Source organism: Camellia sinensis, chromosome 8 (genome assembly GCF_055761805.1).
Source record: "Camellia sinensis isolate YWXY chromosome 8, ASM5576180v1, whole genome shotgun sequence".
NCBI lineage: Eukaryota > Viridiplantae > Streptophyta > Magnoliopsida > Ericales > Theaceae > Camellia > Camellia sinensis.
Window position 1 is genome coordinate 49,707,009 of NC_138968.1, and position 72,089 is coordinate 49,779,097.

Consider the following 72,089-nt stretch of genomic DNA (forward strand, 5'->3'; position numbering starts at 1 on the left):
AAAATTTGAAGGAATAAAATATAATGGAAAGTGATGTACAAATAAAAAATTTAGCCATATTTTGTACCACAATAATGTCACAAATAGCAATCTTTAAAATATGAATCACATTAACAAGTCTTTAATTTTATAGTGATAGGGAGGGTTATATTGTTTATATAATACCACTTAAATATAATTAAAGAAGGGGAAATTACAAAAATAAAATAAAATAAAATGGGAACAACCTAAAATAATTGAAAAGACATGCCAATATAATTTAATTGCATAGAATATGAAAAAAAAAATGCAAAATCATGCCAAATTTTACATTCCCCCCAAAAATAATTGAAAAGACATGCGAATATAATTTAATTGCATAGAATATGAAAAAAAAAATACAAAATCATGCCAAATTTTACATTCCCCCCACGCGTGTCCTTTCCCACCCTCAACCACTTTCCCCCTTGACACCACCGTTATTGCTACCTTTACCAACTCACCACCGCTGCCATTCGTTGCCCAATGTAAACCTATCGCCACATGTTCTCTGCCACATTAACATCCCATTATCTCCACATTAGTGATGAAGAAGTCATAACAAAACATAAGAGAGAGAGAGAGAGAGAGAGAGAGTAGTTTGTGAAAACCTCGTATAGTAGACTATCCTTTACATGTGTGATTTTGGCTTGGAAGAAAGAGTGTGTGAGATCATGTGAAAGAAAAACTGTGAGATGTGGTGGAGATCACAATTGCAATCACGATGGGCGAAACCAATTTCAGAGTGTTAGAATATAACATGTAAAGTGCTGCTTTAATAATTAGGTTAGTATAATAATTAGTATGCTTTAATAATTCTGTTTTCTCTTTTGGCTTGTAAGCTTGTAACTCCTCTATATAAAGGAGGTAACTAACAACATTCAATATATCAATACATACATAATTGTTTCTCTCTCTCTTTCCCTATACATTAATTCTAATATGGTATCAGAGCTATAAGTTAAGCTCTTGGTGCTTTTCGCCTTCTGGCGAGCGGCAACCTTGCCTTAACCGCCCGCCGGACCTCAACCAATTGAAACCTCTCCAACACATACCTCATCTCCTTTCACCTTGGTCTCACCTTTCCGATGCTCTAGTCTATACCATTGAGGTGCCAAAGGGCTATCTGTGTCAAAAGTCACTTTCGCTATAATATCATCTCTGCAACCTCACTCTGTAAAATCACCACCACCCACTTTATCTCCTTCGACCCACGCCACCTTGCACACTGTCGGCCCATGCGACAGTCAGCCAATACCCAGCTCACACAGCTCGCACAGCTTGCTTCGTGTTCACCACATGTAGCCTCATCACTGCCACCACAATCCCTTTATCGGTCGACAATGACCACGACGACTCGGTGTGGACGATGACGTGGGTCCCAGCCACGAATGAGCAGCCAGCGCTCCTTCTGACGGGGTCACTGGATGAAACGGTGAGGGTATGGAGCCCCGACGAGCTCACAAGCGTCGCCACCAACACCGACCACTGCCTCGGCGTCGTCTCCGTCGCCGCTCATCCCTCCGGCGTCATCGTCGCCTTAGCCTCAATCCTCTCCAGCTTCTTTCTTCTCATCAGCTAATACATGCTCATCCTCAAGTACTGTTCCGGTCAAACCCATTTCACGCCATCAAGTGCCTTTTCTACGGCATGGGTGTTAACCCTACTGTTTACGAGCTCGACGAAGATCCATCAGAGGCAAAGACATCGAGAAGGCCCTCATGAGCCTTCTCGAAACCTCCTCCGCCGTCCCTGTCGTCTTCATCAGCGGCAAACTCGTTGGAGCTATAGACAGAGTCATGGCCTCTCACATCAACGGCTCTCTTGTCCCACTCCTCAACCTCTGCTCTCTCTCTCTCTCACTTTAAACCCTCTCTTTTCCTTTCTTTTTATTTTAATATTGACATCCACTACATTTTGTTTTTCAGTAAAAGAAAGTGTATGCCTCCACCCATAGAACCAGAGAGAGAGCGAGATTTTTTTTTTTTTTTTTTGAGATCAGACTCATTATTATGCTTCCCACTCTCCCCAACTTTCTTTATTTTATATATATATATATCTCTTTTTATTATACTATATTACCCAAACACTCCACTTTCACACCACGCCGTCTGATCCCACTATACCTTTTTATTTATTTTATTTTATCTTCCTTTTTTCAAAAAAAAAAAAAAAATCCATTCACACCCAACTCGTTTTCATTCCACAAACTTGTCATTTCTTCTTGCCGGGATCAACCCCGATCACAATTTTACACACAAAAAAAAAAAAAAACACAAAAAAAAAAAAAACAAAACCCACACAACCCCACCAACCCACAAACACCCACACACAGGCAGGATTTTTTCCTTATCCCTTCTCTACTCTGCCGTCGGTCTCTTCTTCTTACCTCCGTCCTGGACGGCCCTTGACGGTGTTGCCTCCGTGTTTCCCACGCCGCCGAGCCCGTTCACTCCCCCTTGCTCCTCCACTGCAGCATATGGTGGACCTCCAAATCGGAACATAACGGTGGCCTTCCGCTTCAGCTCCTTGTTTTCCGCTTTTAGCACACATATCACTGCTCGCGCATCCTTATACATGCGCTAAAGCAGAGCCAGTTGGGCGTTTAACTGCTGCACCTCATTTGTCCTACTCTGAAGCCGGTGCGACAAGTTTGTGACTGCAATCATGGTCTCCACACATGACTTCAATGTATACTGATTGGCCTCAATATCTGATTGCGCTACCATTATTTGCTCCACAGATCGCATAGGAAAGGTCAACGGAGCAAAACCAGGGGCGCTTGGTTGAGGTTCAAGGGCTACCGCACCGGTTATCTCTCTTGTGGACTCGCTGAGGTCTGGAAAGAGAGTGAGCAGACCACGGGAAGAAGAGGCTATGTTTTGGGTTGCAGAGTGTTTCAGAACGAAGATGTTCAGAGGTTTCAGCTAGTTTGGTTTGCACAGCCTCCGCCTCGGTTTATATAGACAATGACGACGCGGACGACACGACGCTCTGTCATTCACGTGCATCGCCGCGTGTCCGGTGCAACTTTTGATGGCTCGCCGCTCGACGATTTCTGTCGGGCACGGCTTTTGATGTAGTGGGCGCGCCTTTTGAGGGCGTGATATATATATACATGTATATCTTTTGGGCAGCCTATATACACCATCATACAGTGTCATCTACATCAGTCCGGCATGACCCCGTAAACTGTCCCGACATTGATTCCGGTCAGCTTCTACATCAGTCCGGCATGACCTCGTAAACTGTCCCGACAATGATTCCGGTCAGCTTTTACAACGGTCCGACATGACCCCGTAAACTGTCTCGACATTGATTCCGATTAGCTTCTACATCGGTCCGGCATGACCTCGTAAACTGTCCAGACCTTATCTGCTACAATGGTCCGACACGACCATACAGTGTCTCCTATCCTATTTTATTTTATTTTCTTTTTCTGTTTTGTTATTCTCTCCAAACTCAAGTTGATTAGTTCCTATCCTCCTTGAGTTTGAGGGGGGCTGTTAGAATATAACATGTAAAGTGCTGCTTTAATAATTAGGTTAGTATAATAATTAGTATGCTTTAATAATTCTGTTTTCTCTTTTGACTTGTAAGCTTGTAACTCCTCTATATAAAGGAGGTAACTAACAACATTCAATATATCAATACATACATAATTGTTTCTCTCTCTCTTTCCCTATACATTAATTCTAATACAGAGGGAGTGAAAAGAGAGAAAATGGAGAGGAAGAAAGAAAAAGGGGGAGACGAAGACAGAAAAGGAAGGCAAGGTTAGCGATGGTGACGGTAACGGTGGTGGAGAAGAAAGGGGCTGGGAGTAGGAAAGGGCATTAAAAGAGGCATTAGGAAGTGCGTAGGTTGATGATATGTGGGAGGGGTGGTCGAGCGAGTAATGTTAGGGATCATGAAAAAAATATCATGAAAATGATCATGAAAGATCCTCTACTGTTAGATTACACATATAATAAAATACCACACACTAATCAAAGGATGAAAAATCTTCATGAAATATTTCGTGATATATTTTTTATGATCTCTAATATTATTCGTGGTGAATTACTGGAGATGGTAGACGAAAGGTGGCCACAAATTAGAGATGGTGGGGGGAGAGAAATAAAAGAAAAAAGAAAGATAGGATTTGGGCAAAATATGAAAGGGGCAAAAATGTAAAATTCCGCATGGTTTTGCAATTTTATTTTATTTTATTTTTATTTTAAGTTTCATGTTTTATGCAATTAAATTATACTCTCACGTGTTTTGAAATTAGTTTTAATTCTTCCTATTTTATGTAATCTCCCTATTACAAAAAAAAAAACATAAATACATATAATATTTTCGCATACGTTTTAAGTATAATTTTTTTAGGAGAAATTATAAATAAATGTAATAGTGGAGAAATTATTGCACTGGAGATGAAATTTTTTGTGATGCAACTCTGATACACAGTGAGGACTTGCACCGTGTACATAGTAAAATTGCACCACCATAAAAATACAAATAATCTTTCGTTGTCCCACTTATTTGATATTTCCCCATTTTTTTATGTCGAGCCTATATTTTGAATATAATTAATCGTTTATAAAAAAAATTAAAAAGTAATTTAAAGTGATAATAATCCTTGAATTTTTTAAATGTAAAAAAATTGAAAGTAGCTCCTCTCCATCTGTTTTGACCTGTGCAACCTACCATAGATCCTATCTAGATAATCGAATCACTCATTTTTTAGACCATAACATATAGATTAATCATAAAAAAAGATCATGTCGATCTGATAACCATAACCATGTTAGTGTATGGTATTTAGTTGAAAAAAAAAAAGAATAAAGCTTGAGACCTCCAGTGGAGGTGCTGGGAGTCCTTTGTGATTGGCTGAAAAAACTGTTTTTTTTTTTTTTCCAGCCATTGGCAGCCCCCCATGTGGCACTGCGAGTGCTGGGGGTGCCTAAATGCTGGGGGTCTCCAGCATTTCCGGAAAAAAAAACGATTAATAAATATTATTTAAAAATTAGATTATTTACATTTTGGAAGACAAATGTAATAAAATAATGTCACTATGACCTAATTTTTTTCTTTCTAAAATATCTATACGTTGTGGTCTAAAAAGATTTATATCATCGAGGTGAGACTCGTGATGAGCTTCATGAGTTAAAACAATGGCTTAACTGCCTCCAAAAAAAATTAATAATATTACAATTTAAAAAAAAATAATTAATGAACCATATTTGTTATAAGGGTAGTGTTTGAATGTGCAACCCTGTGCACCTTGATTCAAAATTTTTATGAGTTTACTTATGGTGAATTTGTATTAACTTACGTGTTTTTATAATATTATTTATGTGAGTTCGTGAAAATTTATGAGATTTGTGTTTTGCAAAACTTTTATAAGATAAATTACATGAATTTATGTTAACTTACGTGTTTTTGTGATTTTGTGAGATCACTTATGAACCCTGAGATCCCAAACGAACCCTGAGATCACTTGCGTGATTTTGTGTTTTTCAAAAGTTTTATGAGTTTATTTATGGCGAATTTGTATTAATTTACATATTTTTGTAAAATCACTTATGTGAGGTTGTAAAAATTTATTTTTCAAACTTTCATGAGATAACTTATATGAATTTGTGTTAACGTGCTTGTTTTTATGAAATCACTTATGTGAGGTCGTAAAAACTTATGCCATTATGTGTTTTTCAAATTTTCATGAGATGACTTATATGAATTTGTGTTAACTTGCGCGTTTTTGTAAAATCAATTATGTGAGTTCGTAAAAATTTACATGATTTTATATTTTTCAAATTTTTATTAGATAACTTATGTGAATTTGTGTTAACTTACTGTTGGCTACATATTTTGTGCTAGCCAGTGACAATTCGACGAGTGGCAAAGTAAGGGTAATATGGGGAGACCAGTCAGGTCTTCGATCCTGATCATACACGTGGCAGTTAATATTGGTTGTTATAAGATTTGAGTAACAGCGGATCAACAAAGAGATGTACGGTGACGTGGCTTCAACGGTTGCTCACATTCAAATTCGAATATAGGAGGGAAGCCTAATTGCAAGTGAAGGCATAGTGGAACTACTTATAAGGTAGCATGATCAGCGATCACGGAGGAGCAGTTCGACGGTTTGAAATACAGTTCGATGGTTATCTTCGGAGAGTATAATTAGCAGGAAGGACTTCAGAGAAAGGGGCGAGAAGAAATCTAAAGAAAACCAGTCTTACTTTACATATTCCAGTTTTATTTCCTGTTCTTTACATTTCTGTACTTTAAGTTCCTGCGCTGCACTTCATTTGTAGGAGTAGTTTTCGAGTATATTGCCGCTGTAAATCTCTACGGAACTAAGATCATTGTAAGTTTTTCATACTAATGAAATGCTTCAGTTTATTTAACTGTTCTTATGCTCAAGTTCTCTGAAGTCAAATTACCAGTAAGCCACCAGTAAAAGTCCTCTTTATTGAGGCTAAAAGAACCATAACACAATCGTCTGAATAATTGTTTGGCAATTACAATTCTGTAAGGACTGATTGATCCTTGCTGGCACGCTCATAATTACAAAAATAACCTTCGAAAGCCAAAAAGCCAACATATATTTTTGGCACGCCCAGTGGGACACTTTAAAAAATGGCTAGACGTAGGAAACAAGGAGAAAATGAACGTTTGGAAGAAGGCGTGGAAGGAGAGGTGGAGATATCCAATCCAGGGGATAATGTGATAACACATCCTGTGGAGACTCCTATCTTATCAGAACCCATGGTCGAACAGACCAATACTTCAGAGCAAATACCATTTGCTCGTAATAGTGGACGAGACCAAGGAATTGGACCATCCAGTGTCCCATCTACTCAGCCAGTCAATCCGTGGGGCGGCTTGGTAAATGCTATGGGACAGCAATTAATAAACACAATGGAAAGGTGGGCAGTATCATTTTTGGATCGAATGAATAACCACCAACCAACAAATGTAAGACATATGGAGGAAGTAAATGTCCCTCAGCAAAGATTGGCTAGAGATAAACAGCCTTTGCAAGCTAATGGACATTCTAATGGTCAAACCAGTAATCAGATTCATGAAAGATTACCACCTCAGTCTTGGTACGAACCCATTTCGAGGCCTGTAGCAGGTCAGAATGCCTCAATGTTTAACAGTGAAGCCATGCAAATTGGTGGATCTGGCCCAGTACAAGAAAATGGCATAAGAATGGTTCCAAATCCCACATTCGAAGCCATACCTGGCACTAGGGGGTACAATAATCCCTTATTCGAATTTATACACGGGGGGTTGGAAGGTTTCCCTACAAGTAGAAGGGATACAATACCTGTTCCAGCACCTTTCGTGGGTCCTTTCGTAGGACAGGCTCCAAGAGGTTACTTACACCGCCAACAGCAACCTGTACCACAGGGACAGCCAGTCCCAAATGTACCACCTTATGGACCAAGGGGACCACAAGCACAAGTTTGTCCACCAAATCCTGTATTTGTTCCCCCAGTAGTGGTTCAGCAGGCACAAAATATGGTCCTTAGGGACCAAATTACTGAGATAGTTAGGGAGTTGTGTGGACCAATGGCTCGGGGGGTCCAAACTCCTGTGTATAGAAAATCATACCCAGAATGGGTCGATAGGGTACATGAATATCCAAGAGGTTTCAGGATACCAGATTTTGTCCTCTTTCATGGGAACGGAAATCAATCGACAGTAGAGCATATTGCTAGGTTTGCCGCTCAATGTGGTGAATTTACCAATCATGACTATATGAAATTGAGACTATTCCCAAATTCTCTAACTGGGGGAGCATTTGTATGGTACATTAACCTTCTACCTGGCTCCATCCAGACTTGGCAGCAAATAGAAGAGGCATTTCATGCCCAATTCTTCCAATCAGAGCCAGAAGTTTCCATAGCAGACTTGGCAAGATTGAGTCAAAGGCCTGAAGAGAAGGCTACTCAGTTTATTTCCAGATTTAAGAGGGCTCGAAATAAATGTAGAGTAATCTTGCCAGAAATGGAATTCGTAAGATTGGCCCAAAATGGCTTAGAGTTCAGGCTTCGAAAGAAGTTTGATTCAACAGAGTTTAGAGATTTAGTGGAACTGACTTACAAAGTATCTAGATATGAAGCATTACTAGAAGATGAACAAGATCGAAATAATGCATCATATAGGACATACTACAAAGATCCTAATTATGAGATTGATGCAGCAGAGATTGTGAGAAAAGAGCCTATGATCTGTGAAGCATTAATTCATAAGGATACGACAATTGACCAGCAGTTTAAAAAGAAAGATCTCCACAGGAAATATTCTTTCAATTTAACTAAGGAAGATGACATTTTTGATCATTTGCTTGCGGCCAACTTCCTTAAGTTACCAAAAGGGGTTAAACTTCCATCTCTTGATGAACTTAAAGGAAAAGTATATTGTAAATGGCATAATTCTTGGTCTCACTCGACTAAAAACTGTGTTGTTTTCCGAGACAAGATCCAAGAACAAATTCGGAAGGGGAGTTTGAAGTTCCCAGCCAAAGCTGAAAAAGCCATGGGGATCGATAGCAATCCATTTCCAGAAATTGGAGAGGTGGCAGCCAATGTCAGTATGTCAGACTTTCGGAACCTATCTTTGAAAGAATTGGAAGAAGTCAATGTACAGATGCATGTGGCCAATCAGACAGCAATCAAAAAAGACGTTAGAAATCCACCAGCTATTGGATGAGATTTCTCACATCAGAGGGAAGACTCTGATGAAGAAGCACTGGATGATGACTCCTTAGAAGCAGCCGTAATGCAAAGGATGTGTCCCAGGTGCAGACTGAGTTATAAGTGGTTGAAAGGCCTTCCAATTGATGGGAAGCAATACTACAGGGATGTGCAGAGGCGCCCCAAACCAACCAATGCTTATAATAAAAGGCCGTATCCAGCTAATGTTACGAGGCAGCCATTAGTGGTTGAACCTGCAGTTGATAGAATGCATGCTAAAGGAAAGAGGCCCTTATACGAGACCAGGTCACCTAACTATTACAGAATGGAGAGTAGTCATTCTGAAAGAAGATTGGAGAAGAGTTCAGGTTTTAGGATCAAAGCCAGGAATTGGCCCCTTGGGCCAGCTTCACGAAGGACAGAAAATGATCACCATCATCGAGAGCCTGAATCAAGCTCAAAGCTTGGAGACAGGGCCAAACAATTGTCTTCACAGCCAGCCTCAAAGGTGACCTCGAAGGAAGAAAAAGGCAGTTCAACGGCTGGGCCAGTAAGTTCGTGGGTGCCTAGAGTCCCAGATTGGTTTATGATGCAAAACAAACCTAGGGAAATGCCTACCCAAAGGTATGTTGGAAATCAAAGTAGGATGGTTAAGCCTCCTTTGGTGGCCCCCAACAACTGGGTATTGCTGAAACACCCAAGAACGAGGGAACCAGATATGGTCCCCGTTATTTCCAGATCACAAAGGAGCAAAATTTAGCGTAGGTACACCCAATACCAGAAGGACCTGAAGGAAAGTGGAGAGAGTTCTTCAGTAATCCAGACTGGAGAAAAGAAGAACCGAAAGTCAGACCATAATCCAAAGCCAGTTCTACAAAATGAGGTGGATTGCAGCAGAGAACGGTTGGCCAAGGTTCATTCTGAACTAAAATTCAGAGAGAAGGATAGCCTAGCAGGGTTGGAGAAAGCTCTGATGGAGAGTGGTAGCGAAATGGAAGAAGAAATTGGCATAAGCCAAAAGAAAGAAATGGTGGAAGAAGAAATGTTCGAAGCTTTCATGGCCGAGCAAACATTTCTGGTTGGAAAACCAGCCGAGGAAAATCATTCGTAGGAACCTGTTAACAATGAAACCCCAGAATGCAGCATGTAAGATGTTTCTGAGGTAATTGACCAAGGTGACCAAGAGGGGAAACAGGTACAACCAGCCATCCAGTTTGGCTCGTTCCCCCCAGTATCAGTGAACATGGTACACATACTACCACAGGAATTCCAAGCTGGAGATGAGAATCAAGAGGGGCAAGAAGCTGATCCAATTCCAATCTCTAGTGAAGATTCACAAGCGAGTATGGTACAAGATAATTTCGGAATGGTTACCCCAATGGAAGCTGAATACGAGAGCGAAGAAGTGGTAAGTATTAACCTCTCGTATCCATTTGAATATCCCTCAAATTCCATGACGCAGCATGTTAAGCCTTTGTACATTAAGGCCTTCTTCGATGGGATACAGTTAAACCGAGTCTTGGTGGATAATGGGGCGGCGGTGAACTTACTACCGAAATCTTCCTTGAAGAAATTAGGGAAGAAGAATCCCAAGTTGATCCCAACCAGTACAACCATCGCTGGTTTTGCTGGAGACAAGCAGATGGCCCAGGGAATTCTACCCATCAACCTGAGTGTGGGAACCAAGGACTGTATGACGGCGTTTTTCGTCATCGACAGCAATGCGAAGTACAATGCTTTACTTGGTAGAGATTGGATCCACACTAATAAATGTGTGCCTTCCTCTTTACATCAGAAAATGATAATAGCTCTAGGCAATGGGAAGACGGAGGAAATTAATGCAGATCCTCAACCTTTCATAGCCTGTGCAGATTTCGCAGAAGCCAAGTTGTATATTGATGGTGTAGCACCGCTCAGTATACTGATGGAATTCGATGGCTCAGCCGAAGTAACGGCTGATGAGGAAATAGCACACCTGAAGCATTTAGTCTAGGAGAGTGCTGGTGACGAGCTAGTTGTTAAAGATGACAATGATGCCTGGTTATAGGCGGCAAGATGAAGCACCAGAAGCCAGGTCTTTGGCTTTAATTAAGTTTTCAATATTAGATATAAAGTCAATAGTCCAGAAAGTACGAGAGCAAGAGAAAGAAGTCATGACAATTGGCTACAAGCGGGAGCAGCAACAAGCCAGAGTTTTGGCCCTTGATAAATACTGTGCATTGGACATAGAAACGAAAGTCCAAGAAATACAAGAAGAAGAAACCTCGTGGACAGACTTTGTCTATGAGGAGGAGAATAAAGAGGAGGAATTGAAGAGCCTGGAAACAGAACACAGCAAGGAGACTTCTTCAAAGTCAGAAAGGATCAAAGAAGGAGTTCCAGTAAGTACTCAGATACAAAACCCCTTAGAAGAAATAAATTTAGGGGAAGATTCTGTACAACAACCCATTTATATAAGTGCTTGGTTGAATTCTCTTGATAGGGACCAGTTGTTGGTTATTCTGAGAAGATATAAAGATTGTTTTGCATGGTCATACAATGAACTACCAGGATTGGATAGGTCATTAGTGGAACATAGGCTTCCCATGAAGCTTAACTTCAAGCCATACAAACAAAAACCAAGAAGAATGGGTTCGGAAGTGATCCAGAAAGTCAAGGAAGAAATTCTTAGACTACTCAAGGCAGGCTTTATCAGGACAGCCAGGTATGTTGAGTGGCTATCTAATATTGTACCTGTAGTCAAGAAAAATGGCAAAATGAGGGTATGCATCGATTTTACAAACCTAAATCTGGCAACTCCAAAAGATGAATATCCTATGCCTATAGTAGATTTGCTGGTGGATAGCTCAGCAGGACATCAAATTTTATCAATGATGGATGGGCACTCAGGCTATAACCAAATCTGCATTGCGGAGGAAGATGTTCACAAGACAGCATTTAGATGCCCTGGGAATATCGGGACCTTCAAATGGGTTAAAATGCCGTTTAGCCTAAAAAATGCCGGGGCCACGTATCAGAGGGCTATGAACACTATCTTTCATGACCTTGTTGGTGGGTATTTAGAGTGTTATATTGACGACATTGTGGTCAAATCCCAATCCATGGAGGAACATCTGTTTCACCTGGAGGCAGCCTTCGAAAGAATGAGAAGGTTCAAACTGAAGCTTAATCCTCTTAAGTGTGCTTTTGGCGTATCATCTGGAAACTTCTTGGGCTATGTAGTACACAAGAAAGGAATACAGATTGACTAGAATAAAGCCAAAGCCATCATTGAAGCCAGACCTCCATCAAGTAAGAAAGAATTACAAAAGTTCCTTGGACAAGTTAATTTTCTTCGAAGATTCATTTCTAACACTACAGGGAAAACTAAAATTTTTTCTTCCTTGTTAAGGCTGGAAGATGAAGAGGAATTTGTGTGGACAACGGAGCATCAAAGTGCTTTCGATGGAATCAAAGCCTACTTGGCCAACCCTCCAGTACTGATGCCACCAAATGGCGTTAAGCCTTTGAAGTTATACATAGCTGCAGTAGAAGATTCGTTGGGAGCTTTCTTAGCCTAAGATAATGAGGAAGGCAGGGAGCAAGCTGTTTACTACCTTAGTAGGTTTTTAAATTCCTGTGAATGTAAATATTCAGCTGTAGAAAAACTTTGCCTGGCGCTGTATTTTGCTGTAATGAAATTAAGATATTACCTTTTGCCTACGACTGTCTTGGTAATTGCAACCACATATTTGGTTAAATATATGTTATCTAGACCTATGTTGAGGGGAAGAATTGGCAAATGGGTATTAGCCTTGTCAGAATTTCACTTAGAATACGTGCCCCAAAGGGCAGTGAAAGGACAAGTTTTAGCCAATTTTTTGGCAGACCATCCATCTCAAACAGAGAGTTAAGAGATAATGGAACTCAGTATGGCTAGTGTCGAGCCATGGCAAATGTGGTTCGATGGATCGAAAGCCAAAGGCCTAACTGGAATTGGTATAGTGATCAAGTCACCGCAAGGAATAGAAACCACACATGGTTTCAGAGTGGATGAAACTGCTTGTTCTAATAATCAAGCTGAATATGAAGCTTTGATAGTGGGATTGGAAATTCTTATTGGGTTACAAGTACATGCAGTTGACATATTTGGAGATTCCCAATTGGTCGTTAACCAAGTAAAAGGGATTTTCAAGTGTCAAAGTATAAGTATGCTGCCATATTATGTCGTCGCATTACATTTGCTTTCTCAATTTGAAATAGTAAATGTAACTTATGTTCCGAGATTCTTGAATAATAGAGCTAATGATGTGGCTCAGAAAGTTTCGAATTTCAAGAGAAAGGATGGTACCTAGTGGGATGTAAGCCAAACAACATACCAAAAATCTATACCACCCTTAAATAAGAGGAACATGGTCCTAGAAATCAATTATAATGATCTACAGGAACAAGATTGGAGACATCCAATAATACAATACTTGGCTGGCCCATCCTCAAAAGCCAGCAGAAGAATTAAATTGCAATCTGTGCAATATATCATATATAACAATGATCTCTACAAAAGAGGGGGAGATAGTCTATTATTGGAATGTTTAGGGCCAAAAGAAGCATTAATAGCTATGGCTGAAGTTCACGAAGGCATCTGTGGTGCACATTAGCCTGGTGTAAAAATGAGGTGGCTGCTTCGAAGACATTCCTATTATTGGCCAACTATCCTTAAAGACTGCATAGAATATGCAAAGGGCTGCCAGGCATGCCAAAAGCATGGTACAATAAGGCATGTGCCCATAACTGATCTACATGCAGTAGTAAAGCCTTGGCCGTTCAGAGGATGGGCCATGGATATGATGGGGAAAATACACCCTCCCTCTTCGAAGCATCATTGTTTCATTTTGGTAGCTACTGATTATTTCACCAAATGGGTCGAAGCTAAGCCATACAAAGCTGTAGATCAGACGGAGGCTATTGGGTTCATTAAAGATTTGATCCATAGATTTGGCATCCCACAAACGATAACGGTTGATAATGGGACTATTTTTGATGGGAAAATGGTAAGGTCTTTTGTGGCTGAGTTTGGGATTAGCCTTGTTAATTCCACCCCATATTACGCACAAGCCAATGGTCAAGCTGAGTCATCTAACAAGTCCTTAAAAAAGGGAATACAAAAGGTTGTGGAAGATAATCCTAGAGGTTGGCATAACTTATTGTTAGATGTATTGTGGGTTTATAGAACCTCCCCAAGGTCAAGCACAGGAGTCACTCCTTATGCCTTAGTTTATGGGCATGATGCAGTATTACCTGTGGAGATCAATGTTAAATCCTTAAGGGTAAGATGCCAAGACCAGTTGGATCCTGAGCAGTACTATCAGAGTATGTGCTTGGAGTTAGAAGACATAGATGAAGCTAGAATTTTGGCATTAAATAGCATTCTCTTTCAGAAGAAGAAAGCAGCCAAAAATTATAATAAGAAAGTCAAACACGTTGGCTTTGATGAAGGTGATTTGGTGTGGAAAACAATACTTCCAATAGGAATTAAAAGCCATAAATTTGGCAAATGGTCACCTAACTAGGAAGGACCATATCAAATTCATAGAGTTTTGCCTTTTGGAGCATACCATTTGAAAAATTTGAATGGTTATATGCATCCCAAAAAGATTAATGGCAGATATTTAAAGCCTTATTTTCCAACTATTTGGGAAACACAGGGAACAAAATAAACACTGAATACAAGAACATAAGATAATAAACAAGGAAATGTTTTATAAAGAGTCAAGTACATCGTGCCACAAATTGGCCCAAAAATCATTACAATGTTTTAGCTGTTTTTGTACAACAGATTTCTTATTGGTAAACGACGAAAATAGTTGAATAGCTACAGCCATGTCTCTCTTTTGATCAGTCAGCCCTTGATTGGTGATTTGCAGTTTGAGGTCAGTTCGGAGTAAGGCCTGATTCACTGCAGAAAGCTCTTCTTCGAGTTGAGCTTTCCTCTCCAACAGTTGAGTTCGAAAGTGAGAGGCAGAGGAGTGTTGTTCCTTAAGCTTCGATACTTCAGTATGCACTTGAGAAACAAAACTTTGGTCTCTAACCAATTTCTCATCTGCAGCCTTGGCAGCCTGACAAATGCTGATGTAAAAATCGATAGTAGCTGCTGCCTGGAATAGGTGATTTGAGACATCCATACCAGACTGCTCAGCAAGTTTGCAGCATTGAAGAAACCCATTTTTAATTATAGGCCTTTGTAGAGCCTCGAAGGGAATCCTCGAAAAAGAAATTAACAGGTCCAGACAGGTGTCCAAGTCTATCAAAGGCACAGAAGGTTGGCTGCTGGAGGAAGGAAAACTCTCAAAAATTTCCAGCAAAGAATCAGCCAAAACTAATGGCTCAGCCTCCTCATCGAATGTCGGAGAAGTAGAGGTGATGTTAAAAAGACTAGCTAATCTTGCTTCAAAGACAACAATTTCATCATTAGACATGAGGGGCGCAGAGAGAGTTGCCATGGGGGACACGAAAGATTACATAGGGATAGGAGAAATGGGTGGAGCATCTTTGATGGTCTCCATGGTCCTAGCCACCAATGAATCAAGTGAAGGAGGGCTGGAGCTAGGTAAGGGTGATAAGTCACGAGTTGGAGAGCTGTCAGCACCCATCAGAGATAAGGTAGCAGTTGGAGTCTCCTTGGAAGGGAAAAGAGGAGCAAGACTCGGCAAAGAAGTAAATTGAGGAAAGTCAAGAGTCAAGTAAGAAAGACGTGGAGTCAAACCAAGAGAAAGAAGTGCAAGAATGCTTGGTCTCAAGAAAAGTGCAGGAAGTGTAGACCCTGGAAGTGGGAGTATGGTCTGAATGGTCCTTACATCCTGCATCTGATCAACCTCGAGTGAAACTGAGAGAGGTCTCATTGGAAAGATGAACTCAGAAGTTGCTGCTGCAAGAGGAAGAAATGTAAAGTAATGTTAAACCTCGATACCAAAGGCTGACAGAGGAAAAACCGCAGAAGCATAAAAATTACCTGCTCCAGAAGTGTCGGCAATGATGGGAGAACTACGAAGGGTGTAATATCTGGCAGTTTGTTGCCTTCTTGCAGTTTCCCTTTGTAGTATGTCAGCAACGGCAGCTTCATCTCTCAAAAATTGTTGCTGCCGTCTCTTCTCAGCTCTCTCGAAGACAATCATGGCCTTAGAATGTTCTTGCTCTACTGTCTTGACGGGTGCTTCATGAATGGTATCATCAACCAAGACAGGAGCGGGAGCAGATATCTTTTTTCTCTTCTCCATGGCTTTGGCAATTGTCTCAGAATCAGAGTCTCCGACCATATCAGAAGGAGAGACAGTCACCTTTCTTTTCCTTTTCCTCTGTATTGGCAGGGTCTGCTCTTTCTCAATTTCTTTCTCAACTTTTTCCTCAACTCCTTCAAGCTGCGATCTGGATTCCAAAGAGATGAATTCATCTTCCATCTCTCTGGTAGTTGTCTCATCCCTAACCGAGTCAGATGAAAAGACAATCGCTTTCTTCTTTCTTTTCAAAAGTAACTCTTCCTCTTCATCTGTTTCTTCTTTTTCTTCCCCTTGAATATTGGATGTTCCCTTCTCGAGTTCAAAGAGCCTCCTTTTCTTTTGTGATTGACCACCTCCACAAAAGAAGAATTAAAGATAAGGCAAAATGCATTATAAAAGACAAAAGGAGAAGGGACAATGGTATACCTTTCTTCGAGGCAGCCCGAGTAACTCTGGGAGAAATTGAAGCAGCAGGAGCAGCATGTGCTATATCTGAAACAGTGGAAGAAGTGATAACCCCAGTTTCTTTGGGCTTGGTCACATCTAACACCGTTAGTAGGTTTAAAGGTGAAATGGCCAAATAAATCTCCATGTTAGTCACCCACCAGTTTTGGTACCTCTTCAACACGGTACCTTGAGGAATGAAAGGGGTGTAATCAAAGTTGCCCAAGTCATCTACAAATTTCAAAGTTGCCCAAGTCATCTACAAATTTCAAAGTTGCCTCTTCTAGCCTGGATTTCCGGACTTTCAGATCCCTTCTGGTAAGGCTGAGATTTGTGTTGCTACAGAGAGGTATTGGGACCCCTTGTGTGAGGCTAAATTGTCTAGCAAATTGAGCTGGACAGTAAGGTTCAACAATGCATTTGTAGGCCTTCGGGTTCAAAGTCCCGATAAATAACTCTCTGGGAATCAGAATGGAAGCCCATATATCCTTGTGAATAGGTGAAGTACATGACTGGTCACTTAGGAAATTCCTCAACCAAGATGGACCAATGGAAGGTTCGAAGGGACGAAAACGGTAAGTAGGAAGGGAGGCTGGAAGCTGGTGAAAGAAAGAGAAGTAAAAAGCAAAGGTAGAAGGGTAAAGTGAAGCATTGGCCATCCTTATGCCATGAGTAAGAGGGTTTGGCTCGGAAAATTTAAAGCATTTGGATTGTAACTCAGTAAAATAGGCGAAAAGCCAAAACTGAAGGATCCAGAATGGCCGCCCTTGATTAGCATCTAAGGGTTTCTCACAGAAAAGGGAGCAGACTCTATATACGTGCCCTAGAACATGTGGGGCTAAGGCCACCTTTTTCTGTAAAATAAAGGCTTTGGCAAGAGGGGCAAATTCAAGCATGATTCTCTGAGAGGAAGTGCAAAAAAGAAATTTGCAAAGCCAATACAATAAGAAAGAAAAGAATTCCCTATCAGTCACAGGGCCCTCTCTTTTATTCTCAGCCCTAGCGAAATCACTATAAGATGAGTTAAGGGAGGGGAGAGAGAAAGAGACTGCTAAATCAGGATAATCCGGTCCAAAAGGGGTGCCAACAGGAGATAGTCCCAGTAAATGGCAAATATTAAGAACAGTAGGGGCCATCATCCCACATCTAAATTGGAAAAAGTTAAAGACAGGATTCCAAAAACATAGGGCAGCAGGAATAAGGAAAGGGTCCTCTGAGATAGTTACCCTAGATAGTTTGAGAGCATCGAGAAGGCAGAGTTCTTGAAGGTCCAGGGTCCTAGCAGGAAAAACCCGATCATACCATTCTTGCCACTCTGGTCTCACCGTGGGCCAGCATCGGTGGGGGCGATTTATCCTCCAGTTCCTCCAGTCAAGACCACCTTCATAGAGAAGACATTGGTTTTCCAGTCGGGGATACAGGGTTGGGAGCTCAGTAAGGATCTCTTTGAATATGGGCCCGAGCACGTAGTCTAGCTGCACATGGCGACGAGGGACAAAGATGCGTCCATCAATAGCGTTTTTCCTCCCAGCTTTGTACTTTTCACATTCTGCATCAATAATCCTCTTTAGGGCCACAGATGGGCTCGTACGCTCTACGACTGATACTAAAGGAGAAGCCATTGACAGTATGCTTTTCTTGAAAGTGAAACCAGGAAAGGAAGTAGAGAGAAGCCGAAGATCGGTAGTAAGAGGGGTTTGTGCGATTAGAAGAGCAAGTGATTTCAGAGCACGAAACAAAAAGGGCTTTTAAAGCCCTCGTATTTGAAAATATATTACATGAGCTGTTAAGTATTAGAAGTGCGAATACAAAAGCTTCCTTCAATATTGATGCTTTTGGAGGGAAAAACAAAGCCCAGTTGTTGAGGCTAGCTTCGAAGTAAGATATTTTGCTTCGAAGCCAAGTCAAACGGCTTCGAAATAGAGAAGCCGGCTTCGACGCAGGTTGCCATACCCAGAATGTAAAAATACTCGAGTGTTTATTTCACTTAAAAGAGTTTAAAGACCTGTTTTTAGGTTTTTAACAACGGTAATGTCCTTCGAAGCAAAACTTGAAATTCCTTAAGGATGGGATTTGGTGTTTGAAACATCAAAATCAATAATGACAATGACTAGATGTTGACTATGGTCAAAACAGACTTTAAGTATAAGATTGCTAGATTCGAAGCACTGTTTCTAATTGAAAATCAGCCAAAACTGTCAACTTTATTCCACAAATTGGAAAGGTTTACAATTGGCTCATTTAGTGTTTCATTTAAAATAATTAAGTCCAGATTCAAAGGATGAAATTGTTTGAAGTTCGAAGCTCTGAGTTGACTTTTAAAACACAAGTGAAAACACAAGTGAAGACAGGGTCAAACAAAGACAAATGAAGAAAAATTTTGTTTATATTAAGACCAGAGCGATTACATCAGCTGACCCTATTTCGGTATGAACTCGAGCTCATAAAAATAGGGAATGGAATAAATAACAAGATCATGAAATTTAGTCCAACAATGATCAATAAACTTTTGTTCTTTCCTTATTCTATCTCCCAAATTTTCTAGCATTGGCTGTATAAGTTGATGTGCTCTCACTTCATAGTAGAGCTCTTCAGCCTTTATTTCGAAAGCCATCTCTCTTAATCCTTGTTCCAATTCGTCAATGTCTAAGTCATCCCAATACGCGAAATCTTTATTCTTGAAATCACCGAATTCTTCAATGAAGTTCTCTGCCTCATACTGAGCATGAATTCGAAGAGACGGAAGTTGGTCTAAAGATTATGTAGTAGCCACAGAATTTCGATGCCAGTTAAGGAGCAATGGAAGTTGGTCGAGAAACATATGAAGTTCTGCCTGAGCAAGGGGATTAAGGACATGGCCCCTAGTCAGAATGTCACAAGCCCATCGAAGGTTCTTGAGAGGGACTTCGTCCTCAAGAACATTAAAAGGCAAATGAGAGAAAGCTGCAAGCAGAAGTTGAGCTTGTTTTCGCTCAGTTGGAGTAGGAAAAGGTAGAGGTTTATAAAGTGGGAAGGCATTTTCCATGGATAGGGCAAGCTTCAGTTTCTTTGTCCAGGAAAGAATTGGTGGGGGAGAAGGTATGAATACTTCAATTTCGGGAGACGAAGAAGAAGGTGTGGACGCTTCTATTTTCGGAGATGACACGGGAGCAGAAGGAACAAATGCATAAATATAATCAAGCCAGTCAGAAGAACAAATCTTCGCCTTCTGGGCTAAGAATGATGGGTTATACCCTTGTGCTTCTTCTGGGCGGGGGGCAGCGTGCACTATCTTTGTAGGCATGGAGGATGTAGACCATGCTACAAGAAGATTCACCTCCAGACTACGCCGACGATCAATGGGCACATAGGGATAAACAACTGAACTTCGAGCATAGGAAGGAAACTCTAAAGGGTCAGTGAACTCAACAAAATGATGGTTGATTCGCTCCTTCAAATCACAGGTCTCAAGTATTGACCAGCTTGTCCAGTCAGAACCCCCAGAAGAGGAAGAAGTTGCAGCTTTATCCCATACAGAGATTTGCGAAGAAGAGTTTCTCAAGTCCATATTTGCAATTTTCCGAATCAAAGGTTTGAGAGCAGTTTGTTCGAACTGTAAAGGTAGGTCAGAGGAAAAACTTTTTATGTCTATGTTTGTGGCTTTCTGAATCGAAGGATTAAGAGCAATGTGTTCGTAATCCAAAGGTCGGTAATTTGCAAAAGCATCCATGACCTGAATATAGAAAGGTGGGTAAAGGTGGCTAATAAATGCATGCTTTCGATGAGAAATAGCATCGACATATGACTCTTCGTGTGCTTCATCGCTGGAGGAAAGAATTAATTTGGCCATGAACTGTATCAGTCTGTTCGAATATTAAGACAGTGAAAATACTTAAAGGATCAAAACGAGAGTATTAATACAGATGGTGAGTGACAGTTGCATTTCTGGGAAGATGCAAAACCCATGCACGTTCTAAGACGTGGGAAAAAGGACCCTGATCCACTAATATCACCAAGTCTTGGGCATATTAGTGCGGGGGGGTAATATTGGCTACATATTTTGTGCTAGCCAATGACAATTCGACGCGTGGCAAAGTAAGGGTAATATGGGGAGACCAGTCAGGTCTTCGATCCTGATCATACATGTGGCAGTTAATATTGGTTGTTATAAGATCTGAGTAGCAGCGGATCAACAAAGAGATGTACGGTGACGTGGCTTCAACGGTTGCTCACATTCAAATTCGAATATAGGAGGGAAGCCTAACTGCAAGTGAAGGCGTAGTGAAACTACTTATAAGGTAGCATGATTAGCGATCACGGAGGAGCAGTTCGACGGTTTGAAATACAGTTCGATGGTTATCTTCGGAGAGTATAAATTGCAGGAAGGACTTCAGAGAAAGGGACGAGAAGAAATCTAAAGAAAACCAGTCTTACTTTACATATTCCAGTTTTATTTCCTGTTCTTTACATTTCTGTACTTTAAGTTCCTGCGCTGCACTTCATTTGTAGGAGTAGTTTTCGAGTATATTGTCGCTGTAAATCTCTACAGAACTAAGATCATTGTAAGTTTTTCATACTAATGAAATGTTTCAGTTTATTTAATTGTTCTTATGCTCAAGTTCTCTGAAGTCAAATTACCAGTAAGCCACCAGTAAAAGTCCTCTTTATTGAGGCTAAAAGAACCATAACACAATCGTTTGAATAATTGTTTGGCAATTACAATTCTGTAAGGACTGATTGACCCTTGCTGGCACGCTCATAATTACAAAAATAACCTTCGAAAGCCAAAAAGCCAACACTTACGTGCTTTTGTGACATTATTTATGTAAGTTCGTGGAAACTTATGTGATTTTATATTTTCAAAGCTTTTATAAGATAACTTATGTGAGTTTGTGTTAATTTACGCATTTTTGTGAGATTACTTACATGATTTTATATTTTTCATAATTTTTGTAAGATAATTTATGTGAATTTGTGCTAATTTATTCATTTTTATGAGATAAATGTATAATTTCAATGTATAATAATAAGGCTAAAAACAAAAAGAACACACCATATATTTTGTCTCACATGGGGTTCACTTATGTAAGACATTTGATCATTTATTTATTAAAAAATTTTGTATCCTTAATATTACCCAAAAAAAAATTCTTATTGTAATCCCATCTTATTAATTTTCAAATTTATAGGATAGACTATTTGTAGGGTCAAAATTAGGACACAATATTTCATGATATTTTTGTAGAATGAACTATATATGTGCTTATTTTGAAAAGTAAGAAAGAAAAAAAAATTATTTTCCGGGATATCATGCGTTTATATTTTAAATTATATTTTTGTATCAATCAAAATTTTATAAAATATTACCTATTTATATTCGAATAATGTTTGAGAGTCACAATTTGTGTGGCTCAAATGGTTCAAAACTGTCAAAACGACGTCGTTTTGACATGTTTTGTGCTCAAAACGACGTCGTTTTGATAGTTTTGAGCTATTTGAACCACAAAAATTGTGACCCTCTACCATTGCCCTTTATATTGAGAAAGGACTGAATAATCACTCTACCGGCTGCTGATGTGACGACTTGTCAAATTAATACAAAGGAGACAGCGCTATTTCTTCCGTCTTCCCTTTCCTCCTCTATCGCCTATTTTGACAATTAGCAACAAAAACAAGTTTTATTGATTTATTCGGGTGTTTTGGGAAATTAATAAAAAGTTAATTTTTGATTTTTTATCAAATTTTTTGAAAGTAATTTAGAAAATTGGTAAAAAATTAATTTTTTATTTTTTAGTTTAATATTTATTTATGGTGTCAAATCAAATTAAAATGATTAAAATACCCTTACTCAACATAAGAAATTTATTTTTTTATTTTTTTCATAGGTCCTAATTTGTATTTTTACACATCATTTTTAGCACTTGCCAAACCAATTTTCTGCCATTTTTGGCACTTGCGTTTTTGAATATTTTATCCAAAAACGTGACGTTTTGCTATGTTCCCAAAATGGCACATTATCTTATTTGCTCAGGTTATTTTTATATTTTTTATATGTTTATTTAAAAAAATCAAAAAATTAATTTTTTTTTTCTTTCTTACTTTTCAAAATAAGTACATATATAGTTCATTCTACAAAAATGTCATGAAATATTGTGTTTAGAATGAACTATATATGTACTTATTTTGTTACTTTAGGACACAATATTTCATGACATTTTTGTAGAATGAACTATATATGTACTTATTTTGAAAAGTAAGAAAGAAAAAAAAAATTTAATTTTTTGATTTTTTTAAATAAACATATAAAAAATATAAAAATAACCTGAGCAAATAAGATAATGTGCCATTTTGGGAATATAGCAAAACGTCACGTTTTTGGATAAAATATTCAAAAACGCAAGTGCCAAAAATGGCAGAAAATTAGTTTGGCAAGTGCTAAAAATGATGTGTAAAATTACAAATTAGGACTTAAGAAAAAAAAATAAAAAAATAAATTTCTTATGTTGAGTAAAGATATTTTAATCATTTTAATTTGATTTGACATCATAAATAAATATTAAATTAAAAAATAAAAATTTAGGCTCTGTTTGTTTGTATTCTCAAATCAATTTTCTACGTGTGTTTTGGAGCATGATGTTTGGTTACGTTTTCAAATCAATTTTCTACACTCTCTGCAGAGAACTCTGTGCACATTGGCGTGTTTTCTGTCCAAAGGAAGACCACCCGGTAGTCCACCTGGATGTCCACCCGGATGTCCGGCTGATTTCCAGATTTTATTTATTTATTTATTTATTTATTTTTTATTTTTTGCAATTGATTTACATAATCGAGACAAATATTTTCTGAAATTTTTTAATTTTTTTATGTGCTTTAAAATAATTTTGAGTTGTATGTTTAGTTATGAGTTGTAAATTTTTGTATCACATATCAAATGTCACATCAATAATTCCTTACTCAAATCAAACCTCTTTTCCAAAACTATTTTCAAAACTCTTTACCAAACAAATTTTCTACACTCAAATCATAATTCCACAACACACAAACTCAAAATACAACTCATATTCTCAAATCACATTTACAAAACTTTACCAAACGTTACCTTAATTTTTTACCAATTTTCTAAATTATTTTTCAAAAAATTTATATTTTAAATTATATTTTTGTATCAATCAAAATTAGGACACAATATTTAAAATATAAACGCATGATATCCCGGAATATTGAATAATTTCCACGCTGGCAAAATGAAACTCTGAAGACTTCCAAGTCGCGTCGGAATCAACAATGATTCATCCCACTAAAAATATCACCACTAATAGCACTAATGCATTAAAAAAATAAAAATAAAAAATAAAAAATACAACTCCAAGGTCAAAATATCACATCATTAATGACGAGACCCACTGCCACCTAATTAGTGGGAGCACTAATTAGTGCTCCCAAGCATTTTTCCGTCGGAATACTAAAACCGTGCTGCTTCTTCGACCTTGGTCCCACGTTTTTGCCGCGAGCGTTGTGAATCAAACTACAGACTTGTACAAAGCAGCGTATATATATATATATATATACTTACATATAACCTTTCAACTTGGGGTTTTCACGCGTTTTCAAACTCTTTTTCTGGCCCAAATCACTGCGCACACTCATTTAAAATTCCTTTTTTTTTTCCCCCTCTATAAATTCTTCTCCTTTGTTCTGAATTCGGTTTGTTTGCGCGTTCGAGCTTTACAATGTTCCTAGTCAAACTCTGCTGGTGAATTGGTTCAAAATTTTGGATCTGAGTTTGGAAAAATAAATCTAGAGTTTGTTGTTGTTGTTGTTGTTGTTGCAATGATGGAGATTTGGAGATACAGAGAACATTGCTTGGCGATTTCGATAGTATTAGTGTGTTTGATGCGTCAGAATTTGAATTTGTGTTGGAGTCTTAACGATGAAGGTATGAGCTTTCTATTTTGCATTGACTTTCAGATCGTTTCATGCTCTGTTTGGTTCATGAGAAAATTTAGGAAAATAGAAACACAAAACGAGCTGCCTTTTTTTACTTTACTTTACTTTTTTTTTTTTTTTTGTATACTGTTTGTAATTTTAAGAAAAACAAAAATATACACTTGTTACGGCATCTCCAATTCTTCACATTTTCTTTTATCAAATTTAAATTTGATGAAAAAGTGTTTAAAAATCATCTTCAATCCTTTCATGAAAAGTTCATCAAATCAAGGGAGTCATTTTTTTTTTCTCATCAAATTGAGAGCTCATCAAATTTAAATTTGATGAACATTTAAAAAGATGAAGCATTGGAGATTTTTTTGTTTTCATCAAATTTGATGAAGAAGGAAATTTAGGATAAAAGGAGAATTTAAAAAAAAAATGATAAAAACTTGATGAAAGAATTGGATTAGTTCATATCAAATCAAGCTTTTTACTCAAATTTGGAAACCAATTGATGAAGAAATTTGTGAAAGGGTTGGAGATGCTCTTAATAGTTTTTCAAATTTTTGTAAACATAAACAAATGAAATTGTAAATATAAAGGTTACCAAACAGCCGATCGTTCTTTTTAAATTTTTTTTTTTTTTTAAAAAAATTTTCATCAATTTATTTATTTATCCTGAAGTAAGTTTCTTGATAACCAGAATGAGTTTTTACAGAGGATATGAACTGATGGAGTCAATGTTTGCTTGCAGGTATGGCGTTATTGAGATTTAGGGAGAGAGTGGTTAGCGATCCGTTTGGGGCTTTGTCAAATTGGAGTGATGATATTGGAGTACTGAATCCATGTTCGTGGTTTGGCGTGGAGTGTTTGGATAGCAATGTTGTAGTTTTGTAAGTAACTCACATATAATTGCTATATTTTGTTTAGTTTGTGGTAAACTAAATCTGTTTTCTTATTCTTCTAATTATTAGAATATTCTGTCTAGCTGGGAATTGAAGAAAGAAAGGGGAAAAAATAAAAAATAAAAAAAATAATAAGAAGAAAAAACATGCATGAGGTTTATGCATTTATTATCTGAATTCTGAACTCGTTTTTTGATTAAATCTACAGAATAGAAAGATTGTAAATTCAAATAAAATCCTACATGGTGGATTTATATCAAACTCTTTTCCTACAGCTTTGAAAGATTTTCACGAGTCTTATCAACATATTCTAGTCCGGCAGTGCTGCATACCCCCAGCAACCCCATCCCACGTGGGGGGCTGTGAGAGGAAGACCCATACAAGAAATTTTTTTTTTTTCAGCCAATCAAAAATCAGTGGGGGTGGTGGGGGTCACCCCCACTGGGATCTAAGGCATTTTTCATTCTAGTCATAATGATAATGATGATGATAATGATGCAGTAGGCATAAAAGTGTATCCAAGCAAGCCACACTGTTTCGTGTTCAATATTGTTAGTCTTTATAAAATGCATATAATTCCACTTTGTAATTTCACTCTCTAGATCATATGATTCATTGCTTTGATGTCTTGACAAGCATGAATAGTTAAAAACGCATATAATTTGTGTTAAAATTCCATCAGAAATGCAGGTTTCTTACAGTAATAGGGAAGAAAACATAATTGAACCAACATAACTAGATCAAGACACCTGAATGGAAAAACATCTCAATGTTAAAAGTTTGAGTGAGGGGTCTGTCTGAAATTTTTGTAGGAATAAACAGGCGCTAAACTTCATTTTGTTCAGAAGTGAAAAATCTAGAAATTCCCTAAATATTGATTTGTGATTATGTAACAATTTTAATCAGTATATAACAATCCCAATCAAACAATCAAGACAAATCAACACAACGATTTTAACGTGGAAAAAACCACAATTGGACACCTCCAACTGTGATTAAAAAAACCACGGGCAACAGCCACAAAACAATCCACTAAGAAAATTTAAAGGAATTACACAGGTATACTTTCAATTACCTAGCGAATTCACGCCTAATTGAACCAACCTCTATGTGCCTCTTCCAACCCGTCTTCACCTCAGAATTGTCTTTACGATGAGCCACCCCGGAATCCACCAAAGCTTCAGGCTCGAATTCTTCAGAATCCACCGAAGAACAACTCTCTCTTTTGTAGAACAAACAAAAGCTTTGATGTATACTCTTTAAAACATGAGTTGAATACTCAATTAAAACATCAAAGAAAACTCACAAAGTATCCCCAGATATAAACCCTAGAACCCAAAAAGAAGATTTAGAGTAGTAATCCTAAAATCTGACCCAACATGCGAATTTATAGAATCTGTCCTGCGATCTCCGCTCGAGCGCCCAACAGCCCGCTCGAGCGGCTTCAGCAAAATATGCGCGTGATATAACAGAGGTCCGCTCGAGCGCTAGAGAACCCGCTCGAGCACGAAATCACACAGCTCAGTACTTTTACAGGCGACCAAAACTTCTGGAATCAGGGATTCTCCACTCGAGCGGGGTAATGTCCGCTCGAGCGGACAGGCAACTTGGAATGCATTTTTGCATTTTGCTTCGGGAATGCTGCCCCTCGACCCCGCCGTGGCGCTGCCCCGGACCCGCCAAGGGGCGTTGCCCCCTGGACCCCCGCGAGCTGACCGGGCAGCTCGATCCCCGTCATAATCAGCGAAGTGGCAATCTTGAAAGCATTAGCATCACAAACTTCTCTGAAAGGCACAATTCGGGTTGGATTCGCATCTAAACACTATAGCCTCACTGAAATAAAAGTGCGAAAATAAATACAACTGAAAGGAGTTTTGTCAAACGGGATTTGCCAAGAATAAAACCTAACAAGAAGCATACATGCAGTGCAGGTGCCTTAAATCCTGAATATTAGCTCCTTTGAGAAATTGTGATTGCAATAGTTTTGTGGAAATTGTTATACCTATTTCGAAAATCTATAGATGCCATCTGAAGGTGATGTTGTGAGATATATTGTTGTACCAAAGTGTGAACCTTATGCTCGATTTATTGAATAAGCCGCCTTCCTATCAAGGTTAAGGAGTCAACTGAGCATCTTAGCTGCTGAATTGAATACCCTGATTGAATCAGAGTTCACACTGTTACCAGAATTTTTCTGTAGTCTTATCATGGTTTAAAATATTGATATTATCAAGTGTTTTTAATGATACAAATTTACTCATAAAGAAGAAGAAAAAATAGATAATAAATATGTGAATATGACAATAATTTATAGAATATAAATTCAAGACTGATGGACATTAAACAACATGAGAGACAAAGAAATATGCCAATATTTAATCGATATTGGTTTGCATGTCTTATTCATGCCAGAAATATGGATGTAAATCAGTAAATATGAATCTATTAATTTTAATGTTTAATGTTAATGTCGATGATTAAGTTGTTTGGGTAATAGTGCTATGATTTCAAATTTCTTACCCTTTAGGCATGGAAATTTCAGTTTCAATGGGTGATGATGGCTTCTAATCATTTCTAAAATTCATACAACTTGCAGGAACTTGAAAGATCTATGTCTTACAGGAACACTAACACCTGATCTTGGAATCCTGGTCCACTTAAAGTCTATGTAAGGATACATTAGTTTGTCATGTAGTTGCCAATGATTTGTCATATATGTTTGTTCGTGTTTCCTTATATGTGTTTTCTGTCTTATAGGCTTTGTATTTTTCTTGTGCACTTCTTTGCAGCATCTTACGCAACAACTCCTTCTATGGAATCGTTCCTGAAATGATTGGAGAGCTGAAGGAGTTGGAGATGTTGGACTTGGGACACAATAACTTCAGCGGACCACTTCCATCTGATCTTGGCAATAATTTGTCACTCTCAATCCTGTAAACTGAAATTTACAAGTGAACTAATTTTCATTGAGGGAATCCTTTCTTTCTGCTCATGTTGACATTTTTTTTATTATATTGCAGTCTACTTGATAACAATGAGCTTTTTGGAAGCGTATCCCCTGAAATTCATGAGCTCAAAATGTTTTCTGAAGTTCAAGTAGATGAACACCAGCTGTCTAATTCAGTCCATAAATCATCTTGCAGTGAAAGATCCATATCATGGTATGGCTGTTTTGTTAATGCAAACTTATTTTCCATGAAAAATGCTATACAAAATAACAATTTTTACAAATTTTTCTTTCTTGCTGATGTGGCATGCAATAAAGAAATTTTGGTATTTGAAATAAGACCCACTACAATAATATAGGGGTGGGCAACGGTTTATCGATCCGCAAAAACCGCCCAACCCGCCCAATTGGCATACAAATGGGCGGTTTCGCAAATACAATGCGGGCGGATGTGGTTTGAAATATGGCATCTTTGCGGGTTGTGGGTTTAACCCGCACCCGCAAGAAACCGCCCGCACTTTACTTATTTATTTTTATTTTTTTTTATCTTAACTATTGATTTCATTTCTATATCCCACCTAGATATTTTTGTCCAAAACAAAACACCCTTTATTTTTTGAACTTACTCTAACATTACATTTGCTAATAGTATTATATCAACTGAGACTGAATAAATACTGATCATATTATTATTGTTACATAACTGAACTTGTCCCGGATGAAGTGTGATTTAGAATTTTAAATTCCTTAATGAATATGGAGTTATAGTTTAGGATTTTGAAATATATGCTTGTGTTAGTTTATGATTTGAATGATTTGTTTATATTACGAATTGATTTTATTGTATTTTTAATTTTGTAAGTTTTAATTTATTAATTATTAATGTTGGAGCATTTTAGAAAATGGGAAGAAAAGGGCCCAAAATAAATATTTACAAAATGGGAAAAAAATAAGGCTTAAAAATAAATTTTTGAAGAAAAAAGTTCAATCCGCATTCAATCCGCAACCGCCCGCACATCCGCGAACCCTATCTGCACAAACCGCAAACCGCACTGCGGGCGGTTGCGGGTTGTCTTTTCCCCAAACCATATAGATGCGGGCGGGTCCAAACCGATCCGCAAACCGTCCAAATCCGAACCGCGAACACCCCTACAATAATATGATATGTGCTACATCACTAAGGGGGTGTTTGGGAACCTTTGACATAGGCTATTTTAGCCTCAAATTGTAAAAAAGCCCAAAAGCCTCAAATTGTCCCGCCTAATTCCCAAAAAAAATATAAAAAAATGAAAAGCAACGGCTGTCAGCAGTAGACAGCCTACACTGTCACCAACAGTGTAGGCTGCAGACAGGTAAATGACAATTTTATCCCTACAGCTCAATTTTGAAAAAAATAAGTTTAGGGGCAAATTTGTCATTTCAATCTTAAACATCATTTCAAACACATTTTTTAATACGACAATCAACTCAAAAATTTAACCCAAACACAAAAACTAAAATAGTCTACTAAGATAGCCAAAAAACCTAAAAAAAAGCCACTTCTCAAACACCCACTAAGTAAGAAAAGTTTGTAAGAATTGTTAGTTAGTATAGTATTACTCTTTTTCTATGGATAATGTAGTGTTTCAATAACATGGGCCCCAGGAAATGTTATAGAAAACTACAGGGCAAACTGTGTGTATGGCTCAAAAGCAAATTCAACCTGGCATATCCTTGGGTAAGGGTGCAACTTGAGCGCATTCTGTCAGGTTGATGAGTTGTTTAGGCTCAGCCCAAATTGTGTTGAGAGTTGTCCATATCCGACCTCAAACCCGAACTTGTCTTCCCAAACCCGATGTGAGCATGATAAATTGATCGTAGGCTAGGTTCAAATGTCCTGAATTACCCACAAATTTGAGGGGGTTTTCTATAACTTTTTTGCAGCTAGGCTAATTAATTTGTTGAACTTAGACCCTATTGACATTTATTTTTTTAATAAAATCATTAATAACATCAAAACAAATATATATGATGAGAGAGAGATATAGAGTGGAGAGAGAGAGATGAGAGATGAGAATCAAGGAACTGTAGTTGTGGCTTTGGCATTTCTGAGTGTGAAAGGAAATGGTAGATTTTATGTTGTGTTACTTTTATATATGATATGTATAATGAATATGATCCAAAGGTCCAAATTTTTTTAACATTATCTAGCAGTTAATAATTTATATATTTAATTTGGGTTTTGGGGTTCTCTGTCGTGACTTCGTCTAAGCCAGGCCCAAATTTAATTTACGCTTTTAAATTTCAGCCCTGCCCTAGCATGCGCCGAATTCAAAAATATATTGCCCAAGACCTAAAAGATTTTGGGTTGGGCCCACCCGAGTTGCACTCCTATCCTTGTGGCTCATTAATCATGGCTTTACATTCCATAACTTTACCCAATAAGTGATATTTTCATGTTCTCTTGCCCTGTACAAATGTTTCTCCTGATCCCAGTCATTTGCAATGTCTATCGTGAAATTTGGATAGCTCATCTCATGGTCATTTTCATGACAATTTGCTTTTATTTTTTCCAGGACCATTGCCCAAATTGGAGATGGAGCTCACCGAAGGTTGCTGTCACCCCACCTTACGCTACCGCCACGATCCCAGTCCCAGTCCCCGTCCCAGTCCCAGTACTGGTCCCGGTCCCGGCCCCGGTCCCGGTCCCAGTCCCGGTCCCGGTCCCAGTCCCCATCCCCATCTCCTGCACCATCGACTGTGTCAAAGCCAGACTTGACTTCTGCTCCTACACCCTCTCCTTTTCATCCTTCAGAAATTACCAATTCAAAAAATCAACTTGCTCTAATATTGTCTTTAGCCATAGGGGTTCCTGTGTTGCTTTTTGTTTTGGTCATTAGCATATTCTTATGTCAAGGAAATAAGATGGCTGCTGTCAGACCCTGGGCCACAGGATTAAGTGGACAGCTACAGAAAGCATTTGTAACTGGTAATTTTTCTTTCTCGCAAGAATAAACCAATTTTGTGTTTTTATCTTATATGGATGTCCAAAAGGACAAAGCCTGCTTCTTAACAGTTGAGTTAGGATTAATCCTGGGTTATAATGGGGAATTCAAATATGTTATGTAAATCATTTTTTTAATATAAGCACATCCCATTGTCTATGGTAGTGCAATGGTCACAATCTCATATTGCATCTATAGTTTGGGATGTTTTCCTCCTACAAATATTTGCCTCCACAAGCTAGATTTCTGGAAAAGATTCATTTTCATGGTACCATAGGCTTAAACATATATTGACTTATAAATCTGGGATCGCTTTAATTCTTGTGTTTATATTGATGCATGCTTCTAATTTCCCTTCTCAGGTGTGCCAAAGCTCAACCGACCAGAGCTTGAGGCTGCTTGTGAAGATTTCAGCAATGTGATCAGTTCTTCATCAATCGGAACAGTATACAAAGGGACATTGTCTAATGGAGTTGAAATAGCTGTTACTTCTGTTGCAGCCACATCTCCCAAGGATTGGTCAAAAAATCTGGAAGCCCAGTTCCGGAACAAGGTATATTACAAACGAGCCCCACTAATGTTATGCTGTTTATATTTAGTTCCACAGTCCCTGAATGTGTCATTCTTCAAATCTCTCAGATTGACTCGTTATCAAATGTAAACCACAAGAATTTTGTGAATCTTCTTGGGTATTGCGTGGAAAAGGAGCCTTTCACTAGAATGTTGGTTTTTGAATATGCTCCAAACGGGACACTCTTTGAGCATTTACACAGTGAGTATCTAACTTTTGTCTTCATTTTTATGTAGAAACAAACAATTTTGTTTCTCGGCTGGTTATTTTAAGATTTCCTGGCTGTAGAGGTAGACCAATAATAATTTGAAAATGAATAATGGATACCCAAAAGTGAGTTGTACATTCTTTGGTGCTGTACACGTGGTGTACAAACCAGGTTTCATGACTTACCGATAACTATTTAATGCTTCTACGAAGACCTTGTATTAAAATGTTGATTTTTATTAACCTTTTTTTTTGGGTAATGAAATTTTTATTAACCTTGAATATCCCATCAAAGTCTTAATACATTAAATTATTTATTCATTTATTTGTTTTTTGTTTTTTGTGTTTTGTGTTTTGTTATTTGTTATTTGTTTCTTCTTCTTCTTCTTCTTTTTTTTTTTTTTTTTTTTTTTTTTTTTTTTTCTTGGAGATTGATTCTTTAAATGTCTATGTCAACTATTTTGGTACTGAAGAGGCTATACTATATTGAAGTTGAGGTTTGACTAATTCATATCACCACTAAAATGACTCGTTCTGGTTTGGCAACCCAGGTGGCTGTGATCTCTTTTATAATAGTAATACAAATAAACAAATGGATTACATTAGACGTTGCCCCATATAGTTATCTCACAGTAGATTTTTCTTATTTGTTGTCAACTAGGAAATGAGAACTTTCTCATTCTGTGCTGACGAGGTCATGCAAACAAACAAGAGACAAGAACTTACCAGGAACCTGCACATAAGAATATTCTGTTCTCTGCTCTATTCATGACCATTGACAATGACAATAGGGGAAATACTTTCGAAAAAGGAAAAAAAAAATTAATAACTAGAGGGAGATAATTTGAAAATAGAACAGTGGACATATTAATAGTTTCTAACTCGCGATTTTTTTTTTCCCTGCAGTAAAAGAAGCAGAACACTTGGACTGGGGAACACGGATGAGGATTACAATGGGCATGGCATACTGCCTTGAGCACATGCACCAACTGACACCGCCCATAGCCCACAAAAACCTGAATTCCACGTCCATCAATCTCACCGAAGACTATGCAGCAAAGATCTCAGATTTTGGTTTCTGGGTCGAATCAGCCGAAGCTGAGATGGTATCTTATCCAGAATGTAATGTCTACAGCTTTGGTGTCATATTATTCGAAATGGTAACAGGTAGGCTCCCTTACTCATCGGACAGTTGCTCACTCAAGAATTGGGCATCGGACTACTTGAGAGGAGAGCAGCCCCTTATAGAAATGCTGGATCCAACTCTAAAATCTTTCCAAGTGGAGCAGCTTGAACAAATCGGTGAAGTGATTAAATCTTGTGTCGCCCCTAACCCAAAACAAAGACCTCAAATGAGAGAAGTCACTGCGAGATTGAGAGAGATAACAATGATAGGACCTGATGCAGCGGTCCCTAAACTCTCCCCTCTTTGGTGGGCAGAGCTTGAGATTATTTCTACAGAAGCAAGGTAATATAGATGAAGTTGAGCCTGCAATTTTGGACACACAGAATTGTCCATAGGGGGTTACTACAATTTGTATCTTGTGTAGGACATGGTGGTTTTACATGTACATAAATATAGATAAAAAGGAAAATGGTGCAACCTTTTCTGATTTGGTTTTTGCTTTCAACAGTTTGGCTGTTAAATGCCCGAAGAATAGTAAAGTATATACATGTTCAAGTTTTTGAATTTTTTTTTTATCATGCTTATCATTTCCTTGCTGTCTTCATGTTCATGTTTTCCAGTTGGTAGTCATGTTCTTAAACAGTTTGCCCTAAAACCACATTTTTGTCAGCTGCAATGAAAATGTGTCGAATTTTCTGGAGTTTCTTTTTTTTTTTTTTTTTGGCAACAGTTGAAGGAAAGGGGAATAGGGGAGGGGAAACTGCAGGTCACACAACTGGTGAGACTTGATGTTGGATATTATGTCGGTTAAGGAAGTGCTTCAACCGCCGGGTCAATCCTTTCATGTTATGAAGTTGAAAGGGGCTTTTATCAACTGAATCCACCATTGCATTAGACATTACCTTCTACGTTAAGAGGAATCTCAGAGATAGTATAAGGACCCACCCACCCCAAACCCAACAGCCACCTGCAAGTATTGTTTGTTGTGATCTAACTCAATAGTTGGCCTCCCTTGTTTGTTTCTTTGATCTCCAATCCCAAAAGACGCCTCCAAAGTAGAAGTGTGTTGCACAATCTTACAATTCCATTCTGAACATCGTCTCCATCAGCTGTGGAATGTCAACATAAATGACGATAAAAAAATGTTAGAGAGAGAGATTATAAGGGTATTATATGCAGAGACAAGAAGTCCCAAGCCAGCCAACCACTATCTCATGAATTAATAATCAAACCAGAATATGATAATACACATTAGAAGATTGAAGGTGGCCTTCACGTACAAAACAATTTTGAATAACACAGAGTATTTGAAATACAACTTAGTAGCTCCCACGTCAATGCCAAAATCCCAAAAAAAAAACACCAAGAATTCTCATAACCGAAACACTATATATACCACCCCAATCCAAGTATCTCTTCATCACACAAAGCCATTAACTCAAAAGTCTCTAAACCTCTAAGTTAACCATTCGACAAGATGGCAAGTGGCCAGATCACGATCCTCGTCTCATTGATTCTCCTCCCATTGGCCTTCCCCTCCACAGCAGCCTACGATTATGTGCCGGCCAAAACAGTGGAGAAGAAAGTAGATGTCGTGGTTGAAGGCATGGTCTACTGCCAGAGCTGCCAACACTATGGAACATGGTCTTTGTCCGGGGCTGACCCTATCCCTGCAGCTAAAGTTAGCGTTATCTGCAAAGACCACAGAGAACGAGTAAGCTATTACAAGGCATTCGAAACAGATGCACATGGCTACTTCTACGCACAACTTGAGGGCTTCACAATGAGCCACTACTTATTAGACCATCCCCTTACTTCATGCCACGTTAAGCTCGTTTCATCGCCTCTAGAAAGCTGCAACCTACTTTCTAATGTGAACTACGGACTGAATGGCTCTCCACTTCGCTATGAGAACAAGAGATTGTTTGGAAAGAATTACAAGTCCCTAGTTTTCGTTGCAGGTCCCTTGGTGTTCCGTCCAGCTAACTGCACTCCTACTTATCACCCATGATTGCATTACCATCCTTAACTCTTTGATTAATTGTTATTTCTGTTTTAATGTTGTTTTGCCTGTTTGTTCGCTGTTCACTGTTGATTTAACAATCCTTATATTTCTCAGTTTGAATTTTGTTCTATTTCTTGAATCAATTTAAAAATTCTGCAATCTTTTTGAGTTTATTGGTGTCTTATTCATAAATGATTTTATATTTCAGATATAGTTGTATTCTATTTAATGTAAAATCTGAAACACAAAAGCACTTGAGAGGCATAAATAATAATAAAAAATGCATCTACCTTAAATGTTCACTGATCAAATGTGAGCTTAATCAACTGAAGAACAATTTTAGAATGAGTCGTGCTATAGGCCTCAAATATTGAGGCGTGAATTTGCTTCGAATTTATTTAATCTGTCGTCCGGCCAGTCGTCCAACAAAGAGGGTGACAACCGCGATAGACAAGTGCTTCACCTGGTCGTCCAGGTGGTCGTCTGGTGACCACAAATTCGTGCCATTCACGTCTGAAGTTCTCGAGACTTGAAGCATTAGTGTTTTAGAATTATCAAAATAAAAATGAGTTACGTAGTACTTAGAAGTCTAATAGCATTCCAAACACGCAGGTTGGTTTGGGTTAATTTTGAGGAAAAATCATTAACAAAACTATGTTTGATTGAGAAATTTTCAACTTTATGCCAATCTATCCATTCTCAAAATAGGCTAGTCGGTTGAATATTTGGACGGTTTTAAACCGATGGGGTTAGGCAGGTTAGGAATATATAATGGAAAAAAATAATTAACATTCAACATTATTTATTAATTTTTTATAATTTCAAACAAAAAAATTATCATTTATCTCAAATCTTCACACAAATTCACAAATTAATTGAATGTATGATGTTATTCAAAATCAAATTTTAGAAACTAATACACAACATGAACAATCAAGAAAAAAAATATGCAATGAAAATGAAGTGTGATTGTCATCCGATTAATGGTATTAGGCTATGAAGCAGGGGTATTTCAAAAATGTAACGCCCTCAAAATAATAACATTAAACCCATCAAATAAGACATTCATTGACATATGAAATAACCACATTCTTCTATTCATCAGAGTTTCATTACAAAAGTATTACATGTTAACAACAAAAGCAAAATACCTTACGGGCTTACAGCTTTCTAAGTTAACACTTGGTTACAACAAAAGAGTGCTAACTCATTTACACATTAAGCCCTTGGCTTAAATTTACATGTAATACATCAAAAATAAACGACAAAAGTATGTCCGCCTCTAGCCTCCCAAGCTATGTCCTTGGAGGTGGCATGCTACCTGTACCTGAAAATGATATTCCCATATAGGGTGAGCCACAACCCAGTAGAAATACACTAAACCAACCATGAACAATGACTAAAAGATTAGCAATTGATAGATGGCCAACTCTGATACATTCACATAAATCACATATTTATGTCATACGACTTATGAGTCCAAGTTACTTTTCATTTTCCCTTTTTCAACGGATAAGCATGTTAGCTCTATCATCATTTCAACAGATATGTATAAAAACTATATCCCACATTCACAGATAAGCATATAAGCTGTATCCACATTCTCAACAGATATGTATAACGACAATATCCCACATTCACAGACAAGCATATAAGCTGTATCCACACTTCACAAAGATAAGCATATGAGCTCTATCTTCACTTCTCTAGACAAGCATATGAGCTGTATCTACGGAGTTCATCCCCTATCTTCTCCCAACACTATCCGGTTTAGAGGTACATCCCTCATCTTCCCCTAAACCGCGGAGTACATCCCCCATCTCCTCCTCTACACATAGCGTATACAAACACATTGGTTCTATATACAATCGCTCAATACATACAGTTAATGTATTCTATCAATCGTCAAATTCCATGACACATTCCATTGATTAGTTTTAGTTTTCCTAATCATCATGCATTGTCTACAACAATTACGACTATCCTCCACCGATAGCCCAAAGCAGTTATTTCTATACAGAAAATAAATGCACAATGGATATTCAATCAACATTTCATTTCGGTGTGTGATAAACAATTCGACTACACCCTTTAACCCCATACATTCCCAATCTCGACAATTCCATTTCATTTTTTCATTTCTCACAATTAATTATCCCAATTAATCAAATAATGCAATTAGGTCATTTTCCATAATTACCATTTTAACCCTTAGGTCCCATTTTCATCAATGATTCAACATTAATTCCACTTTTCTATACCAAACATGCATCTAGGTTTATTATAAATAAAACCCCAACCTTTGTAAAATAACACAAAAGTCCCAAATCTTCACAAGATCACCAAACCAACCCCACGTCTCAAAATACCAAAACTTAAAGAAAAAATCCATAGAGAGGAGTAGGATATCCCTACCTCAAATTCGGAGCTCCAAGGGAGAAGATGACAAAATCCAACGTGCTCCAAATCCCGAAATTTTCAGATTAAAATGTAGCCCTCGACGATCAACAACTTTTTTGTAAAGGCCAAAGATGAGCAAATCACTCCTACTAGATCAAAACCTAGAGAGAAGGTAGAGTTCTAGAGTGAGAGGCTCAACAATGGTGTTTTTGGAAAAGTAGGAGAGAGAAGAGAAAGTGAAAAAGTGATTTGAAAAGTCAAACCACGGAACTTAAACCTAGTCGCCCCGCTCGAGCGTCAAACACCCCGCTCGAGCGTCACTCACAGACTCCCGCTCGAGCGCCAACAATCCCGCTCGAGCGGCGAGTACACACTCCCAGAACTTTTACAGAACCAGGCCATCGCTCGAGCTTCTAACTCCCCGCTCGAGCGGCACTCACACAACCCCGCTCGAGCGGCCAACTCCACGCTCGAGCGTCTAACACTGCACAGGAAATACTGGATGGGTGCAATTCCCGCTCGAGCGTCAAAACCCCCGCTCGAGCGGACATGCCAAAATCTGGGCAACTGGTTTTGGTTTCTAAACTCAACCAACCTGTAACAAACCTGCCCAACACATCCTATAACTCAAATACGAAGCAAAAAGGATGTAAACAAGATAATAAACAACTACCAACATCCACGGACACATGTTCTGATCACTGTATAACAAGGGTAAACCCGGGATCGCTATAAAAAATGTTATCGTACTCGTACCTGGTACTAGTACGTGTATCAATAGCTACATGCATACTGTGTACTCGAAATATGTACTAAGTACATTTTATACATTCTTTGACAATTAGGTACTCTGTAGATATTTTGTGGGTACGTGTTGGCACAAAAATTTTGATTTTTTTCCATCAGCAGGTTATTGACGTGGCATAATGAAGTGGCATGGTGACATGGCTTCTTGGAGAAAGACAGAAGCCACAAAAGGAAGTCAAACTGAGAGGAAGTTGGTTGTTGCCAAGAATCAAGGGATGGAAAACCAAGTCAGTAGGAAATCTGTCAAACGGTTCCTAAAATAAAGGGATAAAGATGCAAAGAAGTAGAAGATCAAGAAAGACCATGGAGGACGGCTACATTGAAGGATGATCAAGCAAGTGTAAAAGGAGAACTTGAGGAATGAGAAAGATCATCAATCAAACCACTCACAAATCGTGATATTAGTTTCTAGTTAAGAGTAGTTAAATTAGCAATTCTAGGAGTAGATCATCAATCAAATTACTCACAAATTGTGATATTAATTTCTATTTAGGAGTAGTGTAGACACCCCATTTTTGACCGACCTTAAGACTCAAACGTTACCAATTGGGCACTTGGTGATGTTGCATAATGTGCTCGTTCAGAAATTTTAGAGTCTCGGCTGCGAGCCTTGCCTCCAGACTTCCGGACTCTTTTGTGATTTGCCTCGGTTTGCGAACCAGGCTCGGTTTTCTCTGTTTCTTTTCCTGAGGGGAGGGAGAGGTCCTGTAGACCATCTCTCAGTAGCTGTGGGCTACGTTTTGTGGCCATAGGCCATTTTGCCCATTTCGGAGCCCGGTTTCCGGTTTTTCGGGACCATTGGCCGTGTGCCTTGGTTCGGGACCGCTTAACCATCTCCGTTTGCTCTAAATTTTGGCATACATCTTATTTTCTCCCTTTTGAGGGACACTGGGGTCTGAGAAACCCACTTCGTGGCCGAACGCCACTTTCGGTGCTTGGCAGCCCATTTTCGGGACCCCGAACTGCGTGTTTTGGCCCCCGAGCATTCGTTTTGCATCGGTTTTCGTTCATTTTTGGCAGGTGCCTCTGTTTCATCACCAGGAAGGTCACTGGAGGGTGGGAGGCCAGCAATTATCTTGGCAACCAGTTATATTCCATTTTTGCCCTCCGACACCCGTTTTTCGCACTTCCGAGCCAATGTTGAACACCTCGGGGCCACTTTCTTCAACCCCAAACCACATATTTGTGTTGTACACACATGGGAGGATCCTAATATTATTTGGCCGGCCAGAAACTCCATTTGACCCTTTTGAACCCCTCTTAAAAGTGGCTTGCTCTCTCTCCTGTTTTAGAGTTTCCAAATTCGAATCACAGGGTTGTGAAGAGGAGACCTGGGAGGCCACCTTTTTGTGGTGGCCGGCCACTAAAGCAAGTTGATCTTTTTGACCCCTAGCCGGCCGGCTAGGGGAGGTGGCCGTCCGGCCACCTGCAAGTCCAAAAGATGGCCGGCCATTTTCCTTGTGCTTGGTACTTTACAGCTGTATAGCTGTATCCTCCAGAAAATATCTCAATCCAGGGGATATTTTTTGGGGGAAAACTTGCCTCCTTTTCCCCCACCTTTGCCCCTCCTTTGCTCCCCCTTTTTTGTCCATATAACCAGCAGGCAACATTGCACATAAGGGTTAGAAAAATTGGTCTTCAAGCTTGCATGCAAAAATCCTCCTCCATCTATCTCATTTCCTTGAAAACCTCCAAGTTCAACACCACCATTTCTTCTACACCACCAACCCCCACCCTTCCATCCTCCATTCCAGAAGTTTGAAGGTGTTCTCCAAGGCCTAAGGAGCCACAAACTCAAGCCAAGAGGCAACCAAAGTCAAGCCTTCAAGGGTATGTAGTTTTTTTTCCTTTTTTGAGCTTATTTTGGTATCTTTTCTTAGCCATATATGCTTATTGTTTTGAGCTCCGACCAAAACTGAAAAGGTCATTTTTTTGAGCTCATTTTCTTGTTTCATTAAGGGCTCAACCCTGTTTGAGCCCCCCATATTGCACTTGCTTCAATATCCCTCCTTGGTCCCCTTTTCTTGCATGTCTTGGCAGCCCATTATGCTTCCATTTTTGGGCGTTTTACAGAGCTAGAAAAAGTCTTATTTTGACCTTCTTAACATGTTTTATTAAGGGTCTTTGCTTGTTTGATGAATGCTTTGTATACCTCATGTTATAGCCATTTTTTGAGCCTCATTTTGCATTGCATTTCTAGCATATTTGTATACTGTTTTGGTCATTTTACAGTTCTGTAAATATGCATATTTTTGGTCCCTCTTCAATGTTGTAGAAGGGAATTTTTCAGTTTGGGCTTTTCATATACCACTTGCTTCTTTGGCCACCTTTTGGCCCATTTTCTTGCATAAGAGCTTAGCCATATCTATGTTTGTTTTTGAGGTTTTTACAGTTCTGTAAAGTGGCTTATTTTTGGCCCCTCTTCAATGTTGTTGAAGGGCCCTAACCTGTTTGGAGTCAGCAGCTGTGAGTTGCTTCATAACCTCACATTTAGGGCCATTTTTGCATGCTAGTTTTGCCCTGTTTCGGTTAGCTGTTTGGCCATGCTTTGAACTGTAAAAATGCTTATTTTGAGGCTTCCTTGCTTCTGTCTTTTCATTCCATGTATCAATTATGCATGCTTTGTATAGCTGTAGTTCATTCTATGTGCCTAATTTTGCATTTCGGGAAAGATTCCATGCATCGGGTGTGTTTTCGCCTCATTTCGGGGCTGTTTCCCCCCACATTTCAGTGCTGAAATTCCATTAGCATGTTTGCATATCATTTTCCATGTCATTTGCATTGCGTATGCCATTGCCTCGGTTTGCGTGCCCGTGTGCACGCATTTCGAGGCACTTCATTTTCATCCCTCGGCCTCTTATGTGAGTGTGGCTGAGGCTCTCTCATGTTAGTATAAGTCCATGTTGCATTCTATGCGCCATTTTAGCCATATTGCATTGCGTATGCCATCGCCTCGGTTTGCGTGCCCGTGTGTACGCATTTCGAGGCACTTCATTTTCATCCACCAGCCTCTTATGTGAGTGTGGCTGAGGCTCTCTCATGTTAGTATAAGTCCATGTTGCATTCTATGCGCCATTTTAGCCATATTGCATTGCGTATGCCATCGCCTCGGTTTGCGTGCCCGTGTGCACACATTTCAAGGCACTTCATTTTCATCCACCGGCCTCTTATGTGAGTGTGGCTGAGACTCTCTCATGTTAGTATAAGTCCATGTCGCATTTTATATGCCATTTCAGCGATTGCATTGCATATGCCATCGCCTCGATTTGCGTGCCCGTGTGCACGCATTTTGAGGCACTTCATTTTCATCCATCAGCCTCTTATGTGAGTGTGGCTGAGTCTCTTTCATGTTGGTATAAGCCCATATCATGTTTTCATGTCATTTGCATCGCGTATGCCATTACCCCGGTTTGCGTGCTTCGAGACATCTCATTTTCATAGCATTGTGCATGCTAGGCTGTACCTTAGTTGCATTCATGCATGTCATGCATTTTGCATCGTGTTCGGGATAGGAGTTAGCTCGGGCACGGGAAACGAGGTGCATTTCGTACTCCGAGTGACGGAATGTGTCTTAATTCCCCAGTCACCAACACTCCGGATTACCCATGATGGAGTTAGGTTTTGTTGTGTTTATACGTGCATTCATTCCATATTGAGTTGCACATTTCGATTCCTCGGCCATCATGCATCGATATGCGTGATTGGTGGCACGAGGATTGAGGCATGCATATATCTGTGAAAATACATTGCTATGCCCCTTTCCTGCTCTCTGTTGCAGCAAATGAAGAATTAGTAAACTTCCGGAGTTTGGCGCGCTTTCCAAGGAAAATCACAAAACAGAGGCTAATCGGGGCATCCCAGTGGATTTCCGCGCAAGGCAGCCCAGACATGCATCATTCTTCAGAAGCAAGGCAGTCCCTGGCTTGCATGCCAGTTTTACAGCTTTCTTAGTTAATTCGTTAATTAATTAGGAATTTGTATATTATTCGGACTGTAATATTTGGACTGTAATATTCTTTTATTCCGGACTGTATTATTTATTCGGACCCTCCGAGCGAGGGCATAAATGTAATAAGTGTGCGTGAGTGCGATGTATGTCTTCCAACCCCACGTCTTTCTTCCCTTTTATTTATCCGCTTATGATGGTTAGATTAGGGCATGTTTCGATTAGCATACAGTATGATAGCATGTTTGCATTCATTGATCTGTTTTGCATGCATCGGGCTCGGCGCATCATACTAACTACATCTGTATTTCAATTCCGAGTTGAATACATGTTAGCTGTAGCATTCCATATGCCATGTTTAGAATAGCTGAGCCTGCTATAGTTGCATTTTTGCATGTGTTGCATTAGGCATTTTTTTGTATACTTAGGATCATGCATGATTTCTAATGTAGTTTCTATTTTGGCTTGGAGTACTCGGTAAGTTTTATGCTTTAGCATCCTTGCATGCGTGTGAGTGACTGCCATGAATAGCATGCTTACCATGAGGCTACATGCTTATGTGATATAACTGCCTGAATGCCTGTGGGTGAAGGTTGGGTTATTTGGATTGGAACAAATCATTGACTGTGAGTTTTAAGCCCACTAGATAGTGGCAAAACCATCTCTTCTTAAGCCCACCTGCGGGTGGCAAAATCTGCATTTTAAGCCTACTTGCGAGTAGCAAACCATTTTCAAACAAACAAACATGAAATGTTTTGTTCCAATTCAGGCGACTCAGTCTATACTTGTATGCTGTGCGCATCACATAGTAACCTAGGCTAATAACCGGAATAAGGACACACAAAGTTTTCAAAAATTGATATCATGGTTAGTAGAGGCCGATCTTTGATCGGGCGAGCGGGGGTGCTCACGAAGTGACCTTCCCCAATCGTACCCAAGTTCCCGAGCCGAGGCAACTTTGGTGATGACGGACACGTGGCCTTTGGCACCGAGTCAGGGTTTCCTAAATTTCCCATTAAAAAACATTTAGGTGGCGACTCTGTATCTGGCAAAGCAGTCCATGTTTGGCACTTCTTTCAAAAATCAGTTTTCTCAAAACGATTTGCCGGATTTGGACTCTTTGGTTCAGACTTAGAACCGTGACAAATTTGAGAGTCTTGAGCTGTAGTGACCCCAATATGAACGAAACGGGAGCTCGTTCCTCCCGGGGCGTTCGGGGACGTCTACAGTTTCTGGCGACTCTGCTGGGGATTTAGAGAACTTGAATCGAACTCATGATATCCGTTTTTGACTACACTTGTGTGTTTCTTTGCATTGCATTTGCATTGGTGCGCCTAGGACACCGTGTTTGCCATCTACTATTCCTGAACGGTTTGCCGGAGGCTTGTCTTGTCAAGGCATGACCATAAGGTTGACCGGTTGTGGGCTCTGCCAGTATGGGAACACAAACCTCGGTTTTACCAGGGCACCCTTTTTGACCATTCGACCTAGTGCATATTCGGATCCATAGTGACCATTCCAAACTAGGACAGGTTGCTTACCCGATTGTAGGTTGTTTGAAACCGCTGCGTGCGTGGTGAAACCCTAGCTCCTGACAAAATAGGACAGGGAAACCCTACCCCATCATAGGGGTGTTTTGGCTCTCACTTATCTGTTATGTGCTTTAGAGTACGTCTCTACAGGAATGCATGTATCAGTGTATGAGTTTGGGCATCAGGCCTGCGGGCACCAGTTTGCAAATTTGGGCATCAGGCCTGCGGGCCCCAGTTCAGTATTTTGGGATTCAGTTTACCCGAGGGTAACGGTTTACAGGCCAAATTTTTGGGGCAGAATTTAGTAGAGGGCACACTCATTCAACTATGCTCATATCTATTCAGGTGAAATCAGGCTGAGACGCTGCATGTTTCCCCTTTTGCTAGGTAGTCCTAAAACCATAGCTTCAGAAGGTTCCGATATCCCCTGGGTACATTAGACTAGAGCTGATAGACTTTGATAGGTCAGAAATTCAATTCAAAGGCAACCAGTGTTCTTTCGCTGAGGCGAGGTAAAGAAAAGCCGGTCAGGGCTCATCGGTTCATCTAATCCCTTAGTCGCCAGTCACATTACCTTTGTTTAGGCTCAGCAGACTGTGATGGCACAAGGTTCGGAAGAATTTGTGGCCGTGATAGCAGCGCTAAATCAGGGAACTGCCATGCAGGCCGAAACCAGTATTGAAACGCAGCGCCCATCTGGGGCATCTGCCTCACATCCAGCTTTGGGACCCCAGCCGAACTTTGACCCAATTCCGCCAGTTGGAGATTTGCAGGATCCAGATCCTTGAGAAGGGATGGCTCAAGCCCAAGTTTTTAGACCCCTAGTGCAGCCTAATGAGAGGCGTTATCCCCTTGATGCTAATGACCTCGATATGACCGCAGTGAAAATTGCGAACCTTGAGAAGCAGTTCAAAAAGGCACAGGGCCTTAATTCCATTCCCGACATTGAGGATGGGTACACTGAGTCTGCCGTGCGGCTCCCAGACAGATTCAAAATGCCATATATCGACCGTTTCGACGAGTCTGGAGATCCAATGGTACATATCCGACTTTTCTTAGATGTCCTCAAGCCGATGGGTCTGACTAAGCCACAGAAACTCTCTCTGTATGGAAGAACCTTGTCGGGTGTAGCAGCCACTTGGTATGTCAAATTGGAGGATAAAGTGAAACAAAACTGGGAAGAACTGGCTGAGGCCTTTGTCGATCAGTATTCCTACAATACCCAAGTTGAAATGACCATCCAAGAGCTTGAAGCAACTCGCCAGAACCCAACAGAGCCTTTTGTGGAATTCGTTGCGAGGTGGAGAGCAAAGGCAGCACAAATGACAGATCGTCGCCCTTCTGAAGGGGATCAAGTGCAGATGATAGTACAAAACCTCGAGCATGATATGTTGCAAAAGTTGATAGTCGCTCCACTATTCACTTTCAAAAGTTTGCATGAACTGGGGGTTCAAGTCGAGAATGCGTTCAACAGCGGGATCATTCCCAGGACAAGGGAACTGACAAGGAGGGTGATTTCAGGGAGTACCAATGCTGGTAGTAGCGCTATTCCCAAACCCACCGAAATCAATACAGTCGCCACAGCCGACCCTTTTGCCAAACCAAGCCTACAAACAGCTGGCCCAGCCCGAGTTCAGGGCAGAACTTTCGCCCCCCTCTATAGAAGCCTGACTAGCACACTAAAAGCCTTGATGGAAAAAGGGCATCTCAAACCCCTCGATCCTCAACCTCTTCCCGACCCACTCCCAGCCAGGCATAACCCCGCTAAGCACTGTGTGTACCATCAGCAGCGCGGTCATGGCACCGACCGTTGCTACCGCCTTCGTCATGAGGTCCAAAATCTCATCGACAACCGGACGATAGCTCCACCTTCAGACCCCAATGACCAAACATCCCCTGCCTACCTCAATCTCATCCATATACTGCCATCCACCTATGACCCCAGCATATACATCACCCCAGCCCATCTACCCAAACCTGAGGTGTTTATCCCAGAAAGTATGGACTTATGCATGATGGGTGCACCTGAACCTCAATCATCTCAAGCCCGTGAGCCCACTATTTCTGAGTTGATGGGAATGATTAAAGATCTTCAAAAAATCGTGACGGATCTGGCCTCCGGGACATTGGCTCCATCATCGACCACACCACATACCGAGAACTTCATGTCAAAACGCTCCCCGATGTTGGGACGGGCTGCATTTGAGGAAAGCCAATCCCTTGGCGGAGTGGAGGTGAGTGGGAGGAACAAGATAGGGACGGACATGGATCCCAATGAACGTCTTCTGTTGGCTGTTGAGGCCTTGAAAGCCGAGGGACTGAACAAAGAGCAAGTCCTCGCAGTTGTTGCAAAAGCTGTGGATGACACTTTTGCTGTTCAAGTTGGGGGCGGTCTGAATCAAAGGGAACATCGGGAGAAGGACTGTCATACCAGAGACGATCCTGCTATCTCTAATCCTCCACTCGGAAGAGATTGGCAAACCAGGCCAGCACCTGCCAATCCCTTTGCTGGTGCGCCCAGTAAAAATCCACAAACCTCAAAATACCCACCTCGAGGCCAGAGGGTGTTCGCACCACTATATTTGTCTCTATCAGCGGCCTTTAGGATCTTGATTAGGGAAGGGGATTTGAAGCCCCTGGAGCCGCAGACATTACCAAAGAACCTCCCTCTCTCGCACAACCCACCCGACTACTGTGCCTTTCATCAGCAAGCTGGCCATGACACTGACATGTGCTTTCGTCTCCGCCACGAAATACAAGATCTGATCGACAACGGGGTCATCCCCGCACCAGGCCCTACGAAGTCTATCGGCACTTGATCAGTGAACTTGGGGGATAATGTGATGTGATTGGAGGGATGAACCACCTGCGGGCGGCGCTCAGTTTACTCCAGATATGGTGGATGGCATGCACTGTTTTGAGCATTTGCGAATGCTAGCTTTTGTGCTTTCTGACCTGGGTATTGGGTCAGTCTTGTTGTTTTGTACAGAGTCAGTCTTTTCTTACTGAGTCAGTAGGGTCTGTCTTGTTGTATCGAGTCAGTCCTGTTGTACAGAAGTCGGATGATTCCGGGGGTGTTACCTCGGATATCATTATTTTGTTTTGCGTCTGTCTTTTCGCTTCCTTGTGAGTCTGTTTCTGCCTTGGAGCCAGTTGTACCAACAGATTTGAATAAAACAGCAGCGGTTTTTCATGCTTTGTGCTTGCTTCTGCTTTGTGCCAGTTGTGTTAGAAAGTTTGATTGAAACAGCAGTACTTTTCGCCTACTCTTCTGCACCCCAAAATCATTGCATTGACCTAAGTTTTTCAAAACATTTTGAACACTGCGATGAAAACGAAGAGGAAAGGATTCCTCGGGTTTTGCAAAATTTTGATCAATTGAGAGAAAGAGAGGCATGCTAAGCCCTTAATGATTGAGATCATGCTTGTTAGCGTAAGTACTGGGAAGGATCCTAGCTTGATCCAGATTGGTTCTACACTATCTTCAGCGCGAGCGATTTGTCGCTTTCTTAAAAATTTTCAAAAACAAAATGTTTTGCGCGGTCCTGCGAAGACTAGTGTGGAATCGCTCTTGAGATTGTGCAGCTTAGGATCGCTCTCAACCTCGAGACTTGAGTCCTTGCTTTCAAACCTTGGGCCCATTCAGAACGTTCAACGGTCAACTACAATGTGAGGCCTGTGTGGCTAGATTTGAAGTAGCCCTCGAGCAAGAGGCACCAAAGTCAGATCAAGAAGATCAGACCTCGTCAGAAGGAGCTTGTGAAGCTAGAACAGAAACACCCCTCGAACTAGGGGCGAAAATGTCCGATGTGCTCGAAGAGCCGAAGACGGATCCTTCTGCAAATCGATACAGCAGCCACTCTCTTGGATACGAGTGACTTCGGGATCTCAAAACCATTTGGCATGGATGCGTTACACTTTTACCCTTTGAGAGGCTCGCTGGGCCGAAAACCTGGAAGGGCGGCCCAGGCAAAAGATAGAGCAAGAAAAATGCAAAGAAAAGAACAAAAAAAAAAAAGAGAAAATCAAAAATCAAAAGAAATAAAAAGAAATGAAAAGAATTGAAAAGAAAAGAAGAACAAAGCTCGCAAGGTCGAAAACCCGCAATGGGCGCCTTGGCAAAAGTTAGAGCCTAAAAAGGAGAGGTTCATACCCGAGTGTACCTTAACCCCGAACTACGTGAGGCTTGATTCTCATCTTTGGGATACGTAGGCAACTTCATTCTGAAGTCCAGCCGTAAAACACTTCAAATTCGATTGTGTCCATGCGATGGTTCTGGTCATCTTTGTCTTCTCTGTATTTGAGGATTTGGCTGTATTCGTCACTCTGAGGACTGACTACAATACACTACGGTGTCATTCAGACAAGGGGCAACTTTCCGTTGCCATGCACCGCGGTGTCATTCAAACAAGGGGCAACTTTCCGTTGCCATTCAATGCGCCGCGGTGCCTTTCAAACAAAGGGCAACTTTCCGTTGCCATGCAGCGTCCTTCAGACAAGGGGCAATTTTCCATTGCTATGGATCCAAGGTTGTGCATCTCAAGAGTAAGTTCCGTGCTCATTGAGCAATGGTCGTTTGCAAAAAAAAAAATAGTCTTTGAGAATTTTTACTAAGGTTGACTAATTTTCTCGAAAATTGTTTCATCTTTTCCAAAAACTGGACCATTTCTTGGACCAAAAAAAGGAAAATTTTCAATGCTCATAGCCTGACTTGCATGATTTTCAAATCAAAAATTGAACAAGCATGTTAATCTAACTTTCATGTTGGTCAAAATTGTTTTAAAACCAAAATAAAAAATGGTCAAAATGATGAAATAGGGGCACAGTTGAGTCAGATGTTCTGTCTTCCTCCTGTTGTCAACTTACTTGCCAGAAAGGAAACTCTACTTGCCGAAAGGGCACCATATTCGCCAGAAAAGGGCACCACTGAGGCTGATCACAAAACGGCTGAAGGTTCCCTCATCCTCCAAGCAACAAGGTATCAAGCCAAGTGCGAAGCACGAACCGGAACGGGACAAGATATTCCACTCCTTTATCTAGACAAGTCTGATCACGTCCAAACTCCCCAACAGAGCATCGTCAACCGATGTCAGCTGCAGATTTGCTACACACCCAATTGTAGCGCAGCCCTTCTTTGGAAGAAATTCACTGTTGTGAACAAGAATCAAAAGCTGGTAGAATACCAGGGGCAAGGGCCCACGACTTCCTGTTTATCCATCAACCGCCCAGGGGAGGGATTGAAAAAAAAAAAAAATGAGAGATTAAAGAATAGAGAGATGTGCGATGAGAGAAAAAGTGAGAAGAGGGCTTTTTCAGAAAAATAGAGCTTGAGGGCCGAGTGATGTGAGGATCACAAATAAGAAAGGGTGGGAAACAATACCCGGGGAAACAGGCTCCATGTGCACATTTGAGTCTTGTGTTTTATTTTGTCTGTCTCGATTCTTGTTGTGAGTCGCTTCGAGTGTTACTCGATGTGTTTAGGTTGTTTACCTTTTGTTTTCCGTTGCTGAGTCTTTTTCACTGTGTGCAGTCGTAGGCTCAATACCCGGTTAAGAACTCATTTCTCAATTTCCATAAATCTTTTTGTGCTCAGAGTGCTGTGCCATTCTCCACATTTGTACAAAACAAGATTTGTTCTTTCATAAAACTGCAGGGTTCACCCCCGATAAGTGTGAACGGTAAAACAAGGACCTATCTGAAGCTATATAAGTTCCGGACTACAAAGCAAAAGAAAATAGGGAAAATTTTGAGCATCTGAGTGTGTTTCACCTTCAGAAAATTCTGAGATTGCATTTCATATGTACCTCTTCAGGCCTTGTCAGTGCTCTGAAGAATGAGTGTGCCTCTACTCCAAATTTAAGCATGCTTCAAGTCAGAATGGCCATTAAAGCAGCAGCAGCAGATGTTATCTCTCGCCAATATGAACAGGGTGTGCCCTTTTGAGCTGAGTGTGTTGCAAAGTCCTCTAAGAGGTAAATCAGAGGCACCAGAGTACATATTTGATGCTCCCCTACTACATAGAATGTGCACTTTCATATACACTTCTGTGACATGCGTGCCGCGCATCGTTATGATTCATGCATAGAATATGCTTGCTTTCGATTCTGCATAGAATTTGCTTTCAATATTGCATAGAATATGCTCCTGTTTCTTGCATAGAAAATGCTCGTATCTTTTGCATAGATAATGCACTCTTCCATACTTGCATAGAAAATGCACCTCATTTGCATAGAACATGCATTCACTCGCACTATCTTGTGCACTTACACTTTGTATCTCACTAACACTGTCTTGTGCATCTTGTGGTTGTATCTCACTCGCACTATTTTGTGCATTGCATTTTAATCGCGCTGTTTAGCGTATCGCACTGTTTAGTGCATTTCAAATCAATCGCGCTGTTTAGCGTATCGCACTGTTTAGTGCATTTCAAATCAATCGCGCTGTTTAGCGTATCGCACTGTTTAGTGCATTTCATTTCAATCGCGCTGTTTAGCGTATCGCACTGTTTAGTGCATTTCAAATCAATCGCGCTGTTTAGCGTATCGCACTGTTTAGTGCATTTCAAATCGATCGCGCTGTTTAGCGTATCGCACAGTTTAGTGCATTTCAATCGCGCTGTTTAGCGTATCGCACTGTTTAGTACATTTCAATCGCGCTGTTTAGCGTATCGCACTGTTTAGTGCATTTCAAATCGATTGCGCTGTTTAGCGTATCGCACTGTTTAGTGCATTTCAATCGCGCTGTTTAGCGTATCGCACTGTTTAGTGCATTTCAAATCAATCGCGCTGTTTAGCGTATCGCACTGTTTAGTGCATTTCAAATCAATCGCGCTGTTTAGCGTATCGCACTGTTTAGTGCATTTCAATCGCGCTGTTTAGCGTATCGCACTGTTTAGTGCATTTCAAATCAATCGCGCTGTTTAGCGTATTGCACTGTTTAGTGCATTTCAAAATCACTCGCGCCATTTTGGGCATCGCACTGTTTTGTGCAGTTCACATTTCGCGCTATTTTACGCACCCCACTCGCACTGTTTTGTGCATTTCAAATCACTCGCGCTTTCTTGCGCATTGCACTATTTTGTGCACCTTACTTGCATTTTGCACGCATTCCATCGCGCTATCTTGCGCATCTCACCTGTATTTGTTAGTGCATTGTATCGCGCTATCTCGCGCACCTTATCTGTTTAGCACTGTTTTGTGCATTCACTCTGCATCGCACTATCTTGTGCACTCCCCGGTCTAGGAGACCTTAAATCCTCTAAAGGTGCAATTCCTTTGGTGTTTGTCATGCCCGAGCGACTTCCGGTGGTTTGGTATAGCCACCTGCCTGTGTTTGCGGTGAGTTCCTAGGAGACCAACTGAGACGGTGGAAACTAGAGTTCGAATGGCTCATGCCTAGAACACAAAGGTTCGGGATTTCCGAGACTAAAGTCTGGTTTAAATACCCAGAGGTATATGCTCGGCTTGAAATCTGCATGGAAGCCCCATAGATTGAGATAGCATGTGTATGCGCCTTAATTCTGGATACTGAACCAACCTAGTCTGTCACCCTGTTGGAGAATAGGGAAAGCTGCGACCATAGTCAGGGAGAAAAGTAGTACCTGCAGTTCAACCAAGAAAAAGCAAAAGATCCCTAGCAGCATGAGGTAAGTCATTGCCAATTGCCCCTGTAAGGTACCTTTACCTCTTAGCTATTACATTGCATTTTAGCCACTACAATACAGTGTATTGCATGAATCCTCAATTATTAAACCAGGCTTCGCGTAGCGTATAAGTCCAACTTTCAAAACCGGCTTCGCGTAGCGTATAAGTCCAATCTTCAAAATCTCCTTGCATATCATTTTGCACTTTGCCCCCTTTGCCTGCAAGCATGTCTGCGGGCACATCTCTGTTTATCTTGTATGTTTGTCTAAGTCTTCGGCCTTGTCAAAAATGGGTCGTCTCTGGGCTTTGACATTCACTCCCGTCACTTATGACTTCCGAGTTCTGTCAAAGAGGGGCAACTGTAGACACCCCATTTTTGACCGACCTTAAGACTCAGACGTCACCAATTGGACGCTTGGTGATGTTGCATAATGTGCTCGTTCAGAAGTTTTAGAGTCTCGGCTGCGAGCCTTGCCTTCGGACTTCCGGACTCTTTTGTGCTTTGCCTCGGTTTGCGAACCAAGCTCGGTTTTCTCTGTTTCTTTTCCTGAGGGGAGGGAGAGGTCCTGTAGACCATCTCTCAGTAGCCGTGGGCTACGTTTTGTGGCCATAGGCCATTTTGCCCATTTCGGAGCCCGGTTTCCGGTTTTTCGGGACCGTTGGCCGTGTGCCTCGGTTCGGGACCGCTTAACCATCTCCGTTTGCTCTAAATTTTGGCATACATCTTATTTTCTCCCTTTTGAGGGACACTGGGGTCTGAGAAACCCACTTCCTGGACGAACGCCACTTTCGGTGCTTGGCAGCCCATTTTCGGGACCCCGAACTGCGTGTTTTGGTCCCCGAGCATTCGTTTTGCATCGGTTTTCGTTCATTTTTGGAAGGTGCCTCTGTTTCATCACCAGGAAGGTCACTGGAGGGTAGGAGGCCAGCAATTATCTTGGCAACCAGTTATATTCCATTTTCGCCCTCCGACACCCGTTTTTCGCACTTCCAAGCCAATGTTGAACACCTCGGGGCCACTTTCTTCAACCCCAAACCACATATTTGTGTTGTACACACATGGGAGGATCCTAATATTATTTGGCCGGCCAGAAACTCCATTTGACCCTTTTGAACCCCTCTTAAAAGTGGCTTGTTCTCTCTCCTGTTTTAGAGTTTCCAAATTCGAACCACAGGGTTGTGAAGAGGAGACCTGGGAGGCCACCTTTTTGTGGTGGCCGGCCACTAAAGCAAGTTGACCTTTTTGACCCCTAGCCGGCCGGCTAGGGGAGGTGGCCAGCCGGCCACCTGCAAGTCCAAAAGATGGCCGGCCATTTTCCTTGTGCTTGGTACTTTACAGCTGTATAGCTGTATCCCCCAGAAAATATCTCAATCCGGGGGATATTTTTTGGGGGAAAACTTGCCTCCTTTTCCCCCACCTTTGCCCCTCCTTTGCTCCTCCTTTTTTGTCCATATAACCAGCAGGCAACATTGCACATAAGGGTTAGAAAAATTGGTCTTCAAGCTTGCATGCAAAAATCCTCCTCCATCTATCTCATTTCCTTGAAAACCTCCAAGTCCAACACCACCATTTCTTCTACACCACCAACCCCCACCCTTCCATCCTCCATTCCAGAAGTTTGAAGGTGTTCTCCAAGGCCTAAGGAGCCACAAACTCAAGCCAAGAGGCAACCAAAGTCAAGCCTTCAAGGGTAAGTAGTTTTTTTCCTTTTTTGAGCTTATTTTGGTATTTTTTCTACGCCATATATGCTTATTGTTTTGAGCTCCGACCAAAACTGAAAAGGTCATTTTTTTGAGCTCATTTTCTTTTTTCATTAAGGGCTCAACCCTGTTTGAGCCCCCCATATTGCACTTGCTTCAATATCCCTCCTTGGTCCCCTTTTCTTGCATGTCTTGGAAGCCCATTATGCTTCCATTTTTGGGCGTTTTACAGAGCTAGAAAAAGTCTTATTTTGACCTTCTTAACATGTTTTATTAAGGGTCTTTGCTTGTTTGATGAATGCTTTGTATACCTCATGTTATAGCCATTTTTTGAGCCTCATTTTGCATTACATTTCTAGCATATTTGTATACTGTTTTGGTCATTTTACAGTTCTGTAAATATGCATATTTTTGGTCCCTCTTCAATGTTGTAGAAGGGAATTTTTCAGTTTGGGCTTTTCATATACCACTTGCTTCTTTGGCACCTTTTGGCCCATTTTCTTGCATAAGAGCTTAGCCATATCTATGTTTGTTTTTGAGGTTTTTACAGTTCTGTAAAGTGGCTTATTTTTGGCCCCTCTTCAATGTTGTTGAAGGGCCCTAACCTGTTTGGAGTCAGCAGCTGTGAGTTGCTTCATAACCTCACATTTAGGGCCATTTTTGCATGCTAGTTTTGCCCTGTTTCGGTTAGCTGTTTGGCCATGCTTTGAACTGTAAAAATGCTTATTTTGAGGCTTCCTTGCTTCTGTATTTTCATTCCATGTATCAATTATGCATGCTTTGTATAGCTGTAGTTCATTCTATGTGCCTAATTTTGCATTTCGGGAAAGATTCCATGCATCGGGTGTGTTTTCGCCTCATTTCGGGGCTGTTTTCCCCCACATTTCAGTGCTGAAATTCCATTAGCATGTTTGCATATCATTTTCCATGTCATTTGCATTGCGTATGCCATTGCCTCGGTTTGCGTGCCCGTGTGCACGTATTTTGAGGCACTTCATTTTCATCCCCCGGCCTCTTATGTGAGTGTGGCTGAGGCTCTCTCATGTTAGCATAAGTCCATGTTGCATTCTATGCGCCATTTTAGCCATATTGCATTGCGTATGCCATTGCCTCGGTTTGCGTGCTCGTGTGCACGCATTTCGAAGTACTTCATTTTCATCCACCGGCCTCTTATGTGAGTGTGGCTGAGGCTCTCTCATGTTAGTATAAGTCCATGTTGCATTCTATGCGCCATTTTAGCCATATTGCATTGCGTATGCCATCGCCTCGGTTTGCGTGCCCGTGTGCACGTATTTCGAGGCACTTCATTTTCATCCACCGGCCTCTTATGTGAGTGTGGCTAAGGCTCTCTCATGTTAGTATAAGTCCATGTTGCATTCTGTATGCCATTTTAGCCATATTGCATTGCGTATGCCATCGCCTCGGTTTGCGTGGCCGTGTGCACGCATTTCGAGGCACTTCATTTTCATCCACCGGCCTCTTATATGAGTGTGGCTGAGGCTCTCTCATGTTAGTATAAGTCCATGTTGCATTCTATGCGCCATTTTAGCCATATTGCATTGCGTATGCCATCGCCTCGGTTTGCGTGCCCGTGTGCACGTATTTTGAGGCACTTCATTTTCATCCACCGGCCTCTTATGTGAGTGTGGCTGAGGCTCTCTCATGTTAGTATAAGTCCATGTTGCATTCTGTATGCCATTTTAGCCATATTGCATTGCGTATGCCATCGCCTCGGTTTGCGTGCCCGTGTGCACGCATTTCGAGGCACTTCATTTTCATCCACTGGCCTCTTATGTGAGTGTGGCTGAGGCTCTCTCATGTTAGTATAAGTCCATGTTGCATTCTGTATGCCATTTTAACCATATTGCATTGCGTATGCCATCGCCTCGATTTGCGTGCCCGTGTGCACGCATTTTGAGGCACTTCATTTTCATCCACCGGCCTCTTATGTGAGTGTGGCTGAGGCTCTCTCATGTTAGTATAAGTCCATGTTGCATTTTATATGCCATTTCAGCCATTGCATTGCGTATGCCATCGCCTTAGTTTGCGTGCCCGTGTGCACGCATTTCGAGGCACTTCATTTTCATCCATCAGCCTTTTATGTGAGTGTGGCTGAGTCTCTCTCATGTTGGTATAAGCCCATATCATGTTTTCATGTCATTTACATCGCGTATGCCATTGCCTCAGTTTGCGTGCCCGTGTGCACGCGCTTCGAGGCATCTCATTTTCATAGCATTGTGCATGCTAGGCTGTACCTTATTTGCATTCATGCATGTCATGCATTTTGCATCGTGTTCGGGATAGGAGTTAGCCCGGGCACGGGAAACGAGGTGCATTTCGTACTCCGAGTGACGGAATGTGTCTTAATTCCCCAGTCACCAACACTCCGGATTACCCATGATGGAGTTAGGTTTTGTTGTGTTTATACGTGCATTCATTCCATATTGAGTTGCACATTTCGATTCCTCGGCCATCATGCATCGATATGCGTGATTGGTGGCACGAGGATCGTGGCATGCATATATCTGTGAAAATACATTGCTATGCCCCTTTCCTGCTCTCTGTTGCAGCAAATGAAGAATCAGTAAACTTCCGGAGTTTGGCGCGCTTTCCAAGGAAAATCACAAAACAGAGGCTAATCGGGGCATCCCAGTGGATTTCCGCGCAAGGCAGCCCAGACATGCATCATTCTTCAGAAGCAAGGCAGTCCCCGGCTTGCATGCCAGTTTTACAGCTTTCTTAGTTAATTCGTTAATTAATTAGGAATTTGTATATTATTCGGACTGTAATATTTGGATTGTAATATTCTTTTATTCCGGACTGTATTATTTATTCGGACCCTCCGAGCGAGGGCATAAATGTAATAAGTGTGCGTGAGTGCGATGTATGTCTTCCAACCCCACGTCTTTCTTCCCTTTTATTTATCCGCTTATGATGGTTAGATTAGGGCATGTTTCGATTAGCATACAGTATGATAGCATGTTTGCATTCATTCATCTGTTTTGCATGCACCGGGCTCGGCGCATCATACTAACTACATCTGTATTTCAATTCCGAGTTGAATACATGTTAGCTGTAGCATTCCATATGCCATGTTTAGAATAGCTGAGCCTGCTATAGTTGCATTTTTGCATGTGTTGCATTAGGCATTTTTTTGTATACTTAGGATCATGCATGATTTCTAATGTAGTTTCTATTTTGGCTTGGAGTACTCGGTAAGTTTTATGCTTTAGCATCCTTGCATGCGTGTGAGTGACTGCCATGAATAGCATGCTTACCATGAGGCTACATGCTTATGTGATATAACTGTCTGAATGCCTGTGGGTGAAGGTTGGGTTATTTGGATTGGAACAAGTCATTGACTGTGAGTTTTAAGCCCACTAGATAGTGGCAAAACCATCTCTTCTTAAGCCCACCTGCGGGTGGCAAAATCTGCATTTTAAGCCTACTTGCGAGTAGCAAACCATTTTCAAACAAACAAACATGAAATGTTTTGTTCCAATTCAGGCGACTCAGTCTATACTTGTTTGCTGTGCGCATCACATAGTAACCTAGGCTAATAACCGGAATAAGGACACACAAAGTTTTCAAAAATTGATATCATGGTTAGTAGAGGCCGATCTTTGATCGGGCGAGCGGGGGTGCTCACGAAGTGACCTTCCCCAATCGTACCCAAGTTCCCGAGCCGAGGCAACTTTGGTGATGACGGACACGTGGCCTTTGGCACCGAGTCAGGGTTTCCTAAATTTCCCATTAAAAAACATTTAGGTGGCGACTCTGTATCTGGCAAAGCAGTCCATGTTTGGCACTTCTTTCAAAAATCAGTTTTCTCAAAACGATTTGCCGGATTTGGACTCTTTGGTTCAGACTTAGAACCGTGACAAATTTGAGAGTCCTGAGCTGTAGTGACCCCAATATGAACGGAACGGGAGCTCGTTCCTCCCGGGGCGTTCGAGGACGTCTACAAGTAGTTAAATTAGAAATTCTAGAGTAGATCAGTGATAGTTTTTCCCAACCCCCATTTCTTTTCTTAAATCGATTGTTGTATTTTTTAGTTTTTTGTTCTTGTTTAAGTTTATGCAACTTGTAGCAAGTGACAACTTATTTGAATAATACATATTGTTATGTTCTGTTTCTTCTTTATTTAATTACCTCCAAGGAAGTCCTTAATTTGTTTAAGGTATAAAACTCAATCACAAATCTGATCTTTTTGTGTTTGTGTGAAAATTAATTTAAGTCTGTTAATCACTGTCAATTAGGTTTAAACTAGATTTTTACTGACAGTACAATATGGGTACATTGGGGGTACAATGAGACATTCTAATTTACTTGAAATTGCAAATACTTTATTTGATGTGCCAAAGATGAAAGATGTATTATTCAATGATGAATTTTTTTTCTTTAAGATGGGAATGATGAAGTTGATGTAAGTGAAAATTGAAGTTTCAAATTTCAAAATTTTGCTTAGCTTGCTTTTGGAATGTAATTTTGTTTTGTAATTTCTCATCTTAAAATAATTTATGGACTTTGCTTTGGCATTGGGATTATTGAACTATAATTTCTCTTTTGATTTTGTAATTTCTCCTTTTAGTTTTAGTATTGAATTTTAATTTGTAGGTTGAATATCAAAATATAAATTATAAAAAATAAAAAATTTATTGACGTACCCCAACTAAACTCATATTCTATTTTTCTTAGATCTTGCTGTATCAACATTTACATAATGTACTCGTACCAGTATCTGTACCTGCACCCATGGTTCATAGGCATTAGGGTTAGGGTATGTGTAAAATTTTACTTATAGATATAGGCAAATGGGTCAGTTTGTAGGCAGGTTAATAAATTTCAATTCCCAATCCAACCAACTCGTGAATTTTTATTATCTAACCCACCTCAACCTAACTTGCTTACTTTCTCAAACCATATGAGTTGGTTTGGGTTAGTTTGGATTGATGCACTTGACAATTTGGCCATTTTTTTGGAGAAATTTTACTATACACACGTCTTGAAAAGGTACACCATATTCATCCCTAATTATACAATTTTCTTCTATAATGTAGGCACTCCATTTTTGACTACCCTTAAAGACTTGGGCGTCACCGATTGATCACCCAATGATGAATGCACACGCTTGTCAAATGTTTGATTTCCTCGATAGCTTTTTTTCAAGCTTGTCAAATGCTTGATTTTCTCAGCAGAAAGCCTCAGATTTGAGCCTCAGAAACCTACAAGCCTTACATCATTTTTGGACCACGATAGCTTTTTTTCAAGCCTGACCACCCAGAGGCCCATAGACCAACTAGTGGCTGGCTAGCCACAAATTAGTGTACGGCTGTCCCCTTTAGTGGCTAGCCGGCCACTTGTGTCAAAAAACAAAATCTTTTTGCCAACTGTGCCAGCTGTTTCCATAGGTGCATGCACTACACCAGCTGTTTCTGCATGGATATTTCCAAGAGCCTAATATTCTTTTCTATATATACATGACCCCCTTTCATAAAATTAGGTTAGAAAAATTTGGAGAAGGAAAATTCGTAGAAAATATTTCTCTCTCTCTATCTTGCAACCTATACATACCTTACCTAGACTTCTTAAACAAATTTTTGAGGTCTTTTTGCTGAGGTTCTTGAGCTTGCATCTTAGCTTTTGAGGGTGTGAAATTGGTAGTTTATAATTCAAAGGGTCACTCATCTTCAAGAGGTGCAACTCCAAGCTTCTTTCCCCTATTTATTTACCATCATTTATTGCTGTGTCTGTACTGTTTTTCACCTGTGTTTATGGGCTGAAACTTGTGGTTTAAGGTCATTAAAGGTAGAGGGGTTGACCACCTTTCTTTGAACCTTACTTCCTAGGCTTTTAGCCTTGTGTTTCCCATTTTTTCAACAATTTTTTTTAAGCTTTTTATCACTGATTTTCAGAGGTTTTCATAGGCTAAAAAGTGATTTTGAAGTCTCAAAAAGGGAAGGGTTAGCCACCCCTCATTTGGCTTGTTTACTAGCTTAATTTCTCTATTATTTTAGCTTACCCTTTTAGCTTTTTGTTCATTAATTTCATAACTATTTTTAGGTGTTTTAGGACCGTTTTAGGTTGTTTATTTGATTTATGCTTTACATAGCATGCTTGTAGTGTAATGGTCCTCATAGGTTTGGTGTCTTAGGCATTAGACACCAACATATTTGAGTTGATAGCATTTATTTCATACTTTTCATATTTGTGTTCACCTCTAAACACCTTTGCACTCCCCCTCTTTTCTTGGCATTTTATTTGTTTTGAGAGTTGCTTCAAAATGAGTGTTGTTTAAGCTTGAGAGGTGACCTTGTGCTTAATAGTTTAATCTCTTCGGAGATTCATTACCAACGGCATGATCTCTCTCTCTCATGCCCAAAACAACCCTCAGTTTGACACTCCTCTCCATTAGTGGACTTAATCTTCATTTTTGGACTCATTCGATTAGTGAATGTAAAGGTAATTAAATGGAGTAATAAAATTGGGGCTAAAATGAAGCAAGATAATAAAATCAACTTGGGTTCAATCAGACGTTAATTGAACCCATGGAGTCTTGAGTCATTTCATACTTGTTAGTGATGAAAATGATCCAAGGTTCCAAGGTCAACCACTTCCATCAATCAAAGCCATGATAGGGAGAGGTTTTTGTGTGTCTTCGTCATCATTTATTGAGATTGTATCCCTTGGTCCATAAGTCATCACGCAATGAGTTTGCGTCGATTGATGGCTTGCGCATCAAGCCTACCCCTCATTTGATCTGTTTAATGAGAAGGAGAGGCAGGGTGGACAGACATCTCCTGCTAGCCACCTTTTTCAGCTAGGCAGTGTTCATTTTCCTACAAAATAGAGTAGAAGTAGTGGCAAAACAGAGGCTTTTCTGCATACAGAATAGTTCTAGTAGCAAAATAGAGGCATTTCGGGGAGGACGATCGCATTGCCATGCATGGTTCTTTAACCACTGCTCGGGTTTAATCAGTGTTAAATTAATTAGTGAGTTACTTCCCCTAGAATTTTGTAATAGCTTAGTTAATTAATATTGTGTTGTAATTAATTAGCTAATTTTAATTTGTAATAATTATCTAGTGTAGCTAATTCATTTTATTTGGTTTGTAATAGTTAGTTAATTCGTAGTAATTAGCTAGGACATTCATGTAGACCCTCCTGCGCGAGGGAAAATATGTAATAATGTGTATGTCTTCCCACCCCCATTTATTTCTCCCTTTTGTTTACTTGCTTATGATGGATAGCACAAAACATCGTGTTTCTTTTAGTATTTTCCATGATTTGCATCCATTTGTCTTGCATGCATAAGGTTCGGTTCATCATTCTAACAACATTGTCATTTATTACTTCCTTAAATACGTGCATTGCCGTATGCTATCAAAGTGATTTACATGATATATTAGACAACCGAACCTATTGGTTGCATTTTTACATGTGTTGCATTAGTCATTCGCATCGTTAGGATCATACATTTTTCTAACTATTTTCTTTCTTCTGGCTTGCCTTGGAGTACTAGGTGAGCACTTATTGTTTTAGTATATCGCATGCGTGTGATTGTGGCCATATCTAGCTTATTTTCCATGAGGCTAAGTACTTAATTGATATACCTGTTTTAATGCCTGTGGATGAAGGCTAATTGCTTAAGTTGGGATAACTTGATGAATGTACATATGAGATTACTTTTTTAAGTGGTACATATTCAAAACACCTTTCAAACAAACATAAAATCAAAGTGCTCCAAATTTTGCAAATTAGTCTATACTTGTGTGCAACACATAGTAAATTAGCCTAATAAATCGGAACAAGAACATATAATGTACGTAAGATTCACATCATGATTAGTAGAGGTTGATCTTTGTTCGGGTGAGTGGGGTGCTCAATTCATGACCTTTCCCTCTCGTACCTGAGTTCCCGAGCCGAGACACTTTGGTGATGATGGATAAGTGGCCTTTGGCACGAGTCTCCAATTTTCTAAATTTGCCAAAAATATTTAGGTAGCGACTCTGTAATCTGGCAAAGCAGTCCATTTTTGGCATTTTTGATTCAAAATCGATTTTCTAAAAGAATTACCTGATTTGGACTCATTTGTGTTTATCTATTTCACATTGCACTTGTGGAATCAGATTCAGAACCATGGGAGTCTGAACTGTAGGGCTGATCGTATCCAAAAGGAGCACGAAAAGCAAGCTACAATTTCTGGTGAGTCTATTGGGAAATTTAGAGAACTTGACTCGAACTTCATTATGAGAAATTTTATCTACACTTATATGTTCTTTACATTGCATTTGCATTGGTGCGCTTAAGTCACTATGTTTGCCATCTACTATTCTTGGACGGTTTGCCAAAGGCTTGCCCAAAAGCTTGCCAAAAGGCTGACTAGTCGTGGGCTTTGCCATGTTGGGAACACAACCCTTGGATCTGGACTACCGCTGTACCATTTGATCCTCCTTTCACATCTCGGTGTTAGGTGTGAGAGATATATTAGGTAGTTTTGCTGAGGTAGCCCTATGTTGACCATTTGGCCTAGTTGCATATAGAAAAGCTATAGTGACTGTTCTAAACTAGGACAAGATCCTCACTCATATGCAGGATTGCGTGAAACTGCTTGATTGAAATAGTGAATCCTAATTCATAACGAAATTAGGATAGGATAACCCTACCCCCTTATAGGGGTGTTTTGGCCCTCTCTTAACTGGTATGTGCTTACAGTGAAACTGTGTAGGAATGTGCATATCAGTGGTACAGTTGGTATCCGTTTTAGGGTAAAATTTGGTGTGGAGTATAGTCTTACAACTTTGATCATGTTTGTGTTGATAACATCCTAGCTGAGGTCCTGTGAGGTTTCTGGTTACTGCTCTTTTGCTTTATTTCTTTTTCTAGGTAGTTTAAAACCCTAGTTTCAGAAGGTTTTAATATCCCTCAAGTACTTTGGACCCGAGTCGGAAGAATTTGTAAGGTCGGGGATCTTGTTCGGGGATAACCCGTGTTTACCTCACTCTCATCGGTTACAAGACAAAGGAGAATCAAACAGAGTTCGCCAGTCCAATTCTTATAGCAATCACCTCTCAGCTCACCTGTGTTTAGCCCGGTTCAAGAGCAGTCATCCACTTCTAGTCCGATTCAAGACCAGTCACCTATTCCAATGGCACAGTATCCCCCATCCAATATGGAGAAACTGATACTCCATCTGCAACAAACAGTTGAGACACTACAATGTGATGCGACCCATCAGGCTGAGGTTACAGCCTGTTAGGCTGAGGTTATAACCAGGCTACAGCAACAGCAACCGCAACTGTAGCCGGCCGCAACCTCTGCGTCCCATGTACCCACTGCAGCTATCCCTATGCCTGGTGCTACTGCTAATACTGTCGCTGCTCAGGATCCACAAACTGAGGGTATTCCGATTTTTCTAGTCCCAGTAGAACCTATCCCAGCACAAGCATCCAAAGCCCCGGTTTGTCAGACTGAGGCACCGCTCAAATTCGAGGTTGATCTAACCGTGCTTAAAGTCAACAAATTAGAGAAACTGTTCAAAAGAGCGCAAGGGGTCAACTCTATTCCAGATATGGAGGATGGATACACCGAGTCTGTGGTTATATTACCAGAACGGTTCAAGATTCCACACATTGATCGTTTTGATGGTTCCGAGGAATCGATGGTTCACTTACGGTTATTTTTGGACATCTTGCGGCTGATGGGTTTGACTAGGTTACAGAAGTTATCCCTCTTCGGTCGAACTATGTCAGGTATAGCGGCTATCTGGTATGCCAAGCTAGAAAGATGCAGTAAAACAAAATTGGGATGAATTAGCTGAGTCCTTCATGGCTCAATACTCTTACAATATGCAAATCGAGGTTATAACCCATGATCTTGAGCCGACGCGCCAAGAGCCAAAAGAAGGTTTCTCTGAGTTTTTGACGAGATAGAGGGCCAAAGCGTCCATGATGACCACTTGACCTTCAGAAAAAAACCAGATAAGAATAGTTGTCTGGAATCTGCACGACAAGTTGCTACAAAAGTTCTACCCCTATTTACATTCACAAGGCTTCATGAAATGGGGGTTCAAATTGAGGATGCTATGAAACAAGGGCTTATTACTGATGAGAAAGAGCCGACTAAGAGGCCGTTTGTTCGTAGTTCCAATGCTGCCAGTGGTAGCACAGCTGCGAGGCCATCGGATGTAAGTGTTGTCACCACAACAAAAACTGCCGACCCTTTTGCCAATTTAGGCCCACAAACATCATCCAACACTACCCAACCTTAGGACAAGACTTTTAACCAACTATACATGACCCTATCCAAAGCCATGCAGGTGCTAGTAAAAAAAGAGCACCTAAAACCCTTAGAACCTCGCCCACGTCCTGACCCTCTTCCACCCAAGCATAACCTTGCAAAATATTGTGCTTTTCACCAACAACATGATTATAACACCGACCAGTGTTTCTAGTTGCATCATGAGATTCAGGACCTCATTGACAACAAGGTTATTGCTCCACCCCAGAAACCAAATGTAACCACAAATCCACTCCCGGCTCATAACCAAGTCCCCCCACCTCTAAACCTAAACCTTATCCATACATTGGCCACCTCTTATGCCCCAGCATATATATTACCCCCTCCCACCTACCAAAACCGATGCTGTTTCATCTGCGGGCACAGACTTATGCGCGATAGACACATCTAACCCACAAGTTGAGCCTCATAGGTCAATGGTGATGACATTTGCAGCAAAAGGGATGTCAACCTCAGAGGGAGGTACTAGTTTGTTATTGGGGTGTCTCGGGGACTTTTCTAAAAAGGTATATGATCCGAGTTGCTATATCGTGCCAACCATGCAAACTAGGCTCGAGGTGGTGCTACCAACATCGATGGATCTTAATGTGGTTAGGGAGGATAGCCCATGCCAAGGGTTGGACGACCTTGCAGATCTCGAAAAAGATCTAGACAACTTATAGTTTTTCGATGAGCATGATCGCGAAAATGTACAGATTGGGCGGTTTGACCTGAACGGATCAACTGACAATACCAGATGGCTGAGTAATGAGCCAGACAAGGAAAAAGAAACTGGGATTAAACCAGAGGGAAAGGAAACAGAGGTAGCTGCAGTAGTCGAGAAGGCTGATGAGAAAGGAAAATTGCTAGAGTGCGCATGTGCGGGAAAACCAACCTAAGAAGTGGGTGGTGTGAACACTGTAGATACTGAACATGAAGCTGCGCTGAGATAGTTTGAAAGAGAAAGAATTGAAGATAGCCAAAAAATCGTAATTGCGTGGCACCCTGCGGGGGACACTTATGCTGTGAAAATGGTCCAAGTAGAGCCGGACACCTGTTTGTCAGCAGTTGATGGCGAGTGATGGGATGATAATGATTTGCATTTAGCCCCGTACTGATGTTGATTAGGAGGACTGCATCCTAGATGATACATGGTATGCTGAGGAGATAAGCCATCTTATCCGAAGTCGACGGTACTTTAAACCGCCACACCTGGATCAAGTAGAGCCATCGGGAAAGGACAAAAGAGGTCGAGAAACAGAAGGAGAAACTACTAGAAGAGGAGTCAGTGCTGAAGTAGCTCAAGAAAATCCAAGATGATATCTCTATCTGGGGGCTCCTTATGGCTTCATGGGTGCACCGGCATGCAGTATTGTCGGCAATGGACAAGGGTAAATTTTCCATTGATACTATGCCTGAGCAACTTGTGGGCCTGGTCTTTCTAGTGCTAAGCCAATGCTCACTTTCTCTGACAAAGAGCAACCGCTGGAAGGATCAGCTCACAACAAACCGTTATACATTTCTATGGAATATATGGAGAAGTGAGTGCCAATGGTGTTAGTAGATACTGGTTCTGCCATTAATGTCTGTCCTTCCCCGTACTGCTTATGCAGTTGGCCTCAAATCAGCAGACTTTTTCCCTACGGCCTAGGTGATACAGGCGCATGACAATACAAGTAGAGAGGTCATGGGTACACTGAAAGTGCGAGTCCAGGTGGGCCCGTCAGAGCAAGAGATTGAATTCCACGTACTGGATGTGCCAGCCACCTTTAATTTGCTGTTAGAGAGGCCTTGGTTACATCACATGAAGGCTGTCTCCTCCACCCTCCATCAGATGTTGAAGTACCCTATGACGGAGGGGTAGCAATTGTTTTTGGAAACTTATCCATTCATTCACCTCCAGAGGTGACTACGCCAGTGCTAGAGATCAACCATGGCGATGAGGATGTATTCCTCTCAGGATTTACTCTGGCGAAAGCTCGAGTAGTGCAGACCATTCTGGCCGCGGATGAAGGCATGTATGTTAGTACCCAGTCCATCTACTTCATGAACAAGTTGCGGCATATCCCAGGAATGAGGCTCGGAAGGAGTAGGCGAAAAGGTGTTACAACATCAGCCGAGGTGCCACATAACCCGCATGCCTTTGGATTGGGCTATGTGCCAACCAAAGAGGATTGGATGAGAAATAGGGAAGAAATGAGGAGCAGAACCAAGGCCAAAAGAGCTGGGAAGCATTATGAGCTCGTTCATAGGCCAATCTAGGGGACGTTGAATGGTCATTTTGTTTGAGAGGGAGAGGATTTTCCTTTTTGGGGCTTTCCTAAGCCTTGGGTAAATTCCTCGAAAAAGCGGGTCCCTGGATTTGAGATCTTTTTTGATCTACAATTGCAGGATAGCAATGAAGAACAAGATGAGCCAAACATCAAAGTTAGCTAGAGCACGGAAGATGACTCAGACAACAGTGGGGCTGAAGTAAGGACGACACTGGTTAATCTCCTGACAGATCCTGCGACTGACTTGGAGTACTTGGGGGATAACTTTACTGTCTCCATGATCACTGTCTTACTTGGCAGTGGGAGAAAGGCTTTCTTTCCAGTTTTGAATCGGGTGATGAGCCAGAATCTAATTCCACTGAGTCCGTGGGGTCGAGATCAGATTCAAGTTCTTCCGAGTTCGAGTCTGGTATTTCCAGGGGTGGTAACCCAGATACCAAAGTCCTGTCTAGGTCTTTATTCAGCTTTTCTTTTTGAGTCTGTAACCGAAGATCTGGACCTTTTCAATGAAAACGCTGCAGATTCTGAGTGCTTCTCTGTGCCGTTGATTTATTGCATTGACCAAGATTTTCAAAATTTTAATAAAAACAAAGAGGAAGAAATTCGTCTGGCTTTGAAAAACTTGATTAATCGAGAGGAGGAAAGATACGCTAAGCCTTGTTCTGATGAAATCATTTCCATTAATGTGGGTATTGAGAAGAATCCATGCTTGGTCCAGATCGGGTCCATGTTGTTTTCGGAGGAATGCGAATGTTTAATCGCTTTATTAAAAGATTTCAAAGATATTTTTGTGTGGTCCTACGAAGACATGCCCGAAATCGATCTTGAGATTGTACAGCACCGGATCCCTTTTGACCTCGAGGCCCGCCCAGTGAAATAGAAGCTGTGCAGAGTTCGTCCGGATTAGGCGCTAAAAATCAAGGAAGAGGTCACCAAGCAAATTGACGCATGATTCTTGTTAGTATTTGAGTATCTGACCTGGTTGGCCAATATCGTCCCAGTGCTGAAGAAGGATGTCAGAATCCGAGTTTGTGTCAACTTTCGGGATTTGAACAGAGCCAGTGCGAAGGATGACATTCCACTGCCGCATATTGATGAATTAGTAGACTTCACCGCGGGCCATGCATTGCTATCATTTATGGATGGGTTTTCCAGGTATAACCAGATTTTGATGGCATCCAAGGACAGAGAAAAGAATGTATTCACCACACCGTGGGGGACCTACTGTTATCGAGTCATGCCTTTTGGGTTGAAAAATGCTGGGGCTACCTATTAGAGGACTGCGACCACCATTCTACATGACATGATCCACAAAGAGGTTGTGGTGTATGTGGATGACATGATTGTCAAGTCTAAAAAGCGAGAAGGCCACTACACCGCCTTGGAAAAATTCTTTCAACGGATCAGGGAATACAAATTGAGGTTAAATTCGTAGAAATGCACCTTCCAATGCTGGGATTTCTAATCATGGAGAGGGGAATTGAAGTAGATCCTTTCAAAATTAAGCCATCTTAGAAATGCCACCACCAAGGACTGAAAAGAAGGTGCGCAGCTTTCTAGGTAAAGTGAAATTCATAAGACGGTTTATTTCCTAATTAATCTTGACTTGTGAACCACTGTTTGGTCTCCTAAAGAAAGGGAAGAAGTTCTGATGGGACGATCGATGTTAGTTTGCCTTCAAGCAAGTCAAGCAGTATCTCCAAAATCCACCTGTGTTGTCACCGTCGGAGTGGGGAAGCCTTTGATTCTGTACTTATCGGTAATAGCTATAACCATGGGGTGCATGCTAGCTCAAGAATCTGAAGATAGGGTGGAGAAGATCATCTATTACTTGAGCAAGAAGATACTGGACTATGAGACCCATTACACTCCTTTCGAGAAAGCCTACTTAGCCTTGATATGGGCTACCAGGAAGTTAAGACACTACTTGTTAGCTCATTCTGTAATCCTGGTTTCGAGATTAGATCCCATCAAATATCTCTTCAAGAAATCGACGCTTACGGGTAGTCTAGCTCGCTGGTTGCTTCTTCTCTCTGAATTTGATCTCAAGTATGTCGTGCGTAAATCAGTTAAAGAGAGAGCTGTAGCGGAATTCCTGACAGACCACCCGGTAAAAGGAGATGAGGCAGTGAAATACTTGTTCCCAGATGAAGACATTCTGCATGTAGAAGAGGAAGCGTGGACGATGTATTTTGATATGTGTGTTGCTGATAGCACCCGACGACTCCCATATATCCCTAGCCTTCAAACTCCGGTTCAAAGTGTCCAACAACGAAGCAGAATACGAAGCGTGTATTGTTGGTTTGGAAACTGCCCTTGAACTATGGGCAATAAGGTTGGATGTCATTGCAGACTCAAACTTGGTTGTTTCTCAAGCAAACAGAGATTGGAAAGTTAGAGAAGAGAAAATGAAGGTTTATCATCAGACCTTGGATATGTTGATTCTGAGGTTTGAAAAACTAACATTTACGAATCTGCTTGGAGAGAACAATCGATTTGCCGAAGCGCTGGCAACTCTATCTTCTATGGTAGACATCCCCCTTTGAGTCAAGATGCGTCTGATTATCATCGAATAGAAATACACGTCGGCTTATGAGACTCTCGTTGCGATAGATGAGGTTCAAGACAGAAATCCCTGGTATTATGACATTTGGAATTTTTTGGAAAAAGGGATGTATCCACTAGGAGCAAATGCCAAGGAAAAATGAGAAATACGGTATTTGGCCGTCCAGGTCATCATCTGTGAAGGTAAGCTGTACAAAAAAGGTCATCTGGGAATGCATAAGCTGCTTATTGAAGAAGAGGAGTCAAAGTGCCTCATGGAAGCCATCCAAGGGGGCGAGTGTGGGGCACACATGAACGGTGTGATGCTAGCCCGGAAAATCCTTAAGCAAGGCTATTGTTGGTCAACTATGGAGGAGGCTTGTATTGGTTTTGTGCGGCGATGCCACAAATGTCAAATTTATGCCAATCACATGAATATCCTGCCGTCAAAGCTCTATAACATGGCTTCGCCATGACCTTTCTCAGTCTAGGAAATTAATGTTATTGGTGCAGTTTTGCCAAAGGGATCGAATGGACATGAGTTCATTCTGCTGGTGATTGACTATTTTACAAAATGGGTAGAAGCTCAATCCTATGTCGTACTGAAGGCATCGCATGTAGCCAAGTTTATCAGAAACAACATCATCTGCCAATATAGGGTACCGAACAAGATCATATCAGATATTGGCTCACACTTCAAGAAAGAGGTGGTGGATTTGCTTGAGAAGTGTAATGTGGCTTTTCATAAGTCATCAATGTATAGACCACAGACCAACAGAGCTGTTGAGGCTGCAAACAAGAATATCAAGAACATCCTATGGAAGATGATGGAGACCTACAAAGACTGGCCGGATTAACTGCCATTCGCGTTTTGGGGATACAGAACACCAATCCAAATATCTATAGGGGCAACCCCCTATTCTCTCGTCTATGGGATGGAAGTTGTTCTACCTATCGAGATTGAAGTGCCGTCGCTACGGGTTATGGCTGAGTGTCAAATAACAGAGGCGAACTGGCAACAGAGTAGATTTGAGGAGTTAATGTTGTTTGATAAAAGAAGACTAAGGGCATTGTATCATGTCCAGGGTTACTAGCGCAGAATTGCTAGGGCTTTTAACAAGAACGTCAAGTCCAAAAACCTCAAGGAGGGAGATATGGTGCTAAAGGACAACCGAGCTCTCATACATGACCCCAAAAGCAAGTTCAGACCTAATTGGATTAGTCCTTATATTATCAAGTCTATTTGGTCAGGATGGGTGATCTGGCTTGGAGTTTTTGCAGCCGATCAATCTGGACAAGTTGAAGAAGTATTACCCTTGAGAGGCTCGCTAGGCCGAAAACTCGGAAGGGCGACCTAGGCAAAAGTTAGAGCATGAAAAATTAGAAATAAAGAAAAACTGAGCTCGTAAGGTCGAAAACCCGGAAGGGCGACTTTGGCAAAAGTTAGAGCGTAAAAAGAGAGAGTTAATACTCGAGTGAACCAGAACCGAACTACGTAAGGCCTGATTCCCATCTTCGGGATACGTAGGTAACTTCATCTTGAAGTTCGGCCGTAACCATCTCCAACTCAACTGTCCTGTTCATTATGTTTGATCAGGCCGTCTTTGTCCACTATCTTCTAGCTCAGTTGTGTTACTTTAATGCTGCAGAAAAGGCCAGTTCGAATACAGAGCAGTGTTAGTGAATGCAGTTATGGGTAGTCATGATCTATTGATTCAGGGGTGTGTAGCTTGAGGACTGACTCCGTGTGTGTCAAGCAGTGATCACTTCCCAAAAATTGTTTTGAAAAGTTTTAATAAAAGTTGATTTTGTTCAAAATTTTACCTTTTTATAACTTAGACCATTTTGGGACCAAAAGGAAAATTTTTAGTGCTCACACTGTTAATTCCATTGATTTCAACACAGGTACATTCTCTAACTCTCTAATTTAACATTGAAGTTGCTTTTACATCATAAAACTGGAAAAGAAAGGTCAAAACAATAAACTAGGGGCATAGGTGAGTCAGGTGTTTCTGCGTCCTCTGCTCATGCTCGCGGAAGTCTCTATAGTCAAAGTTGGCCTGACTTGTGTTTTGTCTTCAAGCCAAGCCAAACACTAGCCAAAAAGGGCATAACTGAAGCTAGGGGCAGGGGCCAGGAGCTCTCTCGTCCTCCAAGCAGTAAGGTACTGAGACAAGTGTGAACCATGAAGTGAGAATGAAGCTGGGTATTCTATCCCTTCTTTTGGTCAGCTCTGATCAGGTCCAAATTGGCGTCTGAACCAGAAGGGGAAATAGAACACACCATATGTGAGGCCAATCAATTGTATTCCCGGTTGCCGAGTCATGCTGTAGCTCTTCTCTGCCAAGTTAAGCTAGGAGCAATGCTAGGCGATGTCAGCTGCATATCTACTGTACATCCAGTTGCACCACCATCCCTCTGTGAGAAAATCCACCAGCCGCTGGCGGAAGAAGTAATCTCGGGCTGAATACTCGGGGCAAGGGTCCACTACTTTCAGCTTATCCATTAACCACACCTGGGAAGGGATGAAAAATAAGAGAGATTAGAGAATAGAGAGATGTATCCTGAGAGAAAAGTAAAGAAAAGGGCTTTGAGAGAAAAATAGAGCGTGAGTGCCGAGTGATGTAAGAAACATAAATAAGAAAGGGTGAGAAATAAATACCTGAAGAAGTAGTGGACTCCCCACGAACCGAGTGGTCTCTCGCCAATGAAAAGCGTCCAAACCCATCAAGGTCTCGGCCAGTACCAAACCAATGCAGCTCTGGTCTCTTTTTAGGCATTGAGCCATTTCGATCAACTGAATATTGGTTCCACCACAACTAGGGACAAGAAGAAAGTGAGCAAGCATACATAAATAGAGGGCATGTTGCCGAAAGCCTCGCCAAAGAAGGTTGCCTTTGTCGTCGATATTGGAAAATCGGTGAATCAACCCGGGTATATCTAGCCCCTCGTCATGAGCAAAAGATCGAGCTTCGTACAAAGTAAGTCCGCACATCCATCCCAAAGCCTGGGCATGGCCAAAACGGGGCTGGGGCATGATCTCCTCGTCACGCTAGGATTCTATCAGTGCTTGAAATTCTTCAAAAGTCGGGCACATTTCTTGTGCCCTAAAGCGAAATACATGTGTAATTAGGTCCCAACATCGGACTGCGGCATAGAGGAACGGAAAACAAAGTGAAGTATGGCTCAATGAAAAAAGTGCATTTATGCTGAAACCTCAGAAATTCACCTTTTCCGTGCCATCTAACGGCATGATCTCTCTCTCTCTCTCATGTCTAAAACAACCCTCAGTTTGATACTCATCTCCATTAGTGGACTTAATCTTCATTTTTGGACTCAATTGATTAATGAATGGAAAGGTAATTAAATGGAGTAATAAAATTGGGGCTAAAATGAAGCAAGATAATAAAATCAACTTGGGTTCAATCGGACGTTAATTGAACCTATGGAGTCTTGAGTCATTTCATACTTGTTAATGATGAAAATGGTTCAAGGTTCGAAGGTCAACGACTCCCTTGATCAAAGCCATGATAGGGAGAGGTTTTTGTGTGTTTTCATCATCATTTATTGATATTGTATCCCTTGGTCCATAAGTTATCATGCAATGAGTTTGCATCGATTGATGGCTTGCGCATCAAGTCTATCACTCTTTTGATCTGTTTAATGAGAAGGAAAGATAGGGTGGAAAGACATCTCCTAGAAACACTCTGTTTCTACTATGTTCTTTTTCTGCTGCAGTAGGGCAATACCAACACAGGCTCGGCCCTGGCCATTGGCCCACAAGACCATGGCTTAGGGCCCCTCAAAATAGGCCCAAAATAGGGCCCCCCTCCTATTATAAGTTAGTATAGTATGTTAGGTATGTTTTAAGTCCAAAAAATTTTTTAAAAAAGGCCCAAAC

At 40.8% G+C, this 72,089-nt stretch overlaps 2 protein-coding genes across 2 annotated transcripts; both read left to right on the forward strand.

Moving 5' to 3' along the window:
* The first annotated feature begins 23,843 nt into the window (after positions 1–23,843).
* LOC114295769 (inactive receptor-like serine/threonine-protein kinase At2g40270) lies at positions 23,844–33,623 on the forward strand. The gene is made up of 9 exons (XM_028240074.2): positions 23,844–24,326; positions 25,074–25,212; positions 27,821–27,892; positions 28,014–28,157; positions 28,245–28,385; positions 30,727–31,139; positions 31,518–31,708; positions 31,795–31,927; positions 32,840–33,623. Exons 1-9 carry the CDS (start codon positions 24,221–24,223, stop codon positions 33,403–33,405), a joined length of 1,905 nt encoding a protein of 634 aa, XP_028095875.2. The 5' UTR covers positions 23,844–24,220; the 3' UTR covers positions 33,406–33,623.
* Positions 33,624–34,416: 793 nt separating this feature from the next.
* Positions 34,417–35,237, forward strand: LOC114295770 (non-classical arabinogalactan protein 30-like). Its single transcript, XM_028240075.2, has one exon. It carries the CDS (start codon positions 34,537–34,539, stop codon positions 35,068–35,070), a length of 534 nt encoding a protein of 177 aa, XP_028095876.2. The 5' UTR covers positions 34,417–34,536; the 3' UTR covers positions 35,071–35,237.
* The last annotated feature ends 36,852 nt before the right edge of the window (positions 35,238–72,089 follow it).

What these genes read in the sequence shown, in the direction of transcription:
- LOC114295769 (XM_028240074.2), top strand. Translation starts at nt 24,221, where the DNA reads ATGATGGAGATTTGGAGATACAGAGAACATTGCTTGGCGATTTCGATA. An exon ending in AGTGAAAGATCCATATCATG is followed by an intron (nt 28,386 to 30,726) that starts GTATGGCTGTTT and finishes TATTTTTTCCAG; the next exon opens with GACCATTGCCCAAATTGGAG. An exon ending in ACAGAAAGCATTTGTAACTG is followed by an intron (nt 31,140 to 31,517) that starts GTAATTTTTCTT and finishes TTCCCTTCTCAG; the next exon opens with GTGTGCCAAAGCTCAACCGA.
- LOC114295770 (XM_028240075.2), top strand. Translation starts at nt 34,537, where the DNA reads ATGGCAAGTGGCCAGATCACGATCCTCGTCTCATTGATTCTCCTCCCA.